The sequence below is a fragment of the Apium graveolens genome, chromosome 7, assembly GCF_009905375.1.
Source record: "Apium graveolens cultivar Ventura chromosome 7, ASM990537v1, whole genome shotgun sequence".
Lineage (NCBI taxonomy): Eukaryota > Viridiplantae > Streptophyta > Magnoliopsida > Apiales > Apiaceae > Apium > Apium graveolens.
Genome location: NC_133653.1, coordinates 202,380,104 through 202,452,192, shown reverse-complemented (window position 1 = coordinate 202,452,192; position 72,089 = coordinate 202,380,104). Strand labels below are relative to the sequence as shown.

Sequence of the window (72,089 nt, the reverse complement as noted above, 5' to 3'; positions counted from 1 at the left end):
TATGACGGCAAGGTTTTATTTCCAGTCATATGTCCTGAACATCCACTATCCAAGACAAGAATGTTTTTCCCGTAACCCTGTAATCAAAATGATGACTAATTAGAAGGATTTTTAAAGACCCACACTTGTTGGGCCCTTATTTTGGACAACTTAAGTTTCCGTGATTCAGAATCATTTCTGACAGTTTTTCCTTTAACAGAATTTGTCTTATCAGAAGTAGATTTGGTAGAACTGGCAGTATTAAACACATAAGCAGTTTTATTGAATTTTGGCAAAGGTTCATAGAAATTGTGATACAGCTTATGATAAGAACTACAATGTAAATTGAATGCCAACTACTACCACAATGAAAACAAGGATTTTGTGGTTTGTAAAATACTAATCTAGCCCTAACATCAAACTCAGGAATAACATTTTTCTTCTTCTTATTTCTCCTTGGAATCAAGAGAAGCAGGATTATCAAAACTAGTCATCAGTGCATAGTTTGTTCCTTCATTTTCAGAATCAGTAGAATCCATCCAATCCTTGCTTGATGTGATCAAGGCTTTGTTCTTCCCTTTGTCATTCCTTGCCTTTCTGCATTCAGTAGCAAAGTGACCAGGTTCATCACAGTTGCAGCACTTGATCTTTGATCTATCAACTTTCCAGCTTTCAAATCATTTCCTTCTCTTCTTCCAGAAGGCTTCCTTTCTCCTCCAGTAAATTTCTTCCTGAAGCTTCTATTCTTCTGAGACTTCCTGAATTGCATCCTCTTGAAACCCTTAACCATCATAGCAGCCATCTGCATGACATCAGAATCTGTCATGTTTTCATCAGTTTCAGAATCAGTGTCATCATCAGGATTTGATGATGAATCATCAGTATCTAATTTTGGCAGATAGTTCTTTTTTCTTGTAGCCTCGACTATCTTATCTTTTGAAGCTTTATCATTCACTTTTAAGGTAGCTGATTTTCCCTTGTTACTTTTCCTCTGTTTCCATTGCTGAACTTCTAAGTCATGAGTCTTCAGCATGTCATAGATTTCATCCAGAGTGACTTTTTCCAAATCATACTGGTGTCGTATGATTGAGGTATGTGTCTCCCATTCCTCATTCAAAGCTCTCAACAATTTGGTGTTTGAATCTTCAAGATCATACACCTTTTCCACCAAAGATAGGTCATTGAGCAGAGTGAGATACCTATCATAGATGTTTGTGAGACTTTCATTAGTCTTTGCCTCGAAATGTTCATATTCTTGAACCAAAACAACCCTTCTGTTCTTTTTGATGGTTGTGGTTCTTTGGTATTGAGTCTCAAGAGCATCCCAGATCTCTTTGGCAGTCTTGTAGGCTATAACCCTGTTTTACATCACAGAATCAAGACTGTTATGCAAAATGTTTCTTACCTTTGCATCCTTTAGCACAACGACTTTCTCTTCTAGTGTCCACTCACTCTTCTCCTCCAGCTGAAGATGTTCATCAACAGTAGGAGTTGCGTGGTACCAATTTTGTTGGCTTGTAAGGTCCATCATTGATTACGTCGAGGTAGTCTGGATCTGTATCTTCCAAGTGTATTAGCATCTTCACCTTCCATGTAGGATATTCAGCCTTTTTTAGAATGGGGATTTTGATACTTTCATACTTATTCAAAGACATGTTTAGATCATTTCTGATAGTAAATTATCAGTCCGCTCTTATACCAATTGTTGCCCAATAGTAATACAATTGTTTAAGGGGAGTTGGATACAATTGTATGCATGTTTCAAACAAGTATAAAAATATAATAATTCTTTACTGCCACAGTTGCTGTTGGACAGTCTATTCCCAAGCCAAGAGCAGAATGGACTCCTGAAGACATTGAAGAGGTTCACAAGGACAAGAAGGCCATGGACATTCTGTTCAATGGCCTAGACAAATATATGTTTGATAATGTCATTAACAGCCTCTCTGCTAAGGAAATTTGGGATACTGTACAACTTATCTGTGAAGGTACTGAGTAAGTTAGAGAAAATAAAATGCAGCTTCTCATTCAACAATATGAATATTTTCATTCTGAAGAAGGAGAATCATTGAATGATACTTTCAATAGATTTCAGAAAATGTTGAATGGATTGAAGCTGTATGGCAGAGTGTACCAAGTCAAGGATTCCAACTTAAAATTTCTAAGGTCTCTACCAAAGGAATGGAAGCCTATGACTGTTTCACTAAGGAATTCTCAAGATTATAAGGACTTCACACTTGAAAGATTATATGGAATTTTGAAGACCTATGAACTTGAGATGGAGCAAGATGAGCTATTGGAAAAGGGAAAGAAAAAAGGTGGATCAGTTGCACTTGTAGCTAAAAATGAGAGAATTGAAGCCATGAATGAAGAAAAGACAATGCCAAGTCTCAAAATTGGCACAAGCAAATCAGAATCAAGCAAGGGAAAGGAGCAAGCAGCTGAGGTTGAAGATAATTCCAGTCAAGATGACTCTGATGATGTTGATGAACATCTGGCCTTTCTGTCCAGAAGATTTGCAAAGATGAAATTCAAGAAAAACACTAGAGCCACTAAGCCAAACAAGAACATGGTGGACAAGTCTAAGTTCGAGTGTTATAATTGTGGCACAAGTGGACACTTTGCAAGTGAGTGAAGAAAGCCAACTTCTGAAAAGAAGAAATTTGAGCAAGTGAATTACAAAAAGAAATATTTTGAATTGCTCAAACAAAAGGAAAGGGCTTTTCTGACTCAGGAAAATGACTGGGCAGCTGATGAAGCCAATGAAGATGATGATATGGAGTATGTCAACTTAGCCCTGATGGCTAATTCTGATGAGAATGAAACTAGTTCATCAAGCAACCAGGTAATCACTAATGACCTCTCTCGGCTTTCTAAAGATGAATGCAATGAAGCTATAAATGATATGTCTACTGAATTGTATCATTTACGTATTTCACTTAAATCACTGACTAAAGAGAACATGAGAATTAAAGAGAATAATCTATTTTTAAGTGATAGGAATGCTATGTTAGAGGGTAAGTAATTGAGCTTGAAAAGATTAAAATCAAATGCTTATCTGTTGAGAGTGAACTAGAAGAGTCTGTTAAGAAAGTAGAAATTCTTTCTAAATAACTAGAACATGACCAAGAGGTAATCAAGGCCTGGAAAACATCTAGGGATGTTAGTACTCAAATTGCCAAAGTTAAAGGAATTGAATCTTTCTGTGAGAATGCCTGGAAGAAAAACAAAAAGGAAATGGAATTGATTGATGGACTGTCAACGGATGTGGAATCAACGGATGATGAAAGTCATCCGTTGAAGGAAGAAAATGAGCATCCGTTGAAGGCTGATCAGTTGAAACAGGAAAATGATTCTAAAAAGGTTAATTTGAAAAATCTCAGTAAGAAGTTTGGTTCAACTTCCAAGAACTTTGTCAAAGAAGAAGCCAACACATCCAAAGATGCTAGTAAGGTGAATATAGGACACACGACTTTAGATCAGTTGAAGAATAGGCTTAAGTTGGTTGAGGATAAAAAGGAAACTAAAAGAAAATCCAATAGAAATGGGAAGGTAGGGATTAACAAACACAACAACTACACACCTGATAAGTATGCTCCTAGAAAAAGTTGTGTGCATTGTAGTAGTGTTAATCATCTATCTGCTAACTGTAAATCTGTAAATAATGCTCCCATGCCTTTATCTTCTTCCATGCCTAACATGTCTATGTCACCACTACATGCTATGCATGTTACGTCTCAACAGAATCCACATGTACATTTTGCAAATATTCTATATGTTAATAATCCTTATTTTGCTGCATTTAGTATGCCTCAAATGCCATATAACATGCCTGTGAAATAACATGTTTGCACAATCTATGCCTTATCCAATTCAACCAATTGTGCTAAATGATTCTGTGACTAACCCTACACTTCAACCAACTACATCTGAGACCAAGGTTGACTCAAAGTTACCTAAGTCAAAAGGTGCAGGAAGTGTGAAGTCTAGGAAAAAGACTAACAAGGCTGGACCCAAGGAAACTTGGGTACCAAAATCAACTTGATTTGATTTTGATGTGTGCAGGGAAAAAGAAGGAATCTATGGTACTTGGACAGTGGTTGTTCAAGGCACATGACAGGAGATTTCACCCTACTCACAGAGTTCAAGGAGAGAGCTGGCCCTAGCATAACCTTTGGAGATGACAGCAAAGGGTTCACTATGGGATATGGCTTGATTTCAAAGGAAAATGTCATTATTGATGAAGTTGCACTAGTTGATGGTCTCAAACACAATCTATTGAGCATCATTCAATTATGTGACAGAGGGAATACTGTTTCCTTCAATTCTGAAGCCTGTGTTGTTACCAGTAAGAAGGACAACAGAGTGGTTCTAACTGGAGTTAGAAAAGGGAATGTGTATTTGGCTGACTTCAACTCTACAGATGCAGAATCAATCACTTGTCTTTTCAGCAAAGCAAGTCAAGATGAAAGTTGGCTATGGCACAAGAAGTTGTCCAATTTGAATTTCAAGACAATGAATGATCTAGTCAAAAAGGACTTAGTTAGAGTAATGTCTCTAGTGGAATTCTCAGGGATGGACTGTGTGATGCTTGTCAGAAAGGAAAACAAAAGAGAGCATCATCCAGTAAGAAGCTCGAATCAGTAATTGATGAACCATTACAACTTCTACACATGGATCTTTTTGGACCAGTCAATGTATTGTCAATTTCAAGGAAAAGATATTGCCTTGTGATTGTAGATGATTTCTCAAAGTTTTCATGGACCTATTTTCTTGGATCAAAGGATGAAGCTAGTGAAATCATTATCAATCATATCAAGCAAGTCAACAACCATCCAGATTTCAAAGTAAGGAATATCAGGAGTGACAATGGAACTGAGTTCAGGAATTCTACCATGAGGTTGTTCTGTGAAGAAAATGGGATCATGCATGAGTTCTCAGATCCAAGGACTCCACAACAAAATGGTGTGGTGGAAAGGAAGAACAGATCACTAATTGAAGCTGCAAGAACAATGCTTGAAGAGTCAAAACTCCCAACATATTTTTGGGCTGAGGCTGTTAACTGTGCATGTTACACTCAAAATATTTCTCTAATTAATCAGGCAAAAGGCATGACTCCCTATCAATTGTTCAAGAAAAGAAAACCAACCTTAAACTTCCTTCATGTCTTTGGTTGCAAATGCTACATTCTAAGGAACCAACCTGATCACAAAGGCAAGTTTGATGCAAAGGTTGATGAAGGGATATTTGTTGGTTATTCTGCTGGAAAATCATATAGGGTCTACAATCTAAGAATCAATATTGTTATGGAATCTGTGCATGTTGTGTTTGATGATAAAAAGATTGATGGACTAACAGATGAGGGACACCATGAAGGACTCAAATTTGACAACATTGAGATATATTGTGATGATATTGAAGATGAGAATGATGGAGAAGGCACTTCAAAAAGGATTCAAAATTTACCTTTGGATAATGCACAAAATGCTGCATCAGTTGAAAGTCATAACTCAGCATCCGTTGACAGAAGTAATGCAACATCCGTTGAAAGACAAAGTGCATCATCCGTTGAAGTACATAATGGAGCATCCGTTGATCATAGTTCATCAACGGATAATCAAATTACATCATCAGTTGATAGAACTCCCAGTTCCTTGTAAAGGACCAATAACTCAGGGGGAGTTTCAACCAATCAACACTCTATCTCACATCATGACAACATTGAGGCCACCTCATCTAGAGCTAATCTACCACCTCAAAAGAAATGGACCAAGAATTATCTATTTGAACTAATCATTGGTGATGCAACATCTAAGGTGCAAACTAGAAGGGATACTCAAGATGAATGTCTATACAGTAGTTTTCTATCACAGGAGGAACCTAAGAGAGTGGAAGAATCTCTATTGGATCTAGATTGGATTGTTGCTATGCAAGAGGAGATAAACTAATTTGAGAGGAATAAAGTATGGAAGCTGGTACCCAAGCCAAAGAACAAGAGTTCTATTGACACAAAATGGGTATTCAGAAACAAGATGGATGAAAATGGCATTGTCATAAGGAATAAAGCTAGATTGGTTGCCAAGGGCTACTCTCAACAAGAGGGAATAGATTTTGATGAGATATTTGCTCCTGTTGCAAGACTTGAAGCCATCAGAATTTTTCTAGCCTATGCAGCCCATGCCAATTTCAAAGTCTATTAAATGGATGTCAAGAGTGCATTTCTGAATGGAGAATTGAAGGAAGAAGTCTATGTGAGTCAACCTCCAGGGTTTGAAGATCCAAATTTTCCAGACCATGTGTATTATCTGTTGAAAGCACTCTATGGATTAAAGCAAGCACCTAGAGCCTGGTATGAGACTTTGTCAAAATTTCTTCTAGATAATCACTTCACTAGAGTTACTGTTGACAAAACTCTTTTCTTTAGAAATGTTAATAGTTCTACAATACTTGTTCAAATTTATGTAGATGATATTATATTTGGTTCTACAGATGATAAACTTTGTAAAAAGTTTGCTAATTTAATGCAAAGTAAATATGAAATGAGCATGATGGGAGAGCTAACTTATTTTCTTGGTTTACAAGTTAAACAAGTTAGTAGTGGAATTTTCATTAGTCAAACTAAATATATTTATGATCTTTTAAAGAAGTTTGACTTAATGGAATGTTCATCTGCAAAAACTCCCATGGCTACTGCCACTAAGCTTGAATTAAACAAGGCTAAAAAGTCTGTGGACATTACAAGCTATGGAGGCATGATTGGTTCACTTCTATATTTAACTGCTAGTAGACCTGATATAATGTTTGCTACATGTCTTTGTGCTAGATTTCAAGCTGATCCTAGAGAATCTCACTTAGTTGCTATTAAAAGAATTTTCAGATATCTCAAAGGGACTCCAAATCTAGGAATTTGGTACCCTAGAGAGTCTGGTTTTGATCTAATTGGCTACTCAGATGCAGATTATGCAAGTTGCAAAATAGACAGGAAAAGTACAACTAGCACCTGTCAATTTCTAGGGAATAAGCTTGTGTCATGGTTCAGTAAGAAGCAAAATTCTATTTTTACATCAACAACTGAGGCTGAGTACATTGCTGCTGGTAGTTGCTGTGCACATATATTATGGATGAGGAATCAACTATTTGACTATAAGCTAAATATTGACAAAATTCCAATATTCGGTGACAACACAAGTGCCATTGCCATTACTGAAAATCCAGTGCATCATTCAAGAACCAAGCACATTGACATCAAGTACCACTTCATAAGGGAACATGTGATGAATGGTACAGTGAAACTTCATTTTATTCCAAGTGAAAAATAAATTGCAGATATATTTACCAAGCCACTTGATGAATCAACATTCACAAGATTGGTAAGTGAGCTAGGTATGCTTAATTATTCCTAAATTCATGTCCTAATTGTAATTTGTTATGCAGCCTGAAATGAATTTATTGCAAGAGCAAAATTGGCTTTAAGTAAAGTTTATTCTATCAATGGATATTTTCTATCCATTAAAAGCCAAAGTTGTTCCATCAACGGATGTTCATTATCCGTTGAAAGACAAATACATTTCTGGAAATTTTATCCTTCAACGGATAAAACTGTGTTAATCTTCAACGGATGACCGTTTACCTCATCCGTTGAACTGTCACATCAGTCGATTCGAGTGGATCACAGCCGTTGATTCTATTTTCTTAACCGTTGATACATATATATACAGTTGTATGTATTTGTATTAAAGGCAGTTTTTAGAATACATACAGTTTTTCTTTTATTCTCAAACGGCTGTAATTTACTTAAAAATATTGTTTAATCATTCTCTTTATGTTTTAATTTGAGAAAGTATAAAAGCCCCTTTAAATTCTTATTTTCACTTTACGCTTTCTTGAAATTTCAAAAGCTTTTACTCTCTTTCTCTCCCAAAACGCTCAACTTTTCTCTGCAACTTCTACCCACAACAATGGCACCATTAGTAAAGATAATGTCTCAATCTGGGTTTGTCTATGAGAAAAACAATTTTGTAGCTTTGGTGGAAAAGAATGAAGCCCACTCAGATTATCATAAGATAATGGATTTCATCAAGAACTGCAAACTGAGCTATGCAATGCTGGAAGCCTCAATGATTTACTGTGAGGTAGTTGAGGAGATTTGGACAACTGCTGAGTTCAACTCCACTGATATGACCATCTCCTTCTCTCTCAAAGGTAAGGATTACTGTATTAACTCTGATGATATACAATCTTGTTTTAAATTACCTGAAAACAATGCCATGACACCACACACTGATAATGATGTATCCAGCATGTTATATTCCATAGGCTATTCCCTTGATTCTACTAGTTTAGGCAGTATTAAGAGAAAAGGCCTTAGGAAAGAATGGAGTTTTCTCAGTGATGCCTTTATCAAGGTTTTCTCTGGGAAAATTAGTAATTTTGATGCAATAACTTCAGCTCTTGTTAATATGCTCTATATGCTGGTTTCTGATAGGTACTATAATTTTAGCAACTATGTTATGCTAGAATTGGGTACTAGGTTAGGTAACAAGGCTAATAGAACCCATAACATCTATTATGCTAGATTCTTTATGTTATTGGCTAACCATGTTGCTGAAGGTTTGGTCATAAATAATGAGAGTAATAAGCTCAAGTGCTGGGTACAAGAGAAGAGGGTCCTTGCAGACCTTTTGAGGATTGACCTCAACAGTAAGGTGCCATTGGTATACTTACCAATAATGGCTACACCTCAGGTAAGTAAGGTAAATACTTCTTCAACTCCTACTACTTCCAACCCCAACATTTCTTTGCCTTCAAGTGTGGCCATGGGATCTGTGTCAATACCCCAACAGATTCCTACCAAGGCCACCAAACCTAAAGTTTCAAAACCCAAGTCAAAGAAAGCCACCTCTGTTGTCTCTCAAAAGACAACAGTTGTAACAACTACCATAAACCCTGAGGGGAGTGAACAGGGTGTTAGTGGTGAGGGGAGGGGTGAACATAAAGAAAACCTCCAGAATAAGGTAGGAGAGGTGAGTGGTACCCAAGCTAGCCAAGCCACAGTTTCTCAAAAGACCGTGGTGGTTGAAAAGGATTCAAACTCATCCCTAGTTGCACCCTCCCAAAAGGGTGTAGCTATTGAAAATAGTCCCCAACCAGGGACACAGAACAAAAGAGGGAGGGACACTGAAGCCACACACTCACCTGTAAAAGCCTTTACAAGAAGAAAGAAGGTCAAATTCCTAGTTTCAACACTGGGTGCACACACTGCACATATACAATCACTTGTATCTATGCCTTCACAAATTCAGCTTGATGTGACTTCAACAAATGTGGAGTCACATCCCCATTCTCTCAAAATTGACACACACCAACCACCAAATTCTCCATCACCATCCCTGGATGTGGACATGATTTTCACATCAATTCCTGATTCTCCCTCTTTACAACTCAGGGAGGAGCCCCACTCAAGTACTGGTGATCATCATCTTTTAGATGATTTGTTGGATCATCAGCCAATTCTTTCAGACCTAGTTGAAGAATCTGTGTCACTTAATTTAAAATCAATCCACACAGATTCGATAATTATGTCACTTTTAATTTCTACTTCTTTTCCTTCTTCAACGGATATTCCTCATCCGTTGACAAGTGGTTGTTCTTCAACGGATAAGCTTAACAGCAGTTATCCATTGTTACCATCAGTTTCAACTTCAACGGATATTCTTTATTCGTTGATGGTCTCTACACAAACAACTGAATTAACTCCAAGTGTACATGGTTACTGTACAATCACTTCTAGGACTGAGGGAAGGGAGTGAAAACTTGAGTGAGAGGCTGGGTTGCTCCCAGGAAAAAGGAGAGCTTGAGAGTCTAAATATGCATACTATTTCTTCAAGAATGGCAAAAGAAAGTGAGAGGAGTACCACCTTAGTAGGTGAAGGTGAGGGTGTGAGGAGTGTGAGCCAGGGGGAGCCCCTGATGCAAGAAAAGAGAGAAATTGAGAGAAAAGCAGGTACATAAGATATAAGGGTGGATCCAGCCATTGCTATTGAGTCAATGATTGTGGATGATGCTGACAAGGAAAGATAATTTCAGCAACATTACAAAGCTGTAATTGATAACATTTCCTTGGATGCTGACACTTTTACTCATCCTGTGTCAGCCTATCAACTGTTGGCCACTCAGGGCAATGAGGAGGCAGAAAAGATTTTAAACCTAGTACATACTTCAGAATCTCTACAAAGGGATAAAGCTGCTGTCAATATGATGCCTTCTACAGCTGGAGAGCCATCTGAAGAATTTGGAGTAAATTCTAATGATGACGACTCTGATTCTTTTGATGGAAGCATGAACTTAGGGGGAGATGAATGCCCAAGTTCTATTCCAGAGTAACCTGAATGAACATTGACAAAGGAGTCTACACTAGGGCATTTTAATGTATCCTTAGTCAAATAAATCATGGCTATCCAAAAGGCAATTCAGGAAACTTCCAATGCTGGTACCAAGGCCATTCTCCAAGCCCACTTAGATTCTCTACATCTCATGAAGCTACAACAATTAAGACGGAATCTAAGTGTGGATGAACTCAAAATGGATATAGCTGACTTAAAGTCCTACAATACTGAGAAGTTGGATGCAATCATGCCCTTTGGTACCATGCAGGAACTGTTACTGAGACTGAGAAGAGAATCAGATACTGAAAAGAAGATGGCCAAATTGGAGGAAAGAGTTATCAACAGTCTCAGACAAGTCTTCTAATGCAACTGGCTAAAGCAAATGGCTTGACCCCTCTCTTTAATGATAACAAAAAGGGGGAGAATAAAGGGGAAGGGGAGCCATCTACATACATTCAAATATCAAAAGTGCTAGTTCCAGCCATCACTACTTCTCCAACACTTCAAATCAAAGGAAAGCTTGATGGAATTGATTTAATCCAGCTAGCAGCAGCTGAGATGAAGGTGAAAGAGCAAAGGAGGAAAATTGATGAAAGGATATAACAAGTGTTTGGTTCTTCAACTGCAAAATCTCTATCTGTGAAACATAACACAAAAGTTGAGCCAATCATTATGGAGCACAAGCCAGTAAGGAGGAATAAGGTTGGAGAAACCTCTTCAAGGAACCTGAAGCCCATGGTACTCAGGCCAACCACTAGATTCAACAAGGCCTCTACAAAGAACCCTCTAACTCCTGCTCAGCTAAAAGAAGGGGATTTTCCCCTTCCAAAACCTGATGAAGATAAAGTTTTGGGTGGTAATATCATAAAGCACAAAGAGACCAAGGATGTGCGGAAAGAATGAATATGGCTATCATCTATAGAGAGGGAAAGAGTATTTGTGTGATTCAAGGACATCCCAAATTCTCAATAGCCAAGAGGGAAGAGACCATGAGGCTAAAGGAAGAAGCTAAAAAGATGAAGGCTGACAAAAGAGCACAAGCAAAGCTTGAAAAACAGCTAAAGTCAAGTCTAATTGAAGAAAAGAAGAAGATTGAAGACAAGAGTGAAGGAAACAAGACTGAAAGCATAAATGTGGATATGGGGAATATGGTTGGTGAAAGTGTGGAAGAAGAAAGTGAGGAAAGAAAGGAATGGCAGAAGAGTAACAGAAAGAAGGTTAGGGCAAAAAGGAAGAGTGAAGATGACACTGAAGTAATTCAATCAAAATCCAAACCACAACCTTCTATTCCTGAACCTTTTGTTGCTGATCCCAGTATAAATATCCATGGTGAACCAATCATCCCTAAAGAGGAACCTATTGATTGAGACAACATCAAATTTCCTACCTTCTTAACTACTTCTCCACCACTAAAGGAACTGAAAAGAAAATCTAAATCCATACCTCCCCCAACCTCAAGTAAATTCACTCAGAAACATAAACCTAAGCCTAAGCTACAAGCCTCAAAGGATGATTATGTTCACATTTGTGACATAAAAGAATATACATATATTAAACTCTACCTAGATGAGTTGGAGGAAGTAAGGGTCATAAATGCCTATGGACAGCTACCGGAAAGGCTAGTGTTCAAGTATAAAGAAAGTATGGAAAGGACTTGGCCTCTTCAAAAAATTCTAAATGAAGGCTATTCTACCTTGATTAGAGTCTACTCAGCTATAAAAAGGGATACTGGTTTTACCAGGACTGCCAAGACTGAGATTTTCAACAAGATTGCCAACATAAGGAAGACTTGGCGGGAGTCAAATTCCTTGCCTAGAACATTACTCATCCCAGAGCATAAAACTACAATTCATAAATCACCTCATTGGTTGATGGAGTTCAGAGACAATAAAGGAGTCAGAAGATTTTTTAGACTTGAAAACCAGCTTAAGATTGCCAGTAATGAAACTCTCAAGGACATGCAATCTAAGTTGGATATCAGTGATGAAGATGAAGCTGAATTCTACAGACAACTCCAACTCCAAGTAGAGGAAAATGACAGGAGGCTAGGAAACAAAACAAGGGAACAAAGGAAAAGAAAATGATTTGCTCAGGCTAAAGGAGCACCCTTGGAAACACTGTAAATCTTCAACTTTATCTCAGTACATACACTTTTGCAGCACTTTTGAATTTCTACTTGGTTTTAATTCACATATTTGTTAAGTGTTTTGTTATCATCAAGTTAACCTTGAATGTATGCCTACAATTCTAGTAGACATAAATAGGGGGAGATTGTTAGGAATATATGTGTATTAGTTTGATGATAAGTTAAACAAAACACTTAAGTAGAAATCTAGTGTTTGTAGCCTCAACGGATAAGATCACTTTGGCTATCCGTTGATGGAGTAGCTTTACTTAGAAATAAGTTTAGTATTGTAGCACATTTCAGTCTTTGTAAATGAGTTATAATTCTTAGAAGTTGTAGGAAATTATAAGTCATGTTGACTACTAGTGGATATGCAAATAGGAGGGCTAATTGTAAATATTTCATGCCTTATAATTTTGTATAAATGAAGTAGTATCAACTGGTAAATTAAAGACCTTCAATGGATGAGAAGCAAAGCCTCAACGGATGTCTCTAAATCTTCAACGGATAACATCCATCAATGGATGAGTGCATCAACGGATAAAGCTTCAACTGCTAAAGCATCAACGAATAAGAGCATCAACGGATAAAGCCACCAACAGATGAAAGCTTCAATGGATGCTCAGTTCCATAGAAGTTGATAGTGACAATTCATAAGCTGATAGAGGCACATGGGTTGATAGAGACAATTGGAATGTGGTAGCCTCTTGGAGGAATCAAGAAAAAGCAGCATTTCCATTCTGGTACAAACAAGGAAGTATTCAAAGATTCACAGATTATCTTAGATTGCATTGGACAGAGAAATGAAGAAGAAACATGTGAAGAACTATTTTATAATTGTATTTTATCTTTGTCTTTACTTGAAATACTTGGTGATATATAAACCAAGTTGCAACTAGTAATTAGGTATGAATTTTCAAGAGCTGTTTAGAAAAATTCAGAGAGAAAATCATCTAGTTTATACTAGAAAGCAGCTGTGAACAATTCTTTATATCACAGATTTTCTGAAATACACATCTCTGGTGGAACAACAAATCCACCAGAAAAGTTTTTAAAGCCTCTATGTTCTTTACATTTGTGTTTTAAATATACATCTGTCTACACTTGCTTAAAGCAATTCGCACACATCTGTTCATCATACACTTAGCTTTTAAAACTGCTCAAAACTTGAAAAAGTTTTGAGATTTACATTCAACCCCCCTTCTGTAAATCTCATTGTTAGTTTCTTGGGAATAACAGCGGTTCCAAATACTAACGATAAGTTAGCATGTTCGAATTTGGAATATTATTGTTAAATAATTTTTGATTTGTTTTATGCTGAAATTGAATATCTTATTTAATTATTGATTAATAGTGGATTATCTGTTGAACAAATTAACACGGTAATTTCTTGAATGAGCCGTGCGTATTTTGTTGCTAATTCCGCACTTTACTCCACTTTTCAATCTTATTACTCAGTAATTGTCTTCTGTCAGAAGTCTAACTCATTAAGCTTCCTTCTTCGTGTGTGTTATACACAACTCAGCTTTGCAAACTTATATACGCACAAGAACTTCTGTGACACAAATCATCATGCACACAGCCTCATTATCCACATCTCACTTATATTCTTCCTCAACTCCTACAAACATCATGTCATCTTCTGAGGTTTCACCTTTCTTGAGTCAAACCACTATCATTCATAGAAACACCTTTGGCACCAATAACTATTTGGCTCTGCTTACACATCAGCAGTTTCTACAATCTTTTCATGATATTCAGGATTTATTACTATAATGTCTAATTGGGTATGCTCTCACTAATCCTACCAAGGTGTCATACATGGCTGTAATGCAGGTATGGAATACAGCTTTCGTTAATGAAATAAACACTGCCTTTTTTTTGAATATAAGGGACGCATGTATAAGGTTGATGCTGATGTCTTGATTCAAGCCTTGAGATTTCCTGCTTGTGATGGTGCTCCTGATAACTATGCAACTGAGCAGCTGTTTGATATGCTAAGGACCCTAAGCTATAAAGGTGAAATCACAACCATTGGCAAACTGACAAGGACAAAATTGAAGAAAGAATGGAATTTCTTCTTTGACTGCATCAATAGGTGTTTCTTGAATAAAACAACAAATTTTGATGCTTTTCCATCTACTTCTCTGAAAATTGGGTACTCTCTCCTTTACTCTAGTAATTTTGACTATGGTAATACTATACTTCAATTCATAATTGCTAGGAGAGCAGATACATCAAGAGTTATAGGGTATACTAGATTTCTTCAATTGATTTTCAATTTTCTATGCCCTAATGCTACATTTGATGATGATAAATTACTCCCTATATTTCAAATATCTGAAAAATCTATCACTAATCACATTAAAAGGGATGAAAAGAATGAATTTTCAGGACCTCCTTTCCTGCCTAGGGAGGTCAGGCAATTTCTATTAAGAAATAGACCTACTCCTACACAAGTGCCTGCAAATCCTGATGTTGGCACCTCTGTAACAGTTCCTGATGCTATGGGACAAGACACTACCCATCTTATTTCCAACCCAAACATTTCTTCTCCTAAACAACACTCTTATCCAGCTTCTAAATTAGCCGCCTCTGATGTCTCTCAAAAGACATCAGTTGTGACAAAAAAAAGGCTAGTTAAAAAATCTGTTAAATCTAAACAGAGAGCTCTACAAGCTTTACTGAGTGAGAGTGAGAAGAAAGAAGAATGTCTTCCAGTCAGGAAAAGAACACTGATCATGCATGATTCTAACTCTGATGATCAGATGCCCATTGGGTCTATGTTGAAGATCAAGAAATCAACTGTTGAAAATCTTGATGACTCTGTTGACACTACTGGAACCATGGAGCCAACTATTAATGCTAGTGCTCTGCTCAAAAAGCTTTCAGTGATCAAAGCAACTGTTGTTCCCAAGACAGCTGACAAAAGCAGGTTGAAAAGAAAAGGTGGAGAAGTGGTTGGGTACATTAGAAAGAAGAAAAAGGCTCAGTTCTTTGTTATGGATGTCAGTCCACAAGAACCTAAGTCTCAAAGGGATTTAGCAACTGCAACACATCCGGTCACACAAGAACCTTCTTCTCAAAGGGAAGATACAGAAAAAGAGGCTGCACAAATTATTGTTGATTTTGCTCAAAGTGATCTTCCTGTTGACTCTGAGCCACTACTGAAGGAAAAGAAGGCTCACTAGGACATATTGTCAAAGGTGGATGCAATCATCAATGATCCTATTTTTGAGAAGAGCACACAAGAACCTTCACCAACACTTACTGAAACAGCTCATATTTCTCAGACCCCACAAGAACCATCAGTTCAAAGTACTGATGCCGGTCAATTTCATCCTCCTGATAAGTCAAATACTGATATTACATAAGATCCTACTGCGGTTCATCCTTCAACTGCAACATCTACTATTGATGACCCCCTACTGATTGCTAGTTTGCAAAAGCATCCCGATGTGTTGTTTGTTCCGCCACTATCATCACTTCCACTTGAGGACTCACCTTCAGGTATTTCTTACTCTCTTATATTGTTCCTCATGTTTGTATGATTATAAATAGACTCTTATTTAAGGTTACCTCTATTTATATGACAAGCATACTACTCTTCTCAGCCATCTCTTATTTCTTTGACAAATGTGTGACTGTGCTTTTCTGTGAGACTGTGTGAAAATATTATGAGAGAAAATAAAATTTCTGAGAGGCAGTCTCTTGTACTGGCAAAAGGAGAGGTAGCTTTGAGAAAAGAATATTATAAGTGTTTCGTTACTTATAAACTTTCTTTTGTGAGGAAAATATTACTCTCAAAAGTAATATATTGTATGAGAAGTGATGACATCACTTGAAAAGAAAAGAGAGATTTAGGTGTTACCTTGTTTATGTATCACAATCTCATCAGGAACAGACACCTATTGCTAAGGATCCTTCTAAAGGAAAAGCAATTCTACCTAGCTCTGCTAATTCTTTTGAGGGTCTGTCTAGTTCTGATTCTGATGATGATAGTGATCAAGTTGATTCTTACACAGCTCAGCTTAAAACTTCTACTGATGCTTCTAAGAATCCATTGTTGGTTCTTCTTCACATTTCAATGAAAAGTCTTCTTATTATAATGCTGATGTTGAGCATTTTCGACAGACTGAATGGGATTTTAGATGGAGACATGCAAATACTTCTATCTCATCTATTGTTGGTATGCAACATGTTCATAGGGCCTATGATGAAATTCAAAATCCTGATCTGAAATTGCATCTTAAAGCCTCTACTATTTCTGTCAAAGTGATTTATTCTGAACTTGTTGATATGAAGAAATCTCATGCTACTGTCAAGGAAAAAATTGATGCATTCATGATCAACATACCTACTTCAGCTGAACTCATAAGTGTGAAAACTGTCTTTAAAGGTGTCGTTCAATCTCAACAAAGCATGGAGTCTACACTTTCTTCTTTGGAAGATAAGGTATCTTTCTAATGGCTGACAAACTGGAAGCTCTATTTTCTCTTCATTCAAATACTGATGCCAAAAAGGGGGAGAAGATAGTTGCTACAAAATGTACACCAGATTCTATTCAGATAAAGGATAAAGATGCTTATGATGATGGTGATAAAAATCCAGTTACAAATGTTACAATTGCTTCTATTGCTCAACAACCTCAACATTCTAAAAAGGCTGGTTCTTCAGGATAAGGGAAGTCTACTGGTGCTCATGAAGCTAAGCACAAGACTGCTGATGATGCTCCTGAGACCGGTGATGTTATAATCTCTAACTTAGCAGATGCTAAAGGGTTATTCTTTCCTTATAGACACAGGGAAACAAGTGAAGAGATTATTTTGTACTACAAAGATAAAAGGTTTGAGCAAAAGAATGCTAGGAGTGCTCTTGAATTGATAACTGAAGAATTTCATGATCTAACAACTGAAGAAGCAGTTATGCAACAGAATGAGTTAATGGCTCAAATTGAAGCTGAAGCCAACACCTCTAAAGGAAGAGGAAAAAGAGGTGAAAGATCTACAAGAGCTAGATGAAGAGGAGGAAGAGGAAGGATTTCTAAACCAAATCAAATGGTTGCAATTGATTCTGCATTTCTGAATGTCCTATCCAGAGAAGGTTATGTTCATGTACAAGGACATGAATTAGCAGAAGAAGTTCAGAATACTGAAGAGATTATTGTTCAAAGGAAGAAGAAATCAACCACTGACATTGCTCAAGTTGATATAACTAATGCAAATATAACTCTTGAGGCAGACACAAGTCATGAGGATAAAACAAATCCTGATACCGAAAATCTGATAACTGATTTTGACACTGATGAAAAGGTGGTCAAAGGATTGGATCAGTTGGTTCATACTACAATAGTCAATTCTCATAATTCAGAGGTTGATGAACAAGAAAGAATTGACAGAATGAAAGCTGATCAAGCATGTGATGATTATATGCGGAGAATTCGAAATTCAGAGAGAAAGCTATGACATAAAGAAAAAGGGAAGATTTATTATCTACCTAAAAGTTATGCTCCTATCAGAAAATAGGATAAAATATGGAGAGATGTTGGTTCATTCAGTTATCCTAAAGGGTTCAAACATATTAAATATGTGTCTACAGGACTAGAAGATTCTGGTTCAGAACAGAAAAATGTTGACTAGTCCATCAAGAAACCTTCTTGGATAGAACATAATGAAAGGCTAAAGCTTGTCAAAACTAGAACCAGAGGATGTATTGGCCATTCTGGAATGGAAATTCTGAGGTCTGATTTACTGGACATAAATATTCTGAATGACAATCTTGGTGAAAGAGTTACTTCTTCACATCTTGAAAAAGTTGAAGCCGTGAAGATTATATATAGGAAGATAAACTTTGATGATGTCAGAGAGGAGATTCTGTACTTTTTGAGAGATGGTAAAGTAAAAAGTTTTACCTTGCAGCAACTCTTGATGAAGACTGTTACAGAGTTGAAATACATTCACTATCTTCTTAGAGTTGAGAACAATGTCACCAAAAATTGGTCTTCTATGATACTGAAAGTATCAAAAGAAGAGTCATGAGCAAAGAATATAAATAGAATGATGATTATGTTCCTATGTATAGAATTTATACAGGTCAAGAAATGAAGATTCAAAAGGGAGCTGCAGTTCTAAAAAATTTTCTCAACAATCCTCAGTTATCCTTCAGTCCTAATCATGAAGATGTTAGTTTAAGCTTATGCTGATTGGTGATCTTGAAATAAACAAAAGCTCAATTTATAAATTGAGATCAGCCATCTATCAGCTTGGAGAAGATACTGAAGAGAAGAGAGAGTTGAAGAAAAAACTTGTTAAAGTCCTTCAAGACAAGGAGGAAGAAAAACTGAACAACTTTCTGGAAATAATTGTCAGTTATCTTAGGATACTGAAGTAAGCTTTACTCCTCGTACATTTTATAATTGGTTTTGGCATTATTTAGAATGGAATTTGTGCTTCATTACATTAAGCATAAATTGGGGGAGATTGTTACATGCTGATTCTCAATGATCAGAAAAAGCTCAGGATCTGACTGTGTTTTGAATGTCATCAGTATTTGATGTATCATCAGGATTTGATACATCATCAGCATTTGCATGTCATCATCATCTGGAGGTAGTCAGCTAGGAAGATTAGTTATGTTCCTTAGTTTGAGGAATAAATATCTCTTACGTTCTGGGTCATAGGACTTTATCTATTCAGTTAAAGATATGTATCAGTTTCGGTTAGTATTTGATAATGCATATCTTAGATTGATTAGTTGTAGCTGTGTATTATATAAATAAGTTTAGGTCATCAAATAGTGAATTAACTCGAGCATTGTACGACCTAACAACTCTCAAGAACATCAGTATTTCTTGAAAGAGTTTGTAACAGTTTTTATCAGAATTATAAATAACAATTATATTTTTATACTTGTTCGAAAAATCTATACAATTGTATCCAACCCCCTTAAACAATTGTATTACTACTGGGCAACAATATTTTTTATTAATTTTCACCCTTTAACCGAATCGACCGATTTTTGACCCGAATTGACCGATTTTTGACCGAATCTTTCGACTTTTGACTAATTTTTTTAAAAAATGTACTTTGACCCCATTTCTAATTAATCGAGACGGGACTTTTTCGAACTCCATTTAATCGTCTGACTAATTGATTAATCGGCTGATTAATCTTGAGAACACTGCTCATGAATTAATATCTTTTTTTACTAGAAATAAAATTTTATAATTATGGTTTTCAATTTAATATAATTAAAATTTATAAAATACATTGTAGTGTTTGTTGGTTACATCTTGTTTCTAACAGAAAATTTATCTTTTTAAATTACCAAAGTAAAATAAATAAATAAATGTAAATATAGTTGTATGTAATCAAATTAAAATATTTTTTGAGAAAAGTAATTAATTCAATGTTTTCCCACACTTTGATTTTTAAATTGTCAAAATAAGTTTCTTTTTAATTTTATTTTTTAAAATATTTTTTCCTAACACATTTTTTAAGCAATATATGCTTTGAATTTATTTTAGATGTTAAATATTATTTGTTAAGTGAACTTTAACAGAGACTTAAAAGTGTAATGGAACTAAAATTTTAGGAAAAATGGACCAAAAATGTCATTATTTTTGAAAAATGCCCAAAATATTTCACTTCTGGGAAACATGACCCAAATGTCACTTCACCATGGTAGATAGCATAGCGTTTTGTTTACTAGCGAAATGTGACACGAACCCGTGTTTTACTAATTTTTTAAAAGATAAAATATATATACACACACAACATCACAGATCACGGAAACAAACACACTTAGCTCTTCATCCATATTTTATTTAGCTTCAATTAGGGTAAATATTTGAAACAATTTCTGGATTCTTCTGCTAGGTATTGGAATTGCAAGACAAATTAGGTTTATATTGTTGTTGATTTATAATTCCTTTTTATATTCCATGTATTTCCTTGTTTTATTTTTGTTTATGTGTTTTCAATATGTGATACTATGAGATGGAATTAGGTGATTTGTTTACATTTTATTGATTGAGGTAATCGTGTATGCAGAAATGCTGAGTATGAAACTAAGAATTAAGCAATTACATTAACATGTATGGACATTGTAATTTTCTAAGGGATAATGTATTTTGGATCATACATATGTTCACTTATAATAGCTGTATATTCAGAATGAAGGCCAAAAATATATATTCCAAATCGTGTTCAAATTTTATTGATTCATCATAGAACAATTTAGACATTTATGCGACTTCGATTAGCCATCTCCAAGTCCAAGATTATATACAGTATATATGGTTTAAGGATACAAAGAATGGGTGACCAATAAGAGAATAGTCACAACCTAATTTTATATACATGACATGGTCAATTTGTAGACATTTCATGAGAATTCATCCATGAATTGTATATTTTTAAAACTAGTCAGTTATCGAATTCGGTTGTTGTGTAAATAGCAGATGAATTTTTACAAGCATTCAATATTCTTTTCTCACCAAGACCATTAGCAGAACTACAACTACCTATATTAAGCATCATGTTCATATACCAATTCTTTAATTTCTTTCATAGCCTCATTGGCGATGATAATATCAATTTTAACTTCAACTTGGGCACATTCTTCATTCTCCAACTCCGCTTTAGACTACCTTCAAGTGTTACTGTCTTTGCACTCTTACACCTTTCATTAAATGCTTCATTGTATCCTGTTGGTCTTTTCCGATGATGAACATTAGAGATTACACTACAGTAGTTACAATATGGACTATAATATAACTCTAGGTCGGAGAATACAAGGAGGCATCCAACCAAGTAATTAAATGAATATAATATGGCATGTACATAAATTATATGTGTGTGTTTTTTTAGAGTTGACAAGGAGGGGATATGTGGGGGTTATGAGTTGGAGAAGAATACAGGAAATAGGAGATGTGGACAAAAGTTAAATACAGAAAAGAGTGTGACAAGGGAGATAATAATATTAGTTTGTCATTAAGTTTCTAAAGAAGTTATCTTATACTCTGTGTACAGTGCGTTATTCTATGCATCTTATTGCTGAAAAAGATAAATTCTACAGAACATGAAAGCACACAAATGGCTTGCAAATATGTTTAGCAGCTGATATAAATTGCCATGTTTGGTCATTTTGAATAATAATGATGGGGATATGAGCTGGTAATTTTATTAAATAGATATTATTATACACGATGAATCTTAAAAGACAACAATCAGTGTGATTACCATGACAGTACAACGAGATAATTACGTCACTAGGCTAGAACATAAATATGGCATGATTTAAAGTTACTTGGTTGTAAAATGTTATATCTTATGATATTTTTGAAATATATGCCATCTTTTATGTTTTCATTCTTGTTGATTTGTTTAGTTTATAGTCAATATCGTGCAAAGTTTTATAAATTTTTTCAAGATTTACTAATATTATAAATGTTTGCAGGACGTGCATCTGGGACCTATTAACACTATCATTCTTCATCTTCAGGATTTGCATAGATCTTCAGATATTTGGAGGTTAGGGGTGGTTATATGTTGAAGTGTCGGCGTAAAAATCATAATTATCAAGATGATCTTCCTCCGTTGAATGTTCGTATGGTTCCTTTGCTTGAGGCTACTGGTTTTTATGGTGTAGCCCGTAGAGCATCATTACAACTTGATTGGAGTCTTATATCAGCTCTCGTTGAGAGATGGCGGCCAAAGACTCAAATCTTTCACTTGCCTATGGGAGAGGTCACTATTATTCTACATGATATAATAGTTTTTTAGAGCTTCCTGTTAATGGTGATGTTGTTATTTGTGATGTCACCCCTCCCCTGGCATGAGTTGGTCTAGTTATGTTGATGAGATATCTGACAGCACTACTGATTCGAAAGACTTTATGAATGGAGGAAGAGTGTGTTTGACCTTTATTTCTTCATGTGCTCCACATACTTTACCACATGATGAATCATCAAATGATATTCGATTTCACGTGTTGTGTTATTTAGTTCATCTGGTTGGTTGTGTATTTAAAAATCATTTTGGAGGTCTCTTCCATCCCATGTTTCTACATTTTCTTCGTGACTTAGACATATGTGGAGATTATGCTTGGGTGTAATATTCTCGAAAAAAATATAAAAAAGAATTATTATTTACGAGAATAGTAAAAAAAATATTAACAATTAAGAATAAGACTTTTTTTCTATAAAAAAGGAAAAAAATATTTTAAAAGAAAAGATATAAATTGGAGATAATATGTGGCATGAGATTATGTAAGACATGTATCAATATATAAAGAAGATTGGTGTTTTTTAGAGGCACATGTCAAAAGTTTAAGGCAATGTGTTGATGTTTGGACAAGTGTCCAAGTATAGTGCTACGTATCATTTTACTATAGAGTTTATTTGAAAATTTTCATTTCCCAAAGGACATATCATAATTGGGGATAGTACATAGAATAATTATTGAGTGTGTAAAAGCATAACGAGGAGATTGGTTTTGGTCTGAGCTAAACGGGTACAGGTGCCAAAGTTATCTTCTCCCAAGTCATATACATATATGCATATATATATTTGAATTTAGTGTGTGTATTTTCAAATTTTGTAAATCAGTTCATTTAGTGCTGATTTGATGTCAAGTGTTTAAATAAATTACATATTTGGATTTTTTGCAAAAAAAATACATAAAATAAACTCTTAAATCATATCAATCGGTGTTATAGTCACAACTATAACATTCTATTTTTCTATTTTTTCCTATTTTTGTAATCGTTCAGTGTTGGCGAGAAACACAGTTTAACAGATTTTGAATATTTTCATCCCCTTTTGACATTGCTTAGTTGTATGATTAGCTGTCGAATTATAATAGACTTGTAACAGACTTGTGGATATAAGTACTCCAGCTGTAAACATATTAGGCATTGAAGAAACTATACATTTTTAATCTTGTTTCTCATCTTGTTCTTTCTCTATTCTTCTCATCTCCTTCTTTAGATTCTTGGTTATTTTTGTGCATTTAACTAAGGAATTTCTTGAATATCTTAGCTTAGAGATTCTCTACGTTAACAATGGTATCATAACTTTCTCTCTTGCTGTAAGTGAGATTGGTCTGTGAGGAAAATGCATACGAATTGAGTAGCGCATACAAGGTATTTGATAATAGTCTTGAGAGAAAGTCTGGCATATAAAACCAAAAAAACTGCCGATGCAATGGATGAACATATTAAATATGTGGATCAAAGGTTTGATTCATTTGCTAAACGTTAAGAAGCAATGAACAAAAATATAGAAGAAGCTTTGGGAAAGTTGGTACAAGCTATCAATAATCTGCAGAATTAGAAAGATACTCCAGCAAGATCAGATCATGGCCAAAGATCTGGTGGATTTAATCTCGATTCTGATATTTTTTCTCGAAACTTACCTTTTATGCCTAAGCCTGAATTCCCTAAGTTCAATGGTTCTAATTCAAGAACTTAGATCAAGAAATGTAGTAAGTACTTTGAGCTGTGTAAGATTTCTGATGATCAAAAGGTAGATATAGCTTCTGTACATATGACTGATAAGGCTGAAGGATGGGTAACCAGTTACTTATCTGCTAGGAAATCTGTGAATTGGAATGAATTCATTGTTGATGTAACTGATAGATATTTAGGGATGAATCTGGTGTTAATATTGTGGAACAGTTTAACAAGTTGCAACAAGTAGATGATCTTGAAGCTTACATTGATGATTTTGAGAATTTAAGTTATGTTAGGCTTCATAATGATCATGTTCTTCTTGAGGGTGATATCTTGGATAGTTTTATTGGGGGATTGAAACCTGCAGTCAAACCCTTTGTGAAAGCCTTTAAACCCACTTCTATAACTGATGTTATAGAATATGCTAGATTACAAGAAGAATCATTGTTGTTAAAAAAAGGTTCAAGGCAATTTAAGTCTACAATTACTCCCAAAACTAATGCTAGTCTTATGCTAGCCAATAACAAATCTCCATTGTTGCCAATACTAGTGTTTTAGAACAAACCCCAATCTTTACAAAATCAAAATCAGGGTAGGAATACAAGATACATTCCTGCTGATATTAGGGCTGAAAAAATTGCAAAGGGGCTATGTTATTTCCGTGATCAGAGGTATGAAAGGGGGCATAAGTGAAAATTTAAGGAAACTCAGCTCTTTACAGTAAAAGTTCCAGGGGAGGTTAGTGTAGAGGATAGTGAGGATTGTCAAGAGGATCAAGTTGATCTTTGTACTTTAGTGAATGCCCTAGCTGGGAATCAGAATTTTTAAACCATGAGAGTAAAGGGTATTGTTAATGTAATATTCAGGATATAACGTGTAATTATTTTTGTCAATAAATAAATATTATGTGATTATTATATGAATTTTTGGTAAATTATGTGTTAGTTGATATCTGTGTTTGGTGTTTATATGTGATAGAATTTGCGAATTTTAATTTTTATATGTCTAAAATAAATTATAGATTATTTTGATATTTTGCTATTTTTCTATTAATTTATATGTTGTTATATGATTTTATAAAGGATTTATGGATTTCATAAATTAATTTTCAGATTAATTATAAATTATTTTGAATAATCGGGAATCGTCCAACTTCAACCATTTTTACGTTTTTACTACCCGGAAGTCTCGGGATAACTCCTTCCTAACCTAATTTGATTATTCCGTGCATTTTCCGTATTCTGACTTTTTCGATCCGAAGTACGGTTTTATGTGTACGGTTCATGGTACAACTTTTACGATACTATTTTTGTTTTGGTAAACCGATAAAATCCATATTTTCGAGAAACGGGATATTTTAATTAAACTATTATATTATGTTCTCGTAATTTCGTGTAACCAAAGCGCTAAGACCAAGACTGTATTTGTAAAAAGTCCGGTTTTGATAATTATCTAAAAACCGGTACCGAATTGGATCAGTTTTATTAATACTTAGTGATTAATATTCTATTTTTATATCTAATATGATCCAACGGGGTACCAATATTCCGTAAATATAAATAGCCCTTACCATATTTTATTTTGCTCAGATAAACACAATTAATCAGTAAAATTATAAAATTATCCAGAGAAAACCCTAGAATTCATAGTGTTCTTCGTAATCAAACCAAGAATCAGAGGCGTTAGAGAAATCGGATTTTGACATATGAATAACCAAAATGAAGCTCGTGAAGTGTACAATCAAGTTTTGTAACCCATATCATTGCAGAATCAATAGGTATTTTTCTATATTTTTCTTTAATTTCGAATTAATTTGGATTAATTAATGAATTTTTGAATTTGATGTTGTTTGTATGATTTGATGGTTACATGTTATAGATCATGAGATTCTGGTCAATTTGGTATATTATATTACTGAATTTTAGTTTCATATCATAGAGAAATCATCGTTTGATTCTTGAATTTAAGAATTAGGATTTATAGAACTTTGAATGCTCTTGATTGAGATTTAGGCGTTTTTGATTCGAGGGTTATTCATTTAATTGGATTATACCAGTTTATAGAACATTTAAAAAGGGATTGATTGATGGTTTTTTGAAGAACAAAGTGTTCCTGGATCGACCTCACCAGATTTTTGAAGATATCGCCGGATTTTAGGTTGAATTGGTCGGATTTTGAGTTCCAGGAATCATTTTATTGTTTATGGCTTGATACGTGATCCTGGAACAATTTAGAATGGAAACCACACTTAAATCGAACCAAACCATCCCATTTTTGTCAATATCAGGCTTCAACGGAGAATTTTCCGGTTACCAGATTCTGGAAAAGTCCGACTAGTTCTTGGTTGTTCTTATCCGACTCGGTTGACCCGGATTTTGACCAGTCAGGAACCCGTGTTTGATCTTCTTTTTGCTAAGTTTAATTCTAAGAAAAAAACTGTTTCTGAATTTTCTTTTTAAAATAAATTTAGAAATTCATTATTTAATTTCTAAAATTCATTTTTAATTCCAAAAATCATTATTTTAATTCCAAAATTCATTTTTAATTCAAAAATAAATCTGAATTATTTAATTAATTAATTTTAGTTAATAATTAATTATCTAATTGCTAAATTAATTTAAATATTAGTTGATTAAATGATTTAATTATTTATTTATTAATTTTAATTGATTATTTAATTAGATTTAATTATTTCTTTTGATTTAAAAATCCTGAAAATAGTTTCGAGCTTTAAAATATTTTTCTAAATTATGTTCAAGGCTCGATAATTACTATTAAATGATTTTAAAGTCAGATTCGGGTATTCGAACCTTGTTATTTATTTTTAAAATGATTCTTTTACCTATTTAAATTCCGTAAAATGTTCAAAAATTCGTATTAAATGCTAGAAACATCATTTTAACTCCGAACCTTCTCTGAAAAATTATTTTCATCGAATACCTTTCATGCTATGTGATACATGCTACCTGAATGATGTGTAATGTGCTTATATGAATATTTTTTGACGGTTTTAAGCATAAATTTCAATCCATACGTCGGATTTGGGTGAAACAAAGGGTAGATAGAAGCTTGTAACGTCCGTGTAACTTTTAGAAAGATATGAGATTGAGCATTGATAGTTCATTATTATGTTTAGCAGAGAAAGCGAGGCATATAAAAGGAAAACATGTGGTTGTTGAGTAGAACCGTTAGACGAGTGCAAGTGAAGTTGAAAATTATTTGTGATAAGGCAAGTGTTCCCTAACTTTCTTGAGATATATTTCCAGCACCCTAATTAGTTCCTATTTTATATTGCAAGTGCTTTGAATATGAGTAAGTTATATTATACAACAACATGTGATAGTTGAATCGCTTAACCCTGAACCCCAACCATATCATTTGATACTTGAACTATAAGCCTTATTCATTATGAACCATTGAATGTTAAATTTCCAGATACTAAACCACCTATATACGATACTACTCCATAAATACATTCACACCATATACCAAACACTGAAACAAAACTGCATGAACATACAGTTGCTTATACATTCTATAATACCTTGTAACATCAAAGGACTAAACCTTGTGTAACCATTAAACCATTAATTATCAATTACCTGATTCTTCTACAGGCTGTAAGCCATTCTTCATACTTACCTTGATATAATTTTATGATACTAATGAATTACAATATGTTCTGAGACAAATGTCCTATTAATGTTAATTATGATTCTGTTTTATTGAATTACCATGTTTATCATATTGAACTGTTATAGAATTGGATAATTTTCTAAATGTGGACCAGATTCGTAGTCAGACCAGGTTGGTGGTCATATTAGGACAATACGTGCCTTGGATCCAGTATATAGAGCAGAGCTGTGTGCCGTGCTCGGGGTTAGTACGTGACTGATCAGCAGCCTAACCATGGTTTTTAAAATTAAAAGTGAATATCCGATTCTAATAATTGCTTAATAAGAAACTTGATTCCTCTGAATCATTTCAATTGATCATTATTTAGACTCAAGTATTATTATTATGACTTGCTGAGCTAGTTAGCTCACACTTGCGAATCTGTTTATGTTATTCTACAGTTAAAAAGGAAATCATTGGTAACGAGGATCCCCAGTCCAGTGTGTGAGCTAGGATTTCAGGTTGAGTTGGACCGAGCTAGCATGAACTTTATGTTATAGTTTGAGTTATGCAAGTTTGTAAGAGTGATTTCATTATCAGTTGTAAGTTAAACTAGTTAGGATTTGGTACGATGGCAAAACACTTCATATATTGATTGACTCTGGTAGCACACACAATTCTTAAATCAGAAAATGGTTAAGACATTGAGTCTAGTCACAATATATATTTCTCCTCAGTCCACCACAGTTGCAGATGGCAACCATATTACTTGTAAATAGATTTTTGAGAAATTTCCTTGGTTCATGGATGATAAAGATTTTGTTACAGAAGTAATGTTTTTTTCCTTTTGGTAGTTGTGATATGGTGATAGGAATTCAATGGTTGAGCACTATAGGTCCATTATATTGGGATTTCAAGCAATTGAAAATGGATTTTTTAGTAGATGGTGAGCCAGTCCTCTTGAAGGGTATTCACCCTAAGAAATTAAAGGTAATGAAAAAATAGTCTCCTGCCAAGATGTTACAAAATGCAGCTCAGTTGTGCATTATACAGATATGTCCAGCCACCACTAATTTAGATACAAGTGTAAAGCGCCCTGAAAGTAATGTGGGGTATGCTGAATTGCAATAGTTAACATCTGAATTTCAGTTAGTTTTTCAGGAACCACTATACTTACCTCATAGCAAAGGAATATTAGATCATCAAATTCCTATGATTTATGGATCCAGTCCAGTAAATATAAGACCTTATAGGTATCCCTTAAGACAGAAGGATGTAGTTGAATAATTGGTTCAGGAGTAAGATAAAAGGATGTAATTGAACAATTGGTTAAGGAGTTACTTGACAGGGGCATAATTTAAGATAGTGCTTGTCCATTTGCTAGTCCTGTAGTTCTTGTGGGAAAAAAGATGGTACTTGGAGACTCTGTATAGACTATAAAATATTGAATAAAAGAACAGTTAAGGACAAATTTCCAATTCCAATTATAGAGGAATTGATGTATGAGTTGGATGGATCTACAGTGTATAGCAAGTTAGAATTGAGATCAGGATATCATCAAATGAGATTGCATCTACATGACATTTTTAAGACCGCCTTTAAGACTCATACATGACATTATGAGTTCTTAGTTATGCCATTTGGATGAATACTATTTTTAAACCACTATTAAGAAAATCAGTATTGGTATTCTTTGATAATATTTTGGTATACAGTAAAAATCTGACAGATCACTAGACTCATTTGAGAGGGGTTTTTCAGTAAGATAACAAACCAAATGTATGATAAAGAGTCTAAATGTTCATTTGTTGTTCATAAAATAGAGTATTTGGGACACTTTATATCAGCAGAAGGGATTGCTACTGATCCTAATCAAGGCAGTAGCAAAATGGCCTGTACCAGTAACTATCAAGCAACTAAGGGGATTCTTGGGTTTATCAGGGTACTACAGGAAATTTGTAAATGATTATGCAATTATTTGTAGACCTTTAACTAATTTGTTGAAGAAAGGAGCTTTTGTTTAGGATGAAGCTGCTCAATTGGCCTTTGAAACTGTTAAACAAGCTATGGTTATAGTACATGTGATAACATTACTTGATTTCACAAAAGTTATTGTTATAGAGACTGATTCATCAAAAAAGGGTATTAGTATAGTGTTGATGCAAGATGGGCACCCTTTGGCATTCATTAGTAAAACTCTAGGTCAAAATGGTTATCATAATATGTATATGAGAAAGAGTTGCTGGCTATTGTCTTTGCTGTCCGAAAGTGGAAACAATATTTAACTGGTTGTCATTTTATCATTAAGACTGACCAGAAAAGATTAAAGTGGTTACTGGAACAAAAGATATGTGCACCATTCCAGCAAATTTGGTTATCTAAACTCTTAGGATTTGACTATGAAAATTCAGTATAAAAAGGGTGTAAATAATAAAGTAGCTGATGCTTTGTCTAGATTACAGGGTTATGAATTGTTGTATATGGATAAGACTGTAGTTTCTTCAGATTTAGAAGTACTCATTAAAAAGAGTTATCAACTGGACAATATTATGTTTTAAATTGTAAATCAGTTACAACAAGGTCAAGTGGTGCCAAACTTCAGTATTCAAAATGGCGTAATTAGGACAAAAATAGGATCTTGGTTGGTCCACATACTAATCTAAGATTTAAAATTTTCTCTTTGCATCATTGTACTCAAGAAGCTGGTCACTCAAGCAGAGATATTACTGTCAAAAGGATCAAGAGTATATTCACTTGGAAAGGTTTATCCAAAGATGTTTCCAGAATGATCAGAAATTGCTCCATCTGTAAAGCTGTTAAGTATGATACATTTGCTTATCCAGGCATGTTACAGCCTCTCCCTATACCAAAATACGTATGGACTAATATCACTATGGATTTTATTACAGTGTTGCTCAACTCTCATGGTAAATTAGTCATTTTTGTTATGGTTGACAAAATGAGTAAATATGCTTGCTTCATTCCTTTGAGTCATCCTTTCACTGCATTAATTATAGCTCAAGCTTATTTTGATAATATTTTTAAACTACATGGATGGCCCAAGAGTATTGTAAGTGATAGAGATGCTATTTTTCTTAGTAATTTTTGGCAATCTCTCTTTACTTTACATGGAACACAATTCAATGTGTCTTCTGCATATCACCCTGCTACTGCTGGTCAGGCATAAGTAGTGAATAGATGCTTAGAAGTCTATATTGGGTGTATATGTGGATACAATAAAAAGGCTTTGCTTCAATGGATGCCCTTAACAGAGTGGTGGTATACCACTCATTATCATTCTGCTACCCATTTTAGACCTTATGAGATAGTCTATAATCAGCCTCCTCTCCACCTTCCTTACTGATAAGTGGCATTTTATACCACTTAGAACGTCTTATAATAGCTTAAATTGGTGTCTTGAAATCAAATATTTTGTGTATTTGATACGTTTTTCTAGTGTTTGTGCATTTCAGGGTATTAGTTGCATTTCGGGAGAGAATTCATCAATAATAAGCCTTGTCATGTGTTTAGCATTGCAGGTGGGAAGGTAGGAGCAGATTGCAGCGAAGAAACGGAGCAAAACAGATCACTTTTCTAGAAAGGGTCTGAGCGCCCGCTCAACTATGCTGAGCGGCCGCGCAGGAAGCTGAGCGCCCGCTCAGCTATGCTGAGCGGCCACGCAGGGTCGTAAATTATGATTTATTATTTTAGACTTCTATTTCTGTTTGTCTTCCAACTTCTGAGCTATCTGGTTTTTATGGGACTCCTATATAAGTAGATTTCAGAGACGTTTCATAAAGGTTGGATCATTGTATTAATCAAGGAGCGAAGGAGATAAGGAAGAAGACCGTTTTAGCACACCGCAACGAAGAGGAAGCATATTTTCTTGTGATTCTTTATTTCGTTGTAACGTTGGATGCTAGTTTTCTTTGCTTTGAACCTATTTACTCTTGTGACGTACTCTGGTTTAATATAAGTAGTTTTAGTTATTATTCTCTTGTGTTTATTTATCATGTTTTCATATGAACCCATGATGACGATGAGTGCTATCATGGGCTAATCGTGATCATGGGGTCGTAACGGATTTACTATGGAATTCTTTAGTTAGTTGTTTAATACCTTAGTGTGTGATGATTGAATGATATCTAGTATTGGTTGTGCGTATTCGTCTTATGTGCGTCGCGAACATATAAGATAGGGTGTTAATCTCTTGTGAAGCGACGGTGGATTTTGAGATTTAGAACTTTTCATGCTAGCATAGGTTCATGTATGAATATTCATGATTAGTGGGTAACTCTAACAGTTTTATTCGCCCTCACTACTAAAAATAGTTGATACGACATCGGTGCTTAGACATCGGCATGTAATGCACCCGATGTTAAAATCATGTTTAACATCGGTTTAGAAAAAAACGATGTTGAATAAGAATACTGACATCGGTTTCATATAGTAGGCGTTGTCTATGTTCAGAAATTAAAAAAGCCAAATTTATGCGTTTAGCTTTGACATCGGTTAATTTTTTTAACCGTTGTCTATGGCCTTTTTAAAAAAAATAAAAATTTACTTATCTTTTTTCCCCTGATTTCAGTACAGTTTTCCCCCCTTTAATTTTAACAAAAAAAATTGTTCCCCCTTTACACATATTTCATTTCCCTCTTTCCAAAACTATCTCCCCTCTTTCCCTCTTTACTCGCACGCCCGACTCTCTCTCTGGCACCTCTCTCTCTCTCTCTCACCTCAACTTCATCTCAAACACCACGACTCTCACTCATCTCTCTTCTCTTTCTTTCTTTTCTTGCCACTCCCTCTCGTAAACCCTAATTAGAAACTAGTATATAATCGACACTAAAATCGGATATTGAGCTTCAAATTGGTAAGGTTAGACCTAAATAGTGGCTTTAGAGCTTAAAAAGGGCCATGGGTTTCGTTCCAAAAATATCATCGAGTTCTTGTGTACATCTCTCTCTCTCCCTCTCCCTCGTGCTCTCTCCCTCTCTCTCCCTCCCTCCCTCCCTGCTATACACACACTGTATATGAACACACACTTACTTCTTTATTACACACACATCTCCGCACTCCCCTCTTTCCTCTTTCTTACACATATGTGCACCCTTATTTTAGGGTTTTTTTAATTGATTCAATTTTTCTATTTTTCTCAGTGCTAATTTCGAAATTAGGACCTGTTTCAAGTTTGGGGCTTCATTCGAGTTCAATTTGGGCCTTTAGGGTTTGAATCGAGTTTAAGGTAATTCTCTCTCTTGTGTTACATATGTTAATTTATATATGTTATTGAATGTGCAATTTGATATGTTGGCTGATTTTGTTGAATTATCTTTTTTTCCATATGTATGGATGTTTGTGTTATCTATATATGTTATTGATCTAAAGCGATGTTGATTTAGTTGAATAATGCAAGTTTATCGAACTATTGTTGATCTGAAAGTGTCGATCTTGAGATACCTCTACTTAATTGATATTGCACAACAATTGTTTGTGAAAATTACTGAGAATTTTCTTATCAAAATGTCATCTAGTTCTGCAAATCCTACCAGTCGTTGTATTTCTTTTATTTTCTTTTTTCCTGAAGAACATGTGTTACTTGTTACAACATGGTTGAACCATGTATTTTTAGTTAATATAAAGATTCAGCTTATCAAATTTTGTATTTCACAGCTCAACTATTCATTAAAAAGATGATTATCCAATCAACAGTCAATACAACAAAGTAATAATGTTTCAACCAGAAAGCTATACTAGTATTAGTAGTCTTATAAATCCTATCATGTAACTAATTTTTAGATTTTAGCAGACCATAACCACTAAAAAGTAAAAAGTAGTAAATGAAAACAATTTTAAGAACACAGGGTAGAGTTTATCGTATTTGCTCTGTATCTTCCTAATTAAGCCTCCTAAGAGAAGTTGAGGAAGTAAGTATAGGCTGTATAGCGCTTTTCGGATACCTTATTCCCCCAAGTCCTTCCTGGTAGGAAACATTAAACCATAACCTGATGCTCACTGGTTTACAAGAAATAAATCGACATGCAATCTAATTTCTTGAGGGTTTAAGAGGCAACAATGTATCTAATGGCACTGGACATGAACATGCAACAATGTGCGTATAATATGGATTGTCTTTCAGATCTTTGATCAGTGATAGAGTCTGTATTCTCTAGTTCTGTAACCAAACATTTCTTAAAGTTCATATAGCTTTGCTTCAATCGTTGACAAGGGAATCTACTATGATGAGAAAAAGTTCAATATCATATTATATTTACTTAAAGGAGTTAATAATTTTTGGGCCCTTGAGTGTAGGAGGCCCTAGACGCAAGTCTTGCTCGCCTATAGCCAGGGTCATCCTGCACGGCTATTAAGATTTCTAAAAGTATACTATTTAAGTCTGGTCCTTGATTATAAAAAAGTAAACTAATCAGAAAGTCATGAAGTTTGATAGTATTTGATTGTTTTCCAAGATCTAGACAGGAAGAAACATATATGTTTGATTAGAAGTTATAGAGTATAAGAGGCATGAAGAACATGAAACTAATACGAAATGAAGGACTCTTAACAAGGTAGTTAGGGGTTTGTAGGCCCTATTTTTCATTAGCTCATGCATTCCATCCCTCTCCTAATATATTTCAATCTAATATTTATCAAACACTTGATTACTATTATTTATACACTAACTAATTAAATTCCACTAAACTTGCTACTCTTCTTCTGGTAACAAAGTCCAACTCCCTCCCCCAATGTCATGCATGTCATGCTCTTCACCTACCACAGTAACGGCCTATTTACATATACATCTATTTTATATAGCTAAGATAATAGTGAGGTTAGGATATGAGGATACTCACAACATGATGTTGCAGTTAGACATAGCTATCTGCCATCTACTAGTATTGGTATGGACAATTGCTGCTATTTTTTTACTTGACTTTTGTTTCTTGCAGCATCCTACTTTTGTTTACCCTTACATGCTCAGGTACAAGATATAGATATATCTGATGTGGAAAGTTCCCTTTCCTGTGGTTGCCAAGTAGTAGAGCCGACACTTTTTTGTTCTACCAGTTCCTTTTCTAACAATTCTTATTATCATTCAGAGTTTGATACCATTCCATATGAGATAGAAAACTTTGCCTATGATCACACAGATTCAGACAGTAGAGTTTTCGACGCCAGGTACTCTTCTACTACTCCAAATATCACTTTTATATATTTTTTCTAATGCAATATTAGCTTATCTATATGTTTTGTTTTGAGTAAGCTTGTGCTTGTCTATATGTTTTGTATTGATATAACCTAGAAACATGATTAAAGTGTCATCTTTTACCTTGCTAAAATAAAAGCAGGTATTAACCTTACTGGCTGTATGGTTTTAGCCTTTACACATATTCCTGAGCATGTAGAAGGCAAAAATTTATATAAGTAATGTACACAGCCGTTCTGTTTTTCCTTTTTAATAAAGAAACATATTGTAGTTGGAAAGCCTTTATATTCAATTTAGTTGTGTATATGATACAACATAAATTTTATAATCATTCAATTATGAAGTGTGGCATCAAAATACATGAGGCTATCATTGTAGTGAAGCCAAAAAGAAAGCTAAAAAGCCTGCCATTTTGAACTTGAGATGCTCCAACCAGGCCCAAAATAGAGGGTCTAGTAAAATTATTTCGATTAACTTTGATAAATATTATTTGGTGATTACATAAGTGACTAATCTTTACTATCCAAAAGAACAATCAATTACAGAGAAATTACAGAATATACAATCTTCTTTGCGCTTTTACTATTTTCTGATAAGTCTACGCTGTCTTGTAGCTTAATTAATTTTTATATTTCTTATCTAATTGAAGTGATGAGCATAAAAAGTATCTGTTTAGCAGTAGTATATGTAACTGTACATTAATATGTGATTGTGTGTGGCTGAATTACTAATTTGTTAGGGTTCTTGTAGAGGATGTTGATAGTAATAGAAGCCTATTCCAGTTGCAATCATGTCGATAATAATGAAAATTTTCGGCAGAGTATCAGGCCTGGAAATGCCATCATCATCGCAGTAGTTTAAAATTTTACTACTTTCATGAGCTTTAGCAAATTTGTTTGTTTAATTAAAGACTCTCGTATAATGCATTATATCTTATATAGTTATTCCATTTTTTATAAAGTCCAATTAAGAACATATTTGTTAGTCCTGCAAAAACATGTGATTATTTGTTTTATTATATTACAAATTCTATACATGCAGGAAGAGATAACAGAGTTGAGAAAGAGAGCTGATGAGTTTCTGTGCATGTTTAATGAAGTTCAAAATGAGACCAAAGACAGACTTAAAGAAATAGAGGAATCCCAGTTCTTCGGCAGCGTCATCGAACTTCTCCTACAACCCTGTTTGACAGAATGGCACAAGTTAACTTTTCAAATTAGAGCTTAAATTTTATAGTAGGAAATTACCATATAAATATGTTGACTCAGTTTTTAAAAGTCTACTTATATGTACAGGGTTTTCGTGCATCTTCAATGGGAAAGGAAATCTTCAGTGGGTACACTGGAATGGAGGGAAAGCCAAACACACAATTGAAAATACAAGCCAAGTATACGGCTCTGCTGTTTAAGCAACACTTAACGGCTTGTATTGAAAAAATATATGGACTAATCCGTGATAGCTTGAAGAAATAGATTAGCCCATTCCTGAACTTGTGTATTCAAGTATGCGTTTTACTTTAATTTTTTTGGTCATGTATAAACTCTTGACAAGTCCTTAGTTAAAAGAGTCTAGATAACTAAGTTTTTTTATTGTTATTGGTTGGGATGTGTATTTTAGACTTGGAATGTATGTCCGAATTGATTGTTAGAAATTATATGTTAAGAAATTTGGTATCAATGTAGCTTTATGTTTTGTTGGATGTTGCATTGTTTGGTATTTTTTTGGTTGTTTAAATGAAATTGGTTCATGTGGCTGTAAAATAGGACCAGGATGGCATGTAATTTACACCAGATTAACATCACAATGGTAAATGTAAACCGATGTAAAAAATGTACAAAAGACATCATGTAAAATAATATTAAACAAAAAAGAACTAAAAAACCGATGTGAAATAGACATTTGACATCGGTTCTGAAAAGAAACTCAATGTATTTTAAGTCAAATAACATCGGTTAGAGAAATTGGCTGATGTTAAACAAAAAGATTTAACATCAGTTTCGTGAAGAACACCCATGTCTTATCCATCATTTTACATTGGGGGGCCAATTTAACCGATGTCTGATCAGACATTTCACATCGGGCAACAAATCTAACTGATGTCTGATCAAGCATTTCACATCGGTTTGTTCGAATTTTTTTTAATAAATGGCTTTTAGAGCTTATAGGTTTCATGTTTTAATGGATAAATACCTCATAATATACTCATATTCACCTAAAAATACTGTAATATAAGCTGAAATTTGTTGCAAAGACATCACATTTATTCTTAAAACCGATGTATAGCACTGTAATAGACATCGGCTGTTAACCGATGTCAAAGGCTGATGACATTTAACATCACACGCGAAGACATCGGTTTAGATTTTTTTTAACATCGGTTCTGAACCGATGTCTGATCCCATATTTCTAGTAGTGCCTGTGTAATCAAAAGGAATAACTTGTGCTTAAATCGTTATGTTGTCAATTTCTGTAGACATATAGGGACTCAACATAATTGATGACTATTCAACTTCTATCTTAATTGTGGATGTTTGGTAGAATGGTATTAGTACAATGAAAGTTGGCTTTTATCAGTGTTTCAGGTACTTTAGCGAGCGTTTATGCAAACTCGTTCTCGTACTCGCAAGAGGACTTTAGATACAGCTGAGGAGACAGACGAAGTTCTTGATATTCCGGAGAAGATAGATTTTGAAAATTCGGATTCAGGAAGTGAGCAGAAAGAGCCAGTAATCATGGGTGATCGTATTGTTCCGGCAGATCCAGCTATTATGGACTTTTCTCGGCCTAAAATTGATGACATTCAGTCAAGCATTCTTCATCCGGCTATTCAGGCTAACGCCTTTGAAATCAAGCCGGGCACTATTCAGATGGTGCATAATTATGTTTCTTTTGGAGGTGCTGCGAGTGAAGACCCCAACATGCACATAAGGAATTTTGTCGAGATCTGCAGTACTTTCAAATATAATGGTGTGACTGATGAGGCTATCAAGCTGAGGCTTTTCCCATTCTCTCTGAGGGATAAAGCTAAGGACTGGTTACATTCTGAACCAGCTGGGTCCATCACTACTTGGCAAGATCTTGCGCAAAAGTTTCTGGTGAAGTTTTACCCAATGGCAAAGACTGCGGCTATGAGGAGTGCTCTTACTCAGTTTGCGCAACAACCTACAGAACCTATGTGCGAAGCTTGGGAGCGCTACAAGGAGATGCTGAGAAAGTGTCCACATCATGGAATGCCTGATTGGATGGTGATCACTAGTTTCTATAATGGTTTGGGGGCCCAATCTCGGCCCATGCTCGATGCAGCAGCTGGAGGTGCCTTGTGGGCCAAAAGCTATACTGAGGCGTATAATCTTATTGAGACTATGGCTACAAATGAGCATCAAAACCTAACTCAAAGGATGATGCCTGGGAAGGTAGCAGGTATTCTGGAAGTCGATGCAGCCACAGCTATTGTAGCGCAGCTCCAAGCGTTGTCAATGAAGGTTGATTCTCTAGCCACCTATGGGGTCAATCAGATAGCTATGGTCTGTGAGCTTTGTGCAGGTTCTCATGCTACGGATCAGTATTCTCTTGTTAACGAATATGTTCAGTCTGTGAATAATTATCCGTGACAACAGCAGCCTGTGCCAGCTACTTATCATCATAATAACAGAAATCATCCAAATTTCAGCTGGAGTAATAATCAAAATGCTAATCAGCAACCTTATCAGCAAGGCGTGAGTAAATAGTTCAATCCACCTGGATTCCAGCAACCGCAACATTATGCTCAAAGGCAATCATATCCTCAACATGGAGGTGCAGCTGCACCCACTAGTGCTGATTTTGAGGAACTTAAGCTGTTGTGTAAAAGTCAGGCAGTTTCTATCAAGACCTTGGAAAATCAAATTGGCCAAATAGCCAATGCAGTGCTCAATCGTCCACCTGGCACACTTCCCAGTGACACTAAAGTGCCAGGTAGGAAGGAAGCTAAAGAGCAAGTCAAGGCTATTACCTTAAGGTCTGGAAAAGTTGCTGATGCTGAAAAAGCAAAAGAAGGAGAAGCTGAAGTTGGAGATGAAGAAGCTAAGCAAAAGGAGAAAGCGGCGGAACCAAGGAAGACTACTGTTGAACACACTCTGCCTGAGGGTAATACAGGGGAGAAACAGCTCTATCATCCACCACCTTTCCCTTAGAGATTGCAATAACAAAAGCTGGATAAGCAGTTCGGTAAGTTTCTGGAGGTGTTCAAGAAACTTCACATCAATATACCTTTCGCTGAGGCTCTGGAGTAAATGCCTAGTTATGCGAGGTTTATGAAGAGTATTCTTTCAAGGAAGGTGAAACTGGATGACCTTGAGACCGTTGCTCTAACGGAAGAATGCAGTGTTGTGCTGCAGTAAAATTTACCTCCAAAGCTTAAAGATCCAGGTAGCTTCACCATTCCTTGCACCATTGGCAAGTTGTCTTTTGACAAGTGCCTTTGCAATTTGGGAGCAAGCATCAATCTGATGCCGTTTTCGATCTTTAAAAAGTTGAATTTGCCTGATCCAAAGCCCACCTACATGTCTCTCCAGTTGGCTGATCGTTCTATTACTTACCCAAGAGGCATAATGGAGGATGTGCTAGTCAAGGTTGATAAGCTCTTCTTTCCTGCAGACTTTGTTATTCTGGATTTCGAGGAAGATAAGAAGATTCCCATAATCTTGGGAAGACCTTTCTTGGCTACCAGCCATACCTTGATAGATGTGCAGAAAGGTGAACTTACAATGCGGGTGCAGGATCAGGATGTGATATTCAATGTATTCAAAGCAATGAAATTCCCTACAGAAGATGAGGAGTGCTTAAGAGTGGATTTGATTGATTCTGTGGTTACTTCAGAACTCGATCATATACTAATATCTGATGCATTAGAGAAGGCCTTAGTGGGGGATTTTGACAGTGATGATGAGGATGGCAATGAGCAACTACAATATCTTAATGCTTCTCCATGGAGGCGAAAGCTAGGCATGCCATTTGAATCTCTTGGTGCTTCTGACCTCAAAAATGCTGAAGGAAAGCTCAAACCAACTATTGAGGAAGCACCTACCTTGGAGCTTAAACCATTGCCTGAACTTGAGGTATGCTTTTCTAGGTGATGCATCTACTTTACCTGTTATTATTGCATCTGACCTTTCAGGTAGTGAGGAGGTCAAGCTCTTAAGGATTTTGAGAGAATTCAAATCGGCTATCGGATGGACTATAGCAGACATCAAAGGGATCAGCCCTTCATATTGCATGCATAAGATTCTGCTAGAGGAGGTTAGTAAGCCGACTGTTGAGCAACAGCGCAAACTTAATCCTATCATGAAACAAGTGGTGAAGAAAGAAATTCTGAAGTGGCTTGATGCAGGAATCATTTATCCTATTTCTGACAGTTCTTGGGTGAGCCCCGTGCAATGTGTACCTAAGAAATGAGGTATTACTGTGGTAGCAAATGAGAAGAACGAGCTCATCCCCACTCGAACAGTCACAGGATAGAGAGTATGCATGGATTACAGAAAGTTGAACAAGGCCACAAGGAAGGATCACTTCTCGCTTCCGTTTATTGATCAGATGCTTGACAGGTTGGCCGGTCATGAGTATTATTGTCTTCTGGATGGCTATTCAGGGTATAATCAGATTTGTATTACAGTAGAGGATCAAGAAAAGACTACCTTCACTTGTCCATTTGGCACGTTTGCTTTCGCAGAGTTTCGTTTGGGTTATGTGGCGCACCGGCCACTTTTCAGAGATGTATGATGGCTATATTCTCTGACATGATTGGAAATAATGTCGAGGTGTTCATGGACGACTTCTCCGTCTTTGGACATTCATATGATGAATGTTTGAATAATCTTCGTGCAGTGCTCAAAAGGTGTGTGGAAACTAATTTGGTGCTCAATTGGGAAAAATGTCATTTTATGGTGCGTGAAGGCATTATTCTTGGGCATAAGGTCTCTAGCAAGGGTCTTGAGGTGGATAAAGCCAAGGTGGGAGTCATTGAATATTTTCCACCACCTATTTCTGTGAAAGGAATCCGTAGTTTTCTTGGTCATGCGGGTTTTTATCGGCGTTTCATCAAGGACTTTTCGAAGATATCTAAGCCGCTGTGCAACTTGCTTGAGAAGGATGTGCCTTTCAAATTTGATGATGAATATTTGACGGCATTCGAGACTCTTAAGAAGAGTTTGATAACTGCACCAGTTATTACAGCACCTGATTGGACAGAGCCTTTTGAGATGATGTGTGATGCGAGTGATTATGCGGTGGGCGCTGTTCTCGGGCAGCGCAATAATAATCTCTTTCATGTGGTCTACTATGCTAGCAAGACCTTAAATGGGGCCCAAATGAACTACACCACTACTGAGAAGGAGCTCTTGGCTATAGTCTTTGGTTTCAAAAAATTTCGATCTTATCTGCTTGGGACAAAGGTGACAGTGTTCACTGATCATGCGGCCATTCGCTATTTGGTTTCTAAGAAGGATTCGAAGCCGAGACTCATTCATTGGGTGCTCTTGCTACAGGAATTTGAGTTAGAGATCAAGGATCGAAAAGGTACCGAGAATCAAGTAGCTGACCATCTCTCTAGATTGGAGAATCCCGAGTCTACTTCATTTGATAAGACATTGATCAACGAATCTTTTCCAGATGAGCAGTTGTTCGCAGTTCAGGAGGAGGAGCCATGGTTCGCAGATATTGTGAATTATCTTGTCAGCAATATAATGCCTCCTAATTTGACCACAGCTCAAAAGAAGAAGTTTCTGCATGAGGTGAAGTGATATATGTGGGATGAACCGTATTTGTTTAGACAGGGAGCTGACCAGATCATCAGGAGATGTATCCCATTCTGTGAGACGGAGGGGATATTACGAGACTGCCACTCCACAGTTTATGGTGGACACTATGGTGGTGAGAAGACAGCAGCTCATATTCTGCAAGCAGGTTTTTTCTGGCCTACTTTGTTTAAGGATGCTCACCAGTTTGTTTTAAGGTGTGATCGTTGCCAAAGAGTGGGAAATCTTACGAGAAAGGATGAGATGCCGTTAAATGTGTTGCTTAAAGTCAAGGTCTTTGATGTTTGGGGAATCGATTTCATGGGGCCTTTTGTCTCATCCTCCAATAATCAGTACATCTTGCTGGCAGTCGATTATGTCTCAAAATGGGTAGAAGTCAAGTCTCTACCGATAAATGATGCAAAGGCAGTGTTGAATTTTCTTCATAAGCAGATTTTCACAAGGTTTGGAATGCCATGAGTAATCATAAGTGATGAAGGGTCGCATTTCTGCAACCGTAAGTTCACTTCTATGATGCAGCGCTACAATGTGAATCATCGAGTTGCTACTGCCTATCATCCGCTAACAAATGGTCAAGCGGAAGTGTCTAACAGAGAGATCAAATGCATCTTAGAGAAGGTTGTTTGTCCGTCGAGGAAGGATTGGTCTTTAAAGCTCGATGAAGCTGTTTGGGCTTACAGAACAGCATACAAAACTCCACTTGGGATTTCCCCGTTTCAACTTGTATATGGTAAGGGATGTCATTTACCTGCGGAGCTTGAGCATAAGGCCTATTGGGCGTTGAAGAAGTTGAACCTGGATCTAGATGCAGCTGGAAAGAAGCGAATGCTTCAGCTTAGTGAACTTGATGAATTTCGACTCCAAGCGTACGAGAACAACAAAATGTACAAGGAAAAAGTGAAGAGGTGGCACGATAGTGTTGTGAATATGTTGTGTACTTGATGATTACCTAAACAAAACATCTAAGTAAATTTTACTTAGTGAAATAATGTAGCACTCGATGGATAAGAATTATAGTCCCGACGGATAACTCGTTTTAGTCCCGACGGATGAGTAACTTGTTATCCATCGAGTGAGTAGCTTATGTAATAATAAGTTTGTAGCACAGTGTTGTATGCACCTTTGTATAGAATCTGTAGTAGTATATAAGTCATGTTGACTTTAACTAGATATGCAGAATAGGTTGATTAACTGTACATAAGCAATGTCTTGTAATTCTGTATAAGTGAAATGAAGTCAAGTGCCAAAATAGCTATCAACGGATGCTTAACAAAGCTTTGACGGATGATCAAATGACTTTCAACGGATGTTTAAAATAGCAGTCGAAGGATGATCAAGTAAGTCATCGACGGATGATCTGAAAGTCGACGGATGATCATATCAAGATTCAAACATCAGTTGAACAGTGAAAGCTGACACACAGCCGTCGAGTTGGATACAAACACACTGTGGAAGCCCATTAACTGGGTAATAGAGGACAAAAAGCAGCAAAGATCAAGACTGTTAGATTTTATATTTATTCAGTTCTTTTGACTTTGTAATCTTGGTAATATATAAACCAAGAGAGTAGCAAATAGAAAAACAACCAAGAGAGCTAAGAAACAAACACAAAGAAATCTTTGTAAGCACTATCTTTAGCATTTCCTGTGTTCTTAATAGTTCTATTTTGTACAAGCAGCTGTGAGCATTTCTGCACACAGAATCCTCTCGATATATTAAATATATCTCTGGTGAAATTGTTTAAATCCACCAGAAAGTTTTTAAAGACTCTTGTTTTTAATTACTCTTGTTTTGATTCATTAAAGTTTATATTCCGCATTGTGCTAATCAAAACAAATATATCTATAATCGAGTTGAACATTTTTATTTCAAGAAAAAGTTCAAGAATTCCATTCAACCCCCCTTCTGTAATTCTTGCTATATTGTTAAGGGACTAACAATTGGTATCAGAGCAGGCTCTTAATCTACAAAGAGTTTAAAGATCAAAACAATACAACAAGATGAACAAGAAAGATGTTGGGGTCAAGATTCCTTTTCTTGATAAAGATAATTACCATCATTGGAAGGTAAAGATGCATCTTCATATGCTTTCTCAAGATGAGGCCTATGTGGACTGCATAGAAAGAGGCCCTCATGTTCCAATGAGAGCTACAACAGGAAATGAACCATCTGTTCCAAAGCCAAGGCATGAATGGTCTGAACCTGATCTTGAACAAGTCAGTAAAGATAAAAAGGCCATGAACATTCTGTTCAATGGTGTTGATGCAGATATGTTTGATAACATCATCAACTGCAAGACTGCCAAGGAAGTTTGGGACACAATACAGATAATCTGTGATGGTACTAAGCAAGTAAGAGAAAATAAAATGCAGCTCCTGATTCAGCAATATGAGCATTTTCACAATGAAGAAAGTGAGTCACTCACTGACATTTTTAGTAGATTCCAAAAGCTACTAAATGCTCTTAAATTGCATGGAAGAGTCTATCAGACTAAAGACTCCAATCTGAAATTTCTCAGATCTCTTCCAAAGGAATGGAAACCAATGACAGTCTCATTGAGAAACTCTCAAGATTATAAGGAGTTTACTTTGGAGAGACTGTATGGCATTCTGAAGACCTATGAGCTTGAAATAGAGCAGGATGAAAGAATGGAGAGAGGAAAGAAGAAAGGAGGATCCATTGCACTAGTGGCTGAACTGGAAAAGGAGAAGGAAGTGAAGATGGAAGCTGTGGAATCAACTTCAAAGGCCTGTGAAAGCAAGGGTAAAGGGCTAGCTGCAGAAAGTGAAGATTCTTTGAGTCAAGATGACATGGAGGACATTGATGAGCACCTAGCATTCCTTTCAAGAAGATTTTCCAAGCTCAAGTTCAAGAAGAACTTTGGAGCTGCCAAGCCAAATAGAAACATGGTGGATAAGTCAAAATTCAAGTGTTTCAAATGTGGCTTGGCAGGGCATTTTGCAAATGAGTGTAGAAAGTCAGATTCCAGTAAGAAGAGATTTGAGTCTGTGGATTATAAGCAAAAATACTTTGATCTACTCAAACAGAAGGAAAGGGCTTTTATTACACAAGAGAATGACTGGGCAGCTGATGGTTTGGATGAAGATGAGGATGTCAGCTATGTCAATCTAGCCCTTATGGCCAAATCTGATAAAACAGAGACAAGTTCCTCAAGCAATCAGGTAATTACTACAAACCTTGCACATTTATCTAAAGCTGAGTGTAATGATGCAATAAATGACATGTCTACAGAATTGTATCATTTGCGTGTTACACTTAAGTCCCTCACTAAAGAAAATGCTAAAATCAAAGAAAACAACTTGTTTTTGAGTGAGAGGAATAATGTGCTTGAGTCTCAGTTTGTTGAGTTTGAGAAACTAAAAATTGAGTGTAGAATTGCTAAGGAGGAATTAACTGAGTCCTTGAAAAAGGAAGAAATTTTAAAGAAGCAGCTTGATCGTGAACAGGAGGTGATTAAAGCATGGAAAACATCCAGAGATGTTCATGCTCAAATCACCAAGGTTCAAGGAATTGAGTCCTTTTGTGATGAAGCCTGGAAAAAGAATAAGGAGAAACTAGAACCTATTTTGGTAGATGGATTGCTGACAGATGTCTCGACGGATGATGAGGACTATCCGTCGGATAACAAAATGTGTTATCCGTCGAATGATAAAAATCCTAATCCGTCGGATGTGAGCAAACCCATTAGCAAAGCCAAATTAACCAAGCTAAATGAAAAGTATGGGTCTGTTTCCAAGAACTTTGTTTCAGGGGAGTCAAGTCAAGCCAAGAAAGGGAAGAAGACTAATGTTGGTCACATGACTGTCAAACAGTTGAGTGACAGACTTGAGAAGATAGAGGTAAAAACAGAGACTAAAAGGAAAAACAATAGGAATGGTAAAGTAGGGATTAACAAACATAATAACTACACACCTGACAAATATGCTCCTAGAAAAATCTGTGTCAAATGTGGTAGTGTAAATCATTTGTCTGTTAATTGCAAATCTGCCATGCCTACTCCCATGTCTGTCCAGCCTCAATTCTCTAACATGAATGCCATGCCTTCTATGCCTATTAATGCTATGCCTACACAGAACATGAATGCACAGTTTGCTAACATGCCATTTGCACCTAATCCATATTATGCTGCATACAATATGCCTCAAATGCCATTTAGCATGCCTTACTGGAATAACATGTTTGCACAAAGCATGCCATTTCCTGTTAGCCATAACATGCATAATAATTCTGTTGCATTTAGTGGTTTCAAAGGCCCAACCCAAATGACTAAGGAAGAATCTGAAATTCCTAAGTCAAATGAGTTAAGACCTAAGAAACAGAAGAAGAAAGCTAACAAGGCAGGACCCAAGGAAACTTGGGTACCAAAATCAACTTGATTTGATTTTGATGTGTGCAGGGAAACATAAGGAATCTTTGGTACTTGGATAGTGGTTGTTCAAGACACAAGACTGGTGATTCTACCCTGCTCACAGAGTTTGAAGAGAGAGCTGGCCCAAGTATCACTTTTGGAGATGACAACAAAGGTTATACTGTGGGATATGGCTTGATTTCAAAGGACAATGTCATCATTGAAGAGGTTGCCTTAGTGGATGGTCTCAAACACAATCTGTTGAGTATCAGCCAGCTTTATGATAAAGGCAACTCAGTAACCTTCAACAAAGAAACCTGTGTTGTGATTAATAATCAAAACAACAAAGTGGTTCTCACTGGTGTGAGAAGAGGAAATGTGTATCTAGCTGACTTCAACTCAACTAAAGCAGAATCTGTAACTTGTCTTCTCAGTAAAGCAAGTCAAGATGAAAGTTGGCTATGGCACAAGAAGCTATCCCATTTGAACTTCAAGACCATGAATGAGCTGGTAAAGAAAGACCTGGTTAGAGGCATTCCTCTGGTGGAGTTTACAAAGGATGGACTGTGTGATGCCTGCCAAAAAGGGAAGCAAATTAAAGCATCTTTCAGGAAGAAACTTGATTCAGCAATTGAAGAACCTCTGCAACTGCTTCACATGGATTTGTTTGGACCAGTCAATGTATTGTCAATCTCAAAGAAAAGATTTTGCCTAGTAATTGTAGATGATTTCTCAAAGTTCTCTTGGACCTATTTCCTAAAGTCCAAAGATGAAGCTAGTGAAATCATCATCAATCACATAAGGCAAGTTAACAATCATCCTGATTTCAAAGTTAGAAGAATCAGGAGTGACAATGGAACTGAGTTCAAGAACTATGTCATGAGAGCATTCTGTGAGGAAAATGGGATCTTGCATGAGTTTTCAGCAGCAAGGACTCCACAACAGAATGGAGTAGTGGAAAGAAAGAATAGATCTCTTATTGAAGCTGCAAGGACAATGCTTGAAGAATTAAAATTACCAACATATTTCTGGGCTGAAGCTGTCAACACTGCATGCTACACTCAGAACATCTCTCTGATTAATCAAGCAAAATGCAAGACACCTTATCAATTGTTCAAAAACAAGAAGCCAACTCTGAACTTTCTTCATGTCTTTGGCTGTAAATGCTATATTCTGAGAAATCAAACTGATCAAAATGGGAAGTTTGATGCTAAAGCAGATGAAGGAATTTTTGTTGGATATGATGTTGGTAAAGCATATAGAGTCTACAATCTAAGAACCAACATTGTTGTTGAATCTATACATGTTATGTTTGATGATAAAAAGATTGAAGGACTAAAAGATGGAGATTACCATGAGAGCCTCAAATTCGACAATGTTGAGATGGTCAGTGATGAAAGTGATGATGAGAGTGATCAAGAAAAAGTGTCTAAGGATAATGCAGACAAATCTACTACAAATGAAGCACAAAACTCAACATCCGTCGAGTTACATAATGCTTCATCCGTCGGAAGGCAATCTGTATTATCCGTCGGAAGACAACCTGCCTCATCCGTCGATACTCAAAATTCACCATCCGTCGGGTTATCAAAAGGAGCAGGAAGTCAAGGCAGATCACCCATAGAAAGCACCCCAATCTCAAATCAAAAATCCACAAACTCAGGGGGAGTTTGTAGCATTCAAAACTCAATCACACATCAAGACAACATTGAGGTCTCTTCATCTAGGGCTAATCTACCTCAACCAAGAAAATGGACAAAAGATCACCCCTTTGAACTGATTATTGGTGATGTTTCTTCCAGAGTTCAAACCAGGAGAGCAACTCAAGAATAATGTCTATACAGTAGCTTCCTGTCTAAGGAAGAACCAAAGAAGGTAGAAGAAGCCTTATTAGATCCTGATTGGATTTTAGCTATGCAAGAGGAGCTAAACCAATTTGAAAGGAATAAAGTATGGAAGCTGGTACCCAAGCCTAAAGGAAAGAATCCAATAAACACCAAATGGGTATTCAGAAACAAGATGGATGAAAATGGCATAGTAGTAAGGAACAAAGCAAGATTGGTTGCTAAAGGCTATTGTCAGCAAGAAGGGATAGATTTTGATGAAACATTTTCTCCTGTTGCAAGACTTGAAGCCATCAGAATCTTCTTAGCCTATGCAGCCCATGCCAATTTCAAAGTCTATCAAATGGATGTCAAAAGTGCCTTTCTGAATGGAGATTTGGAGGAAGAAGTGTATGTAAGTCAACCTCCTGGCTTTGAAGATCCAAATTTCCCAGAGTATGTCTATTATCTACTGAAAGCACTTTATGGACTAAAGCAAGCACCTAGAGCCTGGTATGACACTTTATCAAAGTTCCTTTTGGAAAGTCACTTCACAAGAGGTACTGTAGATAAAACTTTATTTTTCAGAAATGTGAATGGCTCTAACATACTTGTTCAAATTTATGTAGATGATATTATTTTTGGCTCTACAGATGAGAAACTTTGTAAAAAGTTTGCCAAACTGATGCAAAGCAAGTATGAAATGAGTATGATGGGAGAACTAACTTACTTTCTTGGTTTACAAGTTAAGCAAGTTAGTGATGGAATATTCATTAGTCAAACTAAATATATTTTTGATCTTTTAAAGAAGTTTGATCTAATGGATTGCACATCTGCAAAAACTCCCATGGCCACTGCAACTAAGCTTGAACTAAACACTACTGAAAAGTCTGTGGACATTTCAAGTTATAGAGGCATGGTTGGCTCACTTCTGTACTTAACAGCCAGTAGGCCAGATATAATGTTTGCTACATGTTTGTGTGCTAGATTTCAGGTTGATCCTAGAGAGTCTCATTTGATAGCTATTAAAAGAATTTTCAGATATCTCAAAGGAACACCAAACCTTGGCATTTGGTATCCTAGAGATTCTGGTTTTGATCTAACTGGTTATTCAGATGCAGATTATGCAGGTTGCAGAATTGATAGAAAAAGCACAACAGGAACCTGTCAATTTTTAGGAGACAAGCTTGTGTCCTAGTTCAGTAAAAAGAAAAATTCAGTTTCTACTTCCACAGCTGAAGCTGAATATATTGCTGCTGGCAGTTGCTGTGCACAGATTTTATGGATGAAAAATCAATTGCTAGACTATGGTTTGCAAGTTGAAAGGATTCCTATTTTCTGTGACAACACAAGTGCAATTGCCATCACTGAAAATCCAGTGCAACATTCAAGGACAAAGCATATAGACATCAAGTACCATTTCATAAGGGAACATGTAATGAATGGTACTGTAGAGTTACATTTTGTTCCAAGTGAGAAGCAACTTGCAGATATTTTTACCAAGCCACTGGATGAATCCACCTTTTCTAGGTTGGTAAGTGAGTTAGGTATGCTTAATTACTCTTGAATTTATCTGTATTATTCTTGCAATTTGTAAAGGAGCCAGAAATTTAGTTGATTTTTAGTCTTGGATGAAATTTTGGCTAAGTCAAAATTTGTATCTCGACGGATGACCATTATCCATCGGGTTGAGTCATCCGTCGATATACAAATTGTAAATAAAAATCAATTACTTTTCTGGAATATTTTAAAGCTCGACGGATAACATTTTATCCTCATCCGTCGAAGTATCTAAATCTGAACCGTTAATTCCCTGAACATTATCCATCGAGTATACTTACAGTTTATAAGCATTACACGACGGATAATGGGTGGAATTTTTAAAGCTTATTTTAAAACGGTCGTTTTAGGCAATTTCTATTGGGTAATTTACCTCTCTTTATTATTTTCATCCGTTGAGTCTGAGCAAAGTATAAAAGCCTATTTCATTCTAATCATTTTCTTTTATCATTCTCAAATTCAACTGTGTTATTTCATTCTCTCTCAAGCAAAAATCCTCTTTCTCTTCAAGCTTTTCTTCTCTAACAATGGCACCCATAGTAAAGATCATGTCACAGACTGGGTTCATCTATGAGAAGAACAACTTCACTGCCTTGGTCAATAAGGGGATTCAGCAATCTGAAGACTATCATAAGATAATGGACTTCGTGAAGAACTGCAAGTTAAGTTTTGCTATGCTGGAATCACCCACAATCTATTGTGAAGTTGTTGAGGAAATGTGGACAACAACAATCTACAACTCTACTGACAAAACCATCACTCTGACCATCAAAGGTAATGATTTCTGTATCAATAGTGATGTAATAAAAGCATGTTTCAAGATTCCTGATGATAATATAACTGCACCACACACTGACACTGATATTGTCAATATGCTTAATTCCATTCATTATGCACTTCCTACTGCAAAACTAAGTGAAATTAGAAGACTAGGTCTTAGGAAGGAATGAAGTTACTTGTGTGATGTAGTAACTAAAGTCTTTTCTGGAAAAATCAGTAATTTTGATTCTGTGAACATTTCCATGCTTAACATGCTATACATGCTAGTTACAGACAAATATTATAATTTCAGTGACCTTGTTGTGTATGAGTTAGGTTTTAAATTAGGTGACTTAGCCAAAAGAGGAAAGAATATTTACTATGCTAGATTTTTTATGCTTTTGGCTAACCATCTTTGTCAAGAGATTGAACTTGAGAACCCCAATAACAAATTGGCTTGTTGGGTTCAAGAGAGAAGAATCATTGCAGACTTGAACAGAGCCAACCATCACAAGGATGTGCCAATGTTCTATTTTCCTGTAATGCTGACACCTCAGGTAAGTAAGGTAAGTTTATCCATACCCTCAACTATTCCAATCTCTTCTATTTCCTTGACTTCAGGCATAGCTATGGCAACTGTGAAAATGACCAAACAGTTGCCTGCCAAAGCTGCCAAAACAACTGCAATTCCCAAATCCAAATCAAAGAAAACCCCCTCTGGTATCTCTCAAAAGGTACCAGTTGAAAAATCTACCAAAGCCAAAGAGGGGAGTGTGAAGGAGGGTAAGATAGGTGAGGGAAGGGGTGAACATCAAAGAAACCCGAAGGATAAGGTTGGAGAGATGAGTGAATCCCAGCCTAGCCACACTGCAGTTTCCCAACAAACTGCAGTGCTTAAAAAGGACAGAAGCTCACTTCTAGCTGCATCCTCCCAAAAGGATGTGGCTATTGAACAAAGCTCTCATCCAAGAGCACAGGCCAAGAGGGTTAGGGACACAAGCTCACACCAAACTTACACTAGAAAGAAGAAATCCAAAACAACTGGGGATGCACAGGGCACACAATTAGTGCAAACTGGTGCTAAAGACACAGTCCCTGCACCTTCTCAAATTCAGATTGATGTGGCTCCAATAAATATGGCTATTGAACAAAGCTCACATCCAATAGCACAGGCCAAGAGGGTTAGGGACACAAGCTCACACCAAACTTACACTAGAAAGAAGAAATCCAAAACAACTGGGGATGCACAGGGCACACAATTAGTGCAAACTGGTGCTAAAGACACAGTCCCTGCACCTTCTCAAATTCAGATTGATGTGGCTCCAATAAATGTGGAGTCACAGCCAAAATCTCTCATTATAGAAGCCACTGAAACACAATACTCACCAACCAACTCACTGAAAGTGGACATGATAAACACTTTAATTCCTGATTCCCCTTCTTTAACTCTGTTGGGGAAGCCAAAATCCAGTGCAAGTGAGCATCATCTTTTAGATGATTTGTTGGCTCACTTGCCAATTCTTTCTGATTCTATTGTGACATCTGTGCCTCAAATAACTTCAATCAACACAGAGTCAACAATAGTTTCTCTTCCCACCTCATTCATTTCCACTCTCTCGATGGATATTGCTCATCCGTTGAGTAGTGATTATATCCCGACGGATAAGCTTAACAACAGTTATCCGTCGGATAGCTTTACCACTCACCCGACGGATATCACTTATCCGTCGAGTGTCTCTGCACAACTTCAAACTTCAATAATTTCAAGTGCAGAAGATTTGGTGGTAATACAATCACTCTTAGGACTGAGAGAGGAGAGTGCATTGAGTGAGAGGCTGGGTTGCTCCCAGGCAAAAGGAGAGGAAAAGAGTGAATCTCAGCAATCTATTCATTCAGGATTGGCAAAAGTGAGTGAGAGGAGTCCCACCTTAGTAGGTGAAGGTGAGGGTGTGAGGGTGGGGAGCCAGGGTGAGACCCTGATGCAACAAAAGAGAGAACATGAGAGAAAAACAGGTACTGGAGAAATAAGGATGGAACCAGCCATTGCTAGTGAGTCAATGATTGTGGATGATGCTGAAAAGGAAAGACAATTTCAGCAACATTACAAAGCTGTAATTGATAACATTTCCTTGGATGCTGACACTTTTACTCACCCTGTTTCAGCCTATCAACTGTTGGCTGCTCAGGGCAATGTGGAGGCAGAGCAGACTTTGCACTTAGTGTACACCACAGAATCTCTTCAAAGAGATAAAGCTGCTGTAAACAGGATGCCTCCTCAAGCTGGAGAGCCATCTGAAGAATTTGGAGCAAATTCTGATGATGATGACTCTAGTTCTTTGAATGGTAGCATGAACTTAGGGGGAGCTGAAGGCCCAAGTTCTGCTTTAAGTTTACCTGAATGGGCATGGGCAAAGGAATTTACACCAGGACAATTTGAGGTGTCTTTGGTAAAACAAGTAACAGCTATTCAGCAAGCCCTTCAGGAAGCTTCAGATGCTGGTACCAAGGTTGTTCTTAAAGCTCATCTAGACTCTTTGCATTTAATGAAGATCCAACACTCAAGACAGAATATCAGTATGGATGAATTGAAAAAGGAGATAGCTGACTTCAAGACATACAACTCTGAGAAGCTGGATTCAATAATGCCATATGGTACCATGCATGATCTATTACTAAGGTTGAGAAGAGAATCAGATTCTGACAAGAAGATAGCCAAGCTGGAGACCAGAGTTTAAGTTATTGAGAATTCAGTGGCTCTACTTCTTCAAAATCAACAGACTCAGACAAATCTTCTCATGCAACTGGCTAAAGCACAAGGCCTAACTCCTCCACTTGATGATAACAAAAAGGGGGAGAGAGAATCAAGTAAGGGGAGAAAGGACCAACTGAGGGGGAGAACATTTTAGTTCAAATCAGCAAAGTAATTGTACCTTCAATTACTATCTCCAAGCCACCAGTTGCAGATGGTATAGATCTTATAAATGCAGCAGCAGCAAATTTGAAAGATGCTGATAAAGAAGAGTTGACTCTGATCAACTGGAAAAAGATTGATGAGGAAATACAGAAAAAGTTTCAATTAGTCAAGGAACCAGATCAGTCAGCCATCCATCACTCTCATGTCAAGCCAATCAATGTGAATGAGATGAGCATGAACTATCTGGAGAAAGGACAATCTTCCTGCATCAAGACTAAAAAGGCTGAGATAATTCTTAAATCAAGGGCAAACTATCCAAAGTCATCTTTGAAGAACCCTATGGATACTGTGTATGAGACACCCAAGCCTGATGAAAAGAAGCTTCTGTCAAGATCTATTCTCCTCTACAAAGATCCAGTTGATTCAGCCTCAAGAAAGAGAATTGCAAAGATATTCAGAAATGGGAAGGAAATTTGTGTGGTAGCTGGACATCCACAATTTGCTCATGCAAAGGAAGAAGAAAAAGTCAGATTGAAGCAGGAAAAGAGGCAAGCTGCTCTAGATGCAAAGAAGTCCAAACAAAAGAAAGAACAGTTTGCTATCTTGACCAAGCTACAGGCTGTGAACTCTTCTCAACAAATTCCCTCTCAACCAACTCAAGCTACTGAATCAAAGAAGAAGATTGAAGAACAGAAGAAATCTCCAAGAAAGAAAGAACTGGCTAAAAGAACAAAAAGAAAGTTGGATATTGTTAACAAGGAATTGGAAGATCAATTTCCAATGGAATCCACTAAAGCTGAAACTCAAGCATCAAAGCCCTCTGTGGTATTTGAAGACATAAGGGTGGTGGACCTCTACAGGAACATACATGGAGAGCCTATTGTGCCAAAGGATGAGCCAATAGAGTGGGATAAATTACCGATTCCTGACTTCAACTTGCCAATTCTCACCAAGCCAAGAAGGACAAAATCAAGGGCAGTCAAGAAAGTGAAGTTGTCACCTCTCAAATCCAAGGCAGTAGTCAAAGCTCAACTCAAGATCAACAAGGGAGACTACTTGTACTTGTGTGACATCAAAGAATTCTCAGACCTAAACCTTTATCTGGAGGAGCTGGATGAGGTAAGGGCAATTGATGCATACAGAAACCTACCTGAAAGGTTGGTATTCAAATACAAAGGAGGAAGAGAGATTCAGTGGCCTCTTCACAGGATACTTCAAGAAAGCCAAGCTGTGTTGATCAAAGTCTATTCATCCTTCAAGAAAAACTTTGGGTTTAATGTAACTGCAAGAAGATTAGTATTGAAGAAGATTGAAGAGCTAAGGAGTGTTAGAGCCAAAGATGCACTACCCAAAACTCTTAACATCCCATACACAGGGAGAAGAGTGCATCTAAGGCCCTACTGGCTGATGAAATTCATGGATGACAAGGGTGTGAGAAGATTCTTCAGATTAGAAGACCAATCGAGTATCTCTAGCAATGAGACTCTCTTGGAAATGCAAGAAATGTTAGATCTCTCAGAATCTGATAAATTAGAATTCCACAGACAGCTCCAGAATCAAATTGAAGAAAACAACAGAAAGCTTGGAAGAAGATCCAGACCTTCAAGAAACTAGAAAAATCTGCTCAGGCTAAAGGAGCATCTTGAACTGACTGTGAGCCAAACCTTGTATATCCTGTTTAAATTGAAGCACTCTCAGTTTTATCTACTTATCTTTAAAGATATATGTTTAGGATGTTTTGTTATCATCAAGTATCTCTTAATTTATGGCTACAATTCCAGTAGACATAAATTGGGGGAGATTGTTTTGAATATGTTGTGTACTTGATGATTACCTAAACAAAACATCTAAGTAAATTTTACTTAGTGAAATAATGTAGCACTCGACGGATAAGAATTATAGTCCCGACGGATAACTCGTTTTAGTCCCGACGGATGAGTAACTTATTATCCATCGAGTGAGTAGCTTATGTAATAATAAGTTTGTAGCACAGTGTTGTATGCACCTTTGTATAGAATCTGTAGTAGTATATAAGTCATGTTGACTTTAACTAGATATGCAGAATAGGTTGATTAACTGTACATAAGCAATGTCTTGTAATTCTGTATAAGTGAAATGAAGTCAAGTGCCAAAATAGCTATCAACGGATGCTTAACAAAGCTTCGACGGATGATCAAATGACTTTCAACGGATGTTTAAAATAGCAGTCGACGGATGATCAAGTAAGTCATCGACGGATGATCTGAAAGTCGACGGATGATCATATCAAGATTCAAACATCAGTTGAACAGTGAAAGCTGACACACAGCCGTCGAGTTGGATACAAACACACCGTGGAAGCCCATTAACTGGGTAATAGAGGACGAAAAGCAGCAAAGATCAAGACTGTTAGGTTTTATATTTATTCAGTTCTTTTGACTTTGTAATCTTGGTAATATATAAACCAAGAGAGTAGCAAATAGAAAAACAACCAAGAGAGCTAAGAAACAAACACAGAGAAATCTTTGTAAGCACTATCTTTAGCATTTCCTGTGTTCTTAGTAGTTCTATTTTGTACAAGCAGCTGTGAGCATTTCTACACACAGAGTCCTCTCGATATATTAAATATATCTCTGGTGGAATTGTTTAAATCCACCAGAAAGTTTTTAAAGACTCTTGTTTTTAATTACTCTTGTTTTGATTCATTAAAGTTTATATTCCGTATTGTGCTAATCAAAACAAATATATCTATAATCGAGTTGAACATTTTTATTTCAAGAAAAAGTTCAAGAATTCCATTCAACCCCCCTTCTGTAATTCTTGCTATATTGTTAAGGGACTAACAGATAGGAAGCTACATCCTAAGTTATTCGTGCCGGGGCAACAAGTTCTCTTATTCAACTCTCGTCTCCGACTTTTTCCTGGGAAGTTGAAATCAAGGTGGTCGGGACCTTTTATTGTCAAAACTGTGTTTCCACATGGAGCGGTGGAGATTTTTGAGAGTGATCCGGACCAAGCATTCAAGGTTAATGGTCAGCGTTTGAAGCACTACTATGGGGACACAGCAAACCGGGAAGTGGTTAGTGCCGTTTTATTGTCAAAAAATTGAGGAAGGTACGCAACGTCAAGCTAATGACGAAAAAGAAGCGCTTCGTGGGAGGCAATCCATGATTTGTTGATACAGGAACCCTTAGAAGTTAATAACCTATCCAAAACCACAAAAAAATCAGAAAAATGGAGCCTGGAATTTTTTTTCCAGAAGCCCCCTGAGCGCCCACTCAGCTTTGCTGAGCGACCGCTCAGGGGTCGACTGGAAGAATTTTTTTTAGTCCGAATAAAAACAAAAAAAAGCTGAAAAAAATAAAAATAAAAAAACAGCCCATTAACCACGACCTATTTCACCATTACCCCATGATTTTAACCCTCAAACCCACTCCTAATGTAACACCCCCAAATCCGGGGTCGGGGATCCGGGTTGTCACGAGTTCCATTTCCCTTAATAACACCCAATCTTAATAAATAATCAACTACTCTGTACTATGACCCCACAATAAACACACACACCACAAGTTATAGTCTCAGAGATGAATATCCAAAAATAATCATAAGTCGTTTTATTCCACAATTATATGCCAATACACCTTAAACAGGTTTCTGAATAAATTTACATTTCTTTGCCATTATTACAATTCATAAATATACATAATCTGATACATCAAAAGTTGAAAGCCTAGCCTATTGGTAGTTCCTACCTCAGCTACAGCGACATCAACGCCTATAGGAAACTGCGGAACGTTTCCTATCCGCTCGCGAATTGGGAGCTTGGTCCTGTTCATCTTGTCTATCTGATGTTGTGTGATGAAAGAAGAAAGCAAGGGTGAGCAGCAAGCCCACCAAAATAATATGTATAATGATTAACAATATATGAGCCTTCTCATAGTACTCATGAAGGTCTTGGTCAAAAGAAATGAACCAAGATGATATCTTAATGCGATGAAGTCGCAAAATATTCAGTATATATATACATATATACTTTTCAAAATATTGGAAGTCCTCTTCCATGCATAATACACACAGAGTTCCAGTGTATAACTGTATAAAAATATCGTTGCAAGGTGATCTCATATATCTAACCTTGTCTCAACGTTTTTCTGAAAATCTTTGTCATGCATAAGATAATCATTTACTAGATATAAGTTTAAAAGATGAAGTTACAAGATACTCCAATATACTTATATCTTTTCCAAATACTACTTGAACTACCACCATTCAAGTTATAATTAGTTTCCAAAGTTCATCACATAGATGAGACTACAAGTCCAGATTTGAATAGATTAAATCTTTAAAATATCATCAAAATAAAATGAAGTTACGAGATACTTCATTTGATACAAACATCATTTTGAAAACTTGACCCTGCCAACACTCAACAATCGCCCAACCGTAGCCTTTCTATCGAAGTGCTCTGGGTAGTGTTGCAGAAATATCCAATTGGATGATGAACTCATTACGGGAGTTTACCGCGCCAGGAAGACCACTTACGATGATCAGTCGTAGTAGTGCAACCCCACCATTTTCTACATGTAGAGGAGAACCTGTCGGATTTACTTGTCAACCGAACACTGAACTCCTAAGGAATGGACCGCCTTAGCGGAACTTCCAGGCCATTTGGGCCAATATAATAAGGCTGGGCCGGCGCCACTCGACCACTTACGCCACTCCTAGTTCAGATGAAATCCATGACATTGAAACGTAAAGCTCGTTCCCCCTTTCCCCAAGTAGAAACTTGTTGATACGGCTCCACCAAGAAGTCGTATCTAGTTGGAAAGGAGAACTCACCGATATTTCCCAGGCGATGCCTGTTAATGGATTAACTTGTTCCAAGAATTTTACTTCCCGAGTGTTGGGTAAGTAATCGATTCATTTAACAAAACAGCAACCTTGTTGCGAATATAAAATACACCACAGAGCCGGATCCCTCAGGTTTTGAGCGAGTATTTAAATCCCCTTTGAAAGGAGGATCTTAAATATAAAAATGAGTTTTGGGATCCGCTCTAACTTTTAAAAATCATTTTGAAGACTCGCAAAACATTTTTAAGAGTGTTTGGAGTGATGCTGATTTAACAAAATAAATCAGTCCCAATATATTAGAAAATATCTGAATATTATTATTTAAATAATATTTCCATAAAGAATAATCTTTATAAAAATAATTGAAGTAGAAGTTTTGAAACTTATACTTGAAATGAATATTAAATATCCAAAGATATACCCATACGAAAGTACTATCTTTATTTGAATAATCAAAAGTGAGTTTGATTATCGATACCTTATTCTTTAATAAAATAAATAATATATCTCAGCAAATAATCGGAGTCATAGATCCTCAAATGAATATTCAAATAATATTCAATAAATAAAATAAGCTGAGTCATAAGCCCTCGAATGAATATTTGAAATAATATTCAATAAATAAATAAGCTGAGTCATAAGCCCTCAAATGAATATTCGAAATAATATTCATTAAATAATAAGCTGAGTCATAATACCTCGAATGAATATTATAAATAATATTCATTAAATAAAATAAAGGAGTCATACATCCTCAAATGAATATCCAAGTAATATTCAATAAATAATGTAAAGGAGTCATAAGTCCTCGAATGAATATTCAAGATAATATTCATTAATAAAATAAAGTTATAGAATAAACCTTATTCGATTAATAGTTTTGAAAGCTATAACCATATATATATATAAAATCTACTCGGGATCCCCGACTCCCGGTTTTAGAAAATATTTTCACCTTTGGGTCCCTATACTAAGGGTATATGCAAATTACCGCTATTCTCTAGCATAGGTATTATCAACTGAACCAACAGATATATATGGCAAGAATACGAAACAGGCATGCATATATATACCATATCAGCATGCTTCAATATATCGCAAAATTTGCTAATTAACCAACATGCATCTATCACAAGATAATGCATATACATATATACATCACAACAACAGTATAACGGGTAGAAAACTTGCCTGAGCGACTGGGGGTTACGAATGGCTCGGGACGAGTCTGGTAACCTATAAACAACAAGTAAGTTGGAATTAAACCAAAGTCACTTGTAAATCTATACTCTAACCAACTCAGACTCTAACGCTCGTTTTGCGCTTACTGATTCGCTTAAGTCACTCGGGTACCCTCGGCTCCACCATTTTTAATAATTTAACCTTTACGAGTTTTAAAGCGATTCCTTCACGAGTGTCTTACCAACTGCCTAACACACTTACCATAAATGTTTCATACATTAATTAACCCTTTTTGGTCTTTAACCTATGTTTCAAAGTAAGGCGAGGGGAAAAGTTTCATTCGCGAAACGCCGTTACTTGAAACGGTCGTTTCTCCTAAACCGTGCATCGGAATCGAACGAACTACATATCAAAACGAAGCTCGTAACATGAGCTACCTAAACATGGCAGTGGTCATAATATAGCAGGGGGTTCTCGGGTCCTAATGTTATGCACAAAAACAGTCTAAAGAAAATCGGACGTTACGATGGCTATGTTTACGTGATTTCCCAAATTTAAACCATTCAAAACCAACCACAATTCAACCCCAAATCAATCATACAACCAACATCCATCCAAACCACATCATAACAGCCCCAACAATCCACATTAACCATTTATACTTATTCCCCACATGAACTAAAAGCTTTACTTAGGTTCTTTAACTAATTATCAAGATTTACAACTCCAACAATACCACAAAACCAACTAATCTCTACAACTCAACCAAACTTCAAACAATCAAGCATCATGCTTCACATATACTATATCAAACATATTCAATCCTAATTACTCAAAACTAAAACTAGGGTTTGTAGTTTATACCTTCCTTGGAGAGGGGAGAATCAAGAGAATGGCTTGGAATCACCCTTAAAGTCCTTATCCAAGCTTAATCTAAACAAAACTTCAAGAACACAAATTTTAGTTCTTGAAAAACACTATTCACCATCTTCTTTCATGATTTATAGAAAAAGATTGGCTTGGAATTAGAAGCTTAAACTTATAGGGAGTATGTAACTATCCATGGGGAAGCTTAGATAATTACCTTGCTAAATAGTAAGTGGTGGAGCTTGGATCTTCAATTTTTAAGAAATGGGCCGAGAGATAGCTTGGGAAGAAAGAGATTTTTGTGTTTTGTTTGATGAAAAATGAAATGTTTGCTTGGTTAGTTGATTTTTGTGTTGTTTTTAGTTAATTACCTTGTTACCCTTGAGTTTGTGTGGTTAAAAAGTCACCACATCTCCTTCCTTCCCATGTCATGCTTGTGTCATCCTCATGATGTCATCCTCCCCTCCTTGTCCTCTTCTAATTGGTTGGGTGACATCATCCTCTCTAATCCCTTTGATTAACTTCCTAATTGTTTGCCTAATGACCGCTGATCTGTTATACGGTTCGCTTAACTTTCGTTTTCGTTTATCGTTTGAGGGATCATACCCGGGATCTTATTACTTAGGTTCCCTTAACCTTTCTCAATATATTGTATTCCTTTTATGATCCTCTCTTATAATCCTTTAATTTAAATCCTTTTTATCCTGTTACCTTATACTCAATTCTTTCCGTATCTATTGGATTTCCGGGAAAAATCAAAGTGTTCGGAATTGGATTCTGACGATCTTTACATACACTTATATACCACATAGAGTACTAATAATATCCCATAAGATCAATAACAGAACCCCTACATAGCGTGGCATGAAAATTTTTCTCATTAAGCAAAAACACTATTCATAAGGGTTTCAAAAATTTCCCAAAAATTGGGGTTATTACAGTCTCCCCTCCTTAAAAAGGATTCCGTCCCGGAATCAGATAGAAAACAGTTGGGGATGCTTTTCTAGCATTGTGCCTTCTAACTCTCTAGTCAATTTTCCCACATTGTGGTTCTACCACCAAACTCTGCCTAGTTTGATAATCCTTCTCCTAAGCACTTGTTCCTTTTCACTCTATAACCCTTCCTGGTTGCTCCATATAGGTTACGTCGGGTTGCATATCTATGCGCTCATATGCCTCTATTTATCTGGCATCTGAATTACACTTCCTTAACATTGATACGTGAAACACGTTACGACCTGCTACATGTTCGGGGTTAGGGCTAGCTCATATGCTAACTTCCCAAACGTCTTAATATATCCAAGGGTCCAACAAATTGTAGACTTAACTTTCCTTTCTTTCCGAACCTCATCAATCCTTTCCAAGGGATACCTATAACATTACTAGGTCCCCTATTTCATACTCTTTATCCTTTCGTGTCAAATCAACATACTTATCATGTCCATCTTGGGCTACTACCAGCCGTCCTCTGATTAGATCTATCATATCCTTGGTCCTTTGGACTACTGCGGGTCCGAGCATCTTGCGCTCTACAACTTCATCCTAACATAAGGGAGATCGACATTGTCTTCCCTCAAGGATCTCATAAGGCGACATCTCGATAATGACATATGATCTATTGTCGTAAGATAACTCAATCCGCATTAAGTGATCATTCCAAATTCTTTCAAGTCTATTACACAGACTCTCATCATAGCTTCTAATCATTAGAACTTTTGCTTCTCAATACCCATTCTTTTCCAGTTCGTAATCGCTACTACCTTCCGTTCCTAATATTATACGGGTTATACTTTTGCTCGCTAGCGTTCTATAACCTTTTAATAACCACGTCAACCTTAGTATCACGAATGTGTTTCCATTCCGAATACTACCACAACTTTATTATTCCTTTTTTTCAGCTGTTTCTATTTCCCAAAGTTTGATCAATCATATAGAAGTAAAGGAATTTGTTGAGAGATCACTATGATCATGAACACTTGTTATATCGCATAGTTAGTACAGAAGGTGGCCAGCCTTTAGTACTTGACAATCAATTAAACAATAGCTGGTATCCTACTCGGCTTCTATCACACAGATAGATAGTCATTCGGCAATACCTCCCCTTCTGGAAGGGTTGTTCTTCTCAGCTTACATGAAGAGAAAAGAACGAATTGAAGAGAATTGTATATATGAAAAAAATATACTGCCACAAAATATCTGGCTTGGAACCTACCTCTGAACTATAGAGGTTTGTCATAGGAGAACAAAACATATGTATTTATATCAACATCAAGTATTATCGCATCGCATTTTGCATGCTTAAATAATTTTTGCTAATCCGTCCATCATTCTATGGACCCATGCTCTTCCTCGAGCTTATACACAATCACCTTTGAAACTCCCTCGACATCGAAAATCGAATCTGGGTTTTCATTCCAGACATCACCGTTACTAAAATTCTATGCCTGCACTGCAACCTTCCTCGTATAGTAATACGACTCTCTATTGATAAGTAGAATAAATATACAATAGGTAGACACTCTACTTAATTAGTCTATCAATGATAACTTATACACTACCACGACCCGATTAGTGGTACTCAATCTCAACAACCATCCCAATACAACTCTCACGGTTGTAATCAGCTCATTACTCGCAGAATCATTGCTGCCTTACTATGGTCCACCACTGACCTACTGTAGTCATTCATTTTCCTTGAAGTCTTAATAGCTAACCATACGGAGTCCATACATATCGTATCGAATTCTTCTAAGGAGGTAACATAATCACCATTCATGATTCATGAAGAACACTCCTGATCCTGACATACATACATGACATGAAGCAAATAAAATTGCAGAAGAGTTTCCATCAAAGCAACGATAGCAGGTTAATACCATTCTTAATCATATGCCTTAAATAGAAGACTTAACTCAAAGGTTCGTCTAGTCCTTTTTGAAACATGGTCCTGGCTTATCTCAAGATAGTATCTTCTGAGATAGATAGCCTGCTCATGGCGATTACACGAATTAAACCTTTACCAACTACTATTAGGGTTGGGTATTGCACAGTCATCAGAAGGAATGTCAATCTTCCAAACCATAATACAACCTTTATAGCTTTAACCATCATCACTGTATTCCTCTCGCACGAGCGCCTATAATTATTCTCTTACATTTAAAGCGTCGACCACCACTTTGGCCTTTCCTGATAGTAAAATTTCCTTATAGTCAATTTCATTTTAACCACTTTCACAAATTTTCTACCCTATTTCCGATCACTGCTTGAGTGAAGATGTTTTCCATAAGTTATTGCCTAAGTCTTTAGAGGCTAATCACTGTCAAGACTGATTCTCAATCATACTTAGAACATCTTTTATCCTGGGCCCTAATTGTCCTGAACAATTTCGACCTTTACTGGTTCGATTCATACTTTCTCGTGGTTCAACACGTGCCCCACTTGGCATCATTATAATTACGTCATATTCCCTTTATCAACATTTCTATTCTTGAGAATTTTTGAATATTACCTTTCTCCTTGTAAAACCTCTAAGGTTATCCTTCAATCGTTCCTCCTGTATTCCCTAGATACAGGGCATATCAAAATACCATTTACTATTACTAGAACCATTGTCTATATACCTCTGAAAAATTTCTCCACTGATTCTTAAAGGTTGTTATTACCTTAATCCTTTCCAATTCATACTGTCAAAACTCATACTATCCCTATTAAAGGTGAAATGCCAACCTGTATGCATTCCCCTAGGATTCATTTTAAGTTACCAATGTTCTATCCTTAATTCCACCTTTAAAAGGTACCTGCATCCTTCCATGGATAAATCAAGTCATATATCCTTGATAGATTATCTTATTCATCATTCCCACCTCGATAGTCTATACCTAACTTCATAATAGCATCCTTATTCAAATTAAGGTCAATCCATATGGCCTCCAAAAGATAACAATGGTCATCCGCTTTTCTTTCCTGATTTGGTAATGATAACATGGATGTTCTGGAAGATATTGGTCATGTTCAACATGAATTTCTTCTTAATAATTCCTTATTTACTTTTGTTGTTTATCTCAACAGTCACCTCAATGTTGGGATATCTTTCATACCTGGCGTCTCCCTTTCTGGGTATCAAGCCACCGGTCTTACACTTCACATTCTTGAAGGTCACTTCCTTCATCCAATTTTCCTACTTTCTTACTTTCTTGTCTCTTTAGTCTATCCGTGTCTTATTATTTATCCTTCGAACTATCTAAAGGTTTCCTTGAATCCTCCCAACTTACAGGGGATAAAATGTACATAACTCGTATGCCTTCAACCCTCAAATTTAACTCATGGTGAATCACCCTCATACCAATGATTACATACTTTCCTATTTCTATTGCTACGAGTCTTTAGGGTTTCCTCATACCCAACTCCCTTATCATTTCTCAAACTCTATTGCCTTTATATCCCTTTCCACTTCAGTTCCTTTTTATTTTCCTTTCTCTTATCATTATTTCACAAACCAATCACAATATAAGCATTGATTTCAAACATCCCGTCATTCTGGATTCGTGTCCTCAGAACGAATCTTGATAAATTTTATAACTTAGATTCATAATTCATCATACTCGTCTGCCTTTGTTCTGGCTCTAAAGCTTTTACACTATCTCCTTATCTTTGGGAATTACTTTCCCGAAAACAATTGACTGAACTTAAATCAGTTTATTCTAACCTCTGGCTCCGTGCCTTTCTTGGTCTTTCACCAGCAGGTGGCCTCTCTCTTAGGAGGGTAAGTGACAAAAATAGTCTTTTGAGATTCGTTAATCATTTAGAATCTCAAATGATTCCTATATTTCCTTTAGCCAGGCTCTTGCCTCGACTGGTCAACCTGTTCCTTGGAACTCTGAGAGCTTAGAGACTTACAGGTCCTGAAAGAATTTCCTATCGCATTGTTTCCTCAAGGTGGTGGTTGGGGATAATAGTCTAAGTTCTGTCTAGACAGGTCCATGAATTTCCGTATAGGAGTACCGTCTCGGGTCTCCTTTCCTTACTCGCCTTTCTGTTTCCTTAGTATGAAATGTTTCATCCTACTCCCCATAATTGGGGTCATCTTTTAATTTAAAATCCTCATTTTCCACTCCATTATGTCATGGGTTCCTTCTATCTTGATGGCGACCTCCCTGACTATCACATTCAGGGTTTGCTCTAAATCTTATTCCTCAAACTATGGCTTTCATCTAAGTTCTCATCCTTACGCTCTTGAACTTTCGGAACCCAAATTCTATAGGAATACCTCATTATTCCCTTATCATCTTTCTCGGTATTAATCTCATATTTATTTGTTGGCTCTCTGCCTTCATTCATCACCTTTTTCTGGCATAATATGCTCTTTTCCAATAATTCGGTCTCTATTGCAATCTCAAACAGCTTTTCGGTACCGGCTCCGGTTACCTTCACTATTATTTCCATTCTCTCAAAATCTCTTATCAATTCTCCCAAAGACATTATCATCTTGAGTCTCTCCTTTTTACTAAGGGCATCAGCCACCACATTGGCTTTCCCCGAATGATACAGAATCTCCCAATCATAATTCTTGATTAGCTCTAACCGCCTCCTCGGGCGTATGTTGAGCTCTCTCTACGGGAAAATGTACTAGAGTACTTATGGCTTAGGTAAATCTCGCACTTCTCTCCATACAAGTAGTGCCTCCAATCTTTAGGGAAAAACTATTGCCACGAGCCCAAGCTCATGGGTGGGGATATCGAATTTTAAATTCCCTTAATTGTCTTGACACAGACGCGATTATCTTGCTGTGCTATATAAGAAGCACCCTAATTCCTTATGCGAAGCGTCACTTACAAATCACAAAATCTCCTTTTTCCCTCCGGCAACGCCAACATAGGGGCCGTCACCAACCTTTGCTTCAGTTCTTAAAAGCTGTTCTCGCATTTCTCTGCCTATTCGAACTTCTCAGTCTTATGAGTAAGCCGCGTTAAAGGGGATACTATCTTTACAAACTTGAACGAACCTCTGGTAGTGACCGACCAATCCTACCTCTGGTAGTCGACCTAACCATGGACATCAATTCATCAGTGGTCCTTTATTAATTCTTGTCAGGATCCTCCATGGGATCCTTCTCAGCAACTATCCCTTCTAGGACAACATCCTCAACTGCTACATTCTCAATATCAACATCATCCGGTCCTGCATTAGGACACTCTATCGGATCCACAATCCGATCTCCAATTAGTAATAAACATCATCGCGCTGTTGCTCCTCAACCTCAGGGTTCAGAGTCCCGCTACCATCTACGATAACGAACTACGCTTCTATCACGATATTTATAAGGGTTCCCATAAGGGTTTTAACTGTCAGTGCTACGTTAAGTAGCCCGACTATGAACTTGGCAAGAGTTTTTATTATCTTAGTTAACTTATTATCTTAACGTCCCATCATCTCTGAGGTTTATAACGCTTAGCTCTGATACCATTTCTGTAACACCCCCAAATCCGGGGTCGGGGATCCGGGTTGTCACGAGTTCCATTTCCCTTAATAACACCCAATCTTAATAAATAATCAACTACTCTGTACTGTGACCCCACAATAAACACACACACCACAAGTTATAGTCTCAGAGATGAATATCCAAAAATAATCACAAGTCGTTTTATTCCACAATTATATGCCAATACACCTTAAACAGGTTTTTGAATAAATTTACATTTCTTTGCCATTATTACAATTCATAAATATACATAATCTGATACATCAAAAGTTGAAAGCCTAGCCTATTGGTAGTTCCTACCTCAGCTACAGCGACATCAACGCCTATAGGAAACTGCGGAACGTTTCCTATCCGCTCGCGAATTGGGAGCTTGGTCCTGTTCATCTTGTCTATCTGATGTTGTGTGATGAAAGAAGAAAGCAAGGGTGAGCAGCAAGCCCACCAAAATAATATGTATAATGATTAACAATATATGAGCCTTCTCATAGTACTCATGAAGGTCTTGGTCAAAAGAAATGAACCAAGATGATATCTTAATGCGATGAAGTCGCAAAATATTCAGTATATATATACATATATACTTTTCAAAATATTGGAAGTCCTCTTCCATGCATAATACACACAGAGTTCCAGTGTATAACTGTATAAAAATATCGTTGCAAGGTGATCTCATATATCTAACCTTGTCTCAACGTTTTTCTGAAAATCTTTGTCATGCATAAGATAATCATTTACTAGATATAAGTTTAAAAGATGAAGTTACAAGATACTCCAATATACTTATATCTTTTCCAAATACTACTTGAACTACCACCATTCAAGTTATAATTAGTTTCCAAAGTTCATCACATAGATGAGACTACAAGACCAGATTTGAATAGATTAAATCTTTAAAATATCATCAAAATAAAATGAAGTTATGAGATACTTCATTTGATGCAAACATCATTTTGAAAACTTGACCCTGCCAACACTCAACAATCGCCCAACCGTAGCCTTTCTATCGAAGTGCTCTGGGTAGTGTTGCAGAAATATCCAATTGGATGATGAACTCATTACGGGAGTTTGCCGCGCCAGGAAGACCACTTACGATGATCAGTCGTAGTAGTGCAACCCCACCATTTTCTACATGTAGAGGAGAACCTGTCGGATTTACTTGTCAACCGAACACTGAACTCCTAAGGAATGGACCGCCTTAGCGGAACTTCCAGGCCATTTGGGCCAATATAATAAGGCTGGGCCGGCGCCACTCGATCACTTACGCCACTCCTAGTTCAGATGAAATCCATGACTCTGAAACGTAAAGCTCGTTCCCCCTTTCCCCAAGTAGAAACTTGTTGATACGGCTCCACCAAGAAATCGTATCTAGTTGGAAAGGAGAACTCACCGATATTTCCCAGGCGATGCCTGTTAATGGATTAACTTGTTCCAAGAATTTTACTTCCCGAGTGTTGGGTAAGTAATCGATTCATTAAACAAAACAGCAACCTTGTTGCGAATATAAAACACACCACAGAGCCGGATCCCTCAGGTTTTGAGCGAGTATTTAAATCCCCTTCGAAAGGAGGATCTTAAATATAAAAATGAGTTTTGGGATCCGCTCTAACTTTTAAAAATCATTTTGAAGACTCGCAAAACATTTTTAAGAATGTTTGGAGTGATGCTGATTTAACAAAATAAATCAGTCCCAATATATTAGAAAATATCTGAATATTATTATTTAAATAATATTTCCATAAAGAATAATCTTTATAAAAATAATTGAAGTAGAAGTTTTGAAACTTATACTTGAAATGAATATTAGATATCCAAAGATATACCTATACGAAAGTACTATCTTTATTTGAATAATCAAAAGTGAGTTTGATTATCGACACCTTATTCTTTAATAAAATAAAGAATATATCTCAGCAAATAATCGGAGTCATAGATCCTCAAATGAATATTCAAATAATATTCAATAAATAAAATAAGTTGAGTCATAAGCCCTCGAATGAATATTCGAAATAATATTCAATAAATAAATAAGCTGAGTCATAAGCCCTCGAATGAATATTCGAAATAATATTCATTAAATAATAAGCTGAGTCATAATACCTCGAATGAATATTATAAATAATATTCATTAAATAAAATAAAGGAGTCATACATCCTCAAATGAATATCCAAGTAATATTCAATAAATAATGTAAAGGAGTCATAAGTACTCGAATGAATATTCAAGATAATATTCATTAATAAAATAAAGTTATAGAATAAACCTTATTCGATTAATAGTTTTGAAAGCTATAACCATATATATATATAAAATCTACTCGGGATCCTCGACTCCCGGTTTTAGAAAATGTTTTCACCTTTGAGTCCCTATACTAAGGGTATATGCAAATTACCGCTATTCTCTAGCATAGGTATTATCAACTGAACCAGCAGATATATATGGCAAGAATACGAAACAGGCATGCATATATATACCATATCAGATGCTTCAATATATCGCAAAATTTGCTAATTAACCAACATGCATCTATCACAAGATAATGCATATACATATATACATCACAACAACAGTATAACGGGTAGAAAACTTGCCTGAGCGACTGGGGGTTACGAATGGCTCGGGACGAGTCTGGTAACCTATAAACAACAAGTAAGTTGGAATTAAACCAAAGTCACTTGTAAATCTATACTCTAACCAACTCAGACTCTAACGCTCGTTTTGCGCTTACTGATTCGCTTAAGTCACTCGGGTACCCTCGGCTCCACCATTTTTAATAATTTAACCTTTACGAGTTTTAAAGCGATTCCTTCGCGAGTGTCTTACCAACTGCCTAACACACTTACCATAAATGTTTCATACATTAATTAACCCTTTTTGGTCTTTAACCTATGTTTCAAAGTAAGGCGAGGGGAAAAGTTTCATTCACGAAACGCCGTTACTTGAAACGATCGTTTCTCCTAAACCGTGCATCGGAATCGAACGAACTACATATCAAAACGAAGCTCGTAACATGAGCTACCTAAACATGGCAGTGGTCATAATCTAGCAGGGGGTTCTCGGGTCCTAATGTTATGCACAAAAACAGTCTAAAGAAAATCGGACGTTACGACGGCTATGTTTACGTGATTTCCCAAATTTAAACCATTCAAAACCAACCACAATTCAACCCCAAATCAATCATACAACCAACATCCATCCAAACCACATCATAACAGCCCCAACAATCCACATTAACCATTTATACTTATTCCCCACATGAACTAAAAGCTTTACTTAGGTTCTTTAACTAATTATCAAGATTTACAACTCCAACAATACCACAAAACCAACTAATCTCTACAACTCAACCAAACTTCAAACAATCAAGCATCATGCTTCACATATACTATATCAAACATATTCAATCCTAATTACTCAAAACTAAAGCTAGGGTTTGTAGTTTATACCTTCCTTGGAGAGGGGAGAATCAAGAGAATGGCTTGGAATCACCCTTAAAGTCCTTATCCAAGCTTAATCTAAACAAAACTTCAAGAACACAAATTTTAGTTCTTGAAAAACACTATTCACCATCTTCTTTCATTATTTATAGAAAAAGATTGGCTTGGAATTAGAAGCTTAAACTTATAGGGAGTATGTAACTATCCATGGGGAAGCTTAGATAATTACCTTGCTAAATAGTAAGTGGTGGAGCTTGGATCTTCAATTTTTAAGAAATGGGCCGAGAGCTAGCTTGGGAAGAAAGAGATTTTTGTGTTTTGTTTGATGAAAAATGAAATGTTTGCTTGGTTAGTTGATTTTTGTGTTATTTTTAGTTAATTACCTTGTTGCCCTTGAGTTTGTGTGGTTAAAAAGTCACCACATCTCCTTCCTTCCCATGTCATGCTTGTGTCATCCTCATGATGTCATCCTCCCCTCCTTGTCCTCTTCTCATTGGTTGGGTGACATCATCCTCTCTAATCCCTTTGATTAACTTCCTAATTGTTTGCCTAATGACCGCTGATCTGTTATACGGTTCGCTTAACTTTCGTTTTCGTTTATCGTTTGAGGGATCATACCCGGGATCTTATTACTTAGGTTCCCTTAACCTTTCTCAATATATTGTATTCCTTTTATGATCCTCTCTTATAATCCTTTAATTTAAATCCTTTTTATCCTGTTACCTTATACTCAATTCTTTCCGTATCTATTGGATTTCCGGGAAAAATCAAAGTGTTCGGAATTGGATTATGACGATCTTTACATACACTTATATACCACATAGAGTACTAATAATATCCCATAAGATCAATAACAGAACCCCTACATAGCGTGGCATGAAAATTTTTCTCATTCAGCAAAAACACTATTCATAAGGGTTTCAAAAATTTCCCAAAAATTGGGGTTATTACACCTAATCAATTTTTACCCTAATCCCTACCCTATATATACATACACTTATCCCATATATTCCCCATACACTTTCAAAGCTTAAACTCTCTCCCAAACACAAAAACATAAATCTTTAACACTTTTACTCAGTTTTCATGGCACCCAAGAGATCAAGGACTATCGATAGCAGCAACACAGTCCCTACTGCTGATTCCTCGAGGGGTACTGCTGCGAGGCCTCGTTTGAATGATAGGGCTGCTGAGGAGGAGTATACTAGGCTTCTGGGTAAGCCGATTTTGAAGGAGAGGGGGTTCTTACCATCGGGGAGGGATGGTGAGTTGTTACCTATAATTGCTGAGAAGGGGTGGATAGCTTTTTGTGAGTCTTCTGAAGCAGTGCCAATGAGCGTGGTTTGCGAGTTCTATGCGAACGCGAAGGCTGAGAAGAATGGGTATTCTGTGGTCCGGGGGATGACGATTGATTATCACCCTGCGGTGATTCGCCGTGTGATTGGGCAGAGGCAGAGGAAGCCCACAGAGGAGAACTAGAACGAGAAGACTGCTGAGGATTTTGACTTGGATTTGATTTGTGCTACTCTCTATAGGCCGGGCACAGTTTGGACTTTCAAGAATGGAACTAATGAGTATCGTCACTTTCCAGCGATCGCCATGAATAGGTACGCCCGTGCATGGAATGCTTTTATTTGTGCCAATATTTTTCCTACTTTGCATGCACATGAGGTCACAGTTGAGAGAGCACAGTTGTTGTGGGGAATTTTGAATGAGGAGTACTATGTGGACCTTGGTGAGTTCATCTACCAAGGAATTCTGAAGTTTTTAAAGGGAGCTAAGCACATGAACATCCCGAACGGTTACCAAGCTCTGCCGAGCGGTGGGAGTTAAGTGGCCGTCTCATGAGCAGTTGCAGTTGTCGGCCGCTCCTATTGATTCCGGGACTCTTCATGCTATGTAGGAGTGGACTGGTGGTGAGCCCGAGGAGCATGGGCTGGGTTATCGTCTTCCAGGAGGGCGTTCAGCACGAGGTGCTACCATGGCAAGGCCAGGGCGAGATGAGGCTGGTTCTTCTAGAGCTCAGGAGGGTGCTGAGATGACTGATGCCCAGTATAGGAGGCTGTCATGGAGGATGGACGCTATGTACGAGACACAGAGCAGGTTTGCTCAAGAGCTCACCCTTGCACTAGGGACTGCTTTTCGAGGCCTTGGAGCTGACATCCAGTGGCCAGTTTTTGGTGAGGACTCTGCATATCCGCCTCCTGATACACCACCCTCTGAGGGTGATGATGATGATGATCTCTCCGAGTAGGTATACCCTGTGTTCCTTTCTACTACCTTCACTGGGGACAGTGAAGATTTTAAGTTTGAGGG

The 72,089-nt window shown here is 36.6% G+C and overlaps 1 long non-coding RNA gene and 1 other non-coding gene across 3 annotated transcripts; one reads left to right on the top strand and one right to left on the bottom strand.

The window, feature by feature from the left end:
• Positions 1-34,281: 34,281 nt before the first annotated feature.
• Positions 34,282-36,464, top strand: LOC141672722 (uncharacterized). Of its 2 annotated transcripts, XR_012555684.1 has the most exons (3): positions 34,282-34,737; positions 35,807-35,967; positions 36,061-36,464. It is a non-coding gene; the product is annotated as an uncharacterized LOC141672722 (long non-coding RNA). The 2 variants fall into 2 exon arrangements; XR_012555683.1 differs by having other exon boundaries at positions 35,807-36,464.
• Positions 36,465-37,890: 1,426 nt separating this feature from the next.
• LOC141675739 (small nucleolar RNA R71) lies at positions 37,891-37,997 on the bottom strand. Its single transcript, XR_012556375.1, has one exon. It is a non-coding gene; the product is annotated as a small nucleolar RNA R71 (small nucleolar RNA).
• Between the last annotated feature and the right edge of the window lie 34,092 nt (positions 37,998-72,089).